Genomic DNA, 72,089 nt, shown 5'->3' with positions numbered 1-72,089 from the left:
GCTGCTAGTACTTGTTTTTCTGGATGAACGACTTGTTGTAATATTTGCTGTTGAAATTGTTGTTATTGTTGCTGCATCTGCTATTGCATCATCATCATTTGTTGTTGTTGCTGCATCTGCTATTGCATCATCATCATTTATTATTGCATAAGGTGGAACATCTGGTCCATGGGATTATTATTATTCTGACCCTCGGTATTTCCATTAGACGAGTCAGGTCTTTTTTTTCTTTTAGGGGTCATAGTTCTGATAATAAAACAACTAGTTTTTTTAATAACAGTTTATTAAACAGGTGATATGAATAAAGAAATAGTTTGTATGGTATTAAAACAAAATTTAAACAGTTGATATAGGAAAGAAAACAATTTACAAAATATCTAAAACAAGTAATTAAGAACAGTTTAATGTTTAAGTAAATCACTTGGAAATGATTTGAGAAATTTGGGAAAAATAAATAATACAACATGGTTGTAAATAAAGACAACATTTTAAAATTTGAAACGGTAAAACAATAAAATAACTGTAAATGCTTAAAAGACTGGAAAATAAAAGAAAACGTGAAAATGTTCATTTAATATATATATAGGTATAACACCAGCTACATGTGTCAGTGTTTGATACAAAAAGGTCTACAATATATCAGTCATAGTGCTACCACTCCCAGTCAAAAATAACGGCTACACGCATACAAACTAGTCATACTATACTATGTTGCATCTATCTACATATGATACATATGGTACAACATCATACTGTCAGCTGAAACCAAAATCTGGGTGGTACACGGCTCAACTCCTGCTGTAACGCCTCTAGTACGGCCTCCGTTAGTCGCATCGCTCTGTGGTATACGATATCTGTGCGCACATCCTGCTATCTCAAATCAGCCATCTAATGAGATCCTGCCCTAAGAATCTGACGAAGTCTGTCCCTCAGTATATAATATTGCTAGAGTGCTCTGACTGGTCCATACTGCTGAGTCTCAAATAATCTAAGGATCTCTCGGCACTAATCCTTCCATCTCAACATCTCCTCTCTCTCACTCTGGAACTGCTGATAAGGTACCATGTGGGGCTCGTGAAGGTCGGTGCGAGAACGTCGATTAGGCAATGGCTGGTCAACAACTACCTCATCTATAAACTACTGCGGTGGAAACTGGTATATCCCAGGCATAGGGGCATAAATAGCCAACGGTGCGAGAAATAAGACAGGCTGCTCTGGGGGTGCAAATATAGGTGGATCTGGCTGTAGCGGCGGCTGTGGAATCTAAGGCTACTCAACAGGAACCTGTGGATCCAAATCCTCCCATAGAGGCAACTCATCTATGTCAGGAATGTCAAACATCGGAAACTCTTACGACGGAAAATCAGGTATCTCTGGCTCAAAATGAGGATAATAATCAACCAAGTTAGGTACCTCGGGTGCAGGGGGTACCGGCAACTGCTCTGGTGCGGGTCCCTATGGCAATGGTGGAGGTGGTGGTACTGGTGGAAACATCTGAACTGATGCTAGAGGTACTGCTGGTCCTGAGGCTGTCCGCTCAGAAGACGATGATGAAGAAGCCATCTAACAGAATAATCATAACACAAGAAAATCAAATCACATGCCTAGAACTCACAAATTCCTAATCTAATAAACAAACAACCCTAACACCATTTCTCCTATCTCATGTGATCTTCCTATCTTATCTTAATACTAATATTCTTGTTTTCAAGGGCCAAAACCTAAGCTCTGATACCAACTGTAACATCCTCCAAATCCGGGATATAGATTTGGGGCATTATCAACACTAACTACTCACTAAACCTGTATAAACAAGATATAAATAAATAATTACCCCAAACTACTACTACTCGGGATCTTTTCAACGTTAAGGATTGAAAACAAGAGCGACAAATCAACTTTATTACAAACCATTCTAAAAAAACTGTCTCAAGAACTCTCTTTATTACAAAACATTATTCTATTCACATTTTTAAACTAAACATCTTTCATTCAAACTATCATTATTACTTATCCTGCTACACCTAATCTGGCAACTCAAAGCTCTCTTCTGGGATAGAGACAAACACTCTTGGAATTAGACGGTCCCGCAGCTTGACCCGCTTCTTGACTATTCGGGTTCTAATAGGTTTCATTCTCAGCCTTAATAGAAAAACAAGGTGAACAATAATAATAGGGGTGAGTCAAAATTGCTCAACAAGCCTGCAACAATGTATATATATAGTGTAAAGAGAGAAGAATAAACGAACTGGTAATCTGATGATTTGAACAACCATCTGTTTTTGTAACGAATAATAAATGCCATTGTTGGCGAGTGCCAATGAACGAAACTGAAAACAAGAACCAACATATGCACTATAACCTGCTGATCAGTCAGGATACACTGCAGATCTATACCTAACTGCATAGACCCAACCAACATAAGGGGTACCCAGGCAACTATGGCCTAATAATCAAAGGTTCGGGTTATACCCATCCCATTTTGTAACCATCCAGTCCATAGCTTAGCATCCGGAACAATCGGTATGCTTCCGATGTATTCCTAACATCGGAATATATCAGAGTATATGTGTATATGTATGTATAACAATTGAAACAGGAATAAGGGATTCAATGAATTAGGAGAAATCAAGAATCGAAATGAGATGGGGATAAAGAAACAATAAAAGTGTATCATTATTTGTAAACATGAATTATCAAGATATAGTTGTCATGAAAATTTTGAAGCGATTCACTATTCTGAACTTAGAATAGGGGAAAAAAACTTGTCTAGCGTGCACTTCACCTCGTATGACTTACTGCCTTCTGACTCTTGTTTGATTCACCTTGTTGGTACTGAATCTATCATAGAAAGATATTCGTTAAGATAACTTATTACATACGCGTATCTTGAATTGATACACGTAACCCTAATAGTCTACCCATTCGATTCTATCTGACTCGCATATATTTTATTATATAACACAGAAGGTTCACATACTCACGTAAAGCACATAGCACATAAGGCACATAATTGATTTTAGACTTATAATTATTTTTAGAATCGATACTAGACTTGTACTCGCACTAACAAACACTATCTGGTTCGATTTATAATATTTCGGGATTTATTTGACTCGACTCTACCCCTATTAAGGCCTATAAAAAATTAATTAACAAAAGATGACTTGCTTCCAAAAGAAATTATGATTTATTATTATTTTTAATGGAATCGGGTCATTTTTCTAAGTCTAAGGGTCTTCGTTTCACTCAAATCAGACTAACAGTTTAATTACTACGCAATAAACAAGATTTAATTAATTACAAATCAATTATAAATAATTAATCATAATTAAATAAACCTTAATTATATTTTTAAATAATTATTTAAGAATTATTGTATTTTAAAATAATTAAATCCTAATTTTTAGAATTAATTACAAATTATTACCAATTATACGACTAAATCGATTATTTACAAACAATTATTCTATACGAGACATCTCCACTCGTATAAATAAATGAACGCTCGAATACTTATTCCAACTTATCAAACTATTACTCATATAAATACGAGTTGCTTCTATTATTCGCTCGATTATCGATTTATTATTCATTTTATTCGATATATTTTTAACCTTATTTATTAATTAATTACTTAATTATTAAATAATAAATATTTAAATAAATAAATAATCAATTTTGAATTTCTAAATTAATAAAATAATTTAGAAATTAATTATAAAAAGTTTTAGAATTTAAAACTAATTTTTAATAGATTTTTGAAATTTATAAAACTGATTTTTGATTTAATAAAATATTATTAAATAATAATTTAATCAAAAACAGAAAACAAGAATTGATTTTGGGTTTTCGGGGATGAAACCCGGGTCATTTCCCGGCTCGAAACCGGGTTGACCTCGGGTTAATCAAGAACACGCCGGCCGGCTGCCCAGAACCCGGCACGGCGGGGAAATTTCTGGCGACGTAAATTGACGAAATCAGGTGACTTCGATCCCGTGCTTCCAGCGTTTTCAATCAAGAATCACAACGTAACAACTTCTTGAGCAATACCCAGTTGTTCTCCTTCGTCTTCGTCGTCCCTCGACGTCGAGAGTTCGCGAACGGCGGCGGCGCCGTCGTCGCCGTTTCCGGCGACGCTAATACGGAACCCAAAACACGCAAAACCGGTGCAAAACGATCGAGAATTCAACGATCTACACGCATATAACATCAAAAGTTAACCCGAAAATATGAAATCAAAATCGATTAATCAAACACTAAAAATGATTACCTAATCAGAAACTACGATTCACAAGCTTCAAAATGACTACTTACATGTTCGATTTGGTTAACTTAATCCCCTTCAAATCTGTGGTTTAATTTCTGCCCTGTTCTTCACCAACACCAATTGTTCTTGATTTTCTGATTTTTTTATAATAATTAACTAATTAATTAACAATAAATCAGTTATTATTTTTATGAAAATAATACCCCTTAATAAAATTAAGGGGCTAATTACACATCTAATAAAAATATTTGGCCCTAATTTTTATAATTTTTGGGTATTATTTATGAATTTTGAAATATCCAATAAATACAAAATAATTGCTAAAAAATCTCAAAAAACTGTGAAAAATGCAAAAATGCAAAGAAAAATGATGTTTGATAATTTCATAATCCTATAAAAATAAAAGTGCGATTTTTGTGGGATTTTTGACACCTCAAAGGGCCCGGAAAAGTCATTTTTCGCGAAAAAGGTAGATTGTATAATGTCTAGGGGTTTAGAATATCGATATGGCATAGGCCATACCTGGCCAAATAAGACCATTGATTTTAGTTGAAATATGGGATTTTTAAACCACTGTTAGGGTTGTACAAGTTTTAATATGAGACATATAACTTAAAAAAAACACTCGATAGATACTCGAAAACATTCCAATCAAAACAAATAACATGTGGCACATATCAGCTAGGGTTTTATGACCCAACACCCTTAATCACATAATAATACATATATATAATCACTTTTATTAGAATATAATACAACGTAATTTCTCAGTGATTACAATAAGTCACAGATTTAATGTTATAGAGAAGTCATTCGAGAACTCTAGAATGGCTTATCGAGAAGTCAGGAAAGCTACTAGAGAACTCAGAGATATCGAAAAGCCAAATTGAAGACATGAAGATTGGAGTTATCGACAAGTCATTTCTTCACTAGAAAACTCAGAGTTATCGACAAGTCTACATTCATTAGAGAACTCTGAGTTATCGATAAGTCTAAGTCTACTAGAGAACTCAGAGATATCGATAAGTCAAAATTCACTAGAGAACTCAGAGACATCGACAAGTTGAATTTTGACTAAAGAACTCTGAGAGTTCGACAAGTCAAGAAGCTACTGGAGAACTAAGAGTTATCGATAAGTCAATGTGAAGATGTGAAGACTAGAGATCTCGAAAAGCTCAAAATTCTCTTATAAAGAACTGAAGACCTCTACAAGTCATACCAAATATGGAGTACTAGAGATCTCGATAAGTCAATATACTTATCGAGATGTCAAGTGTTCTATAGACCTAAACTAGAGATCTCAAGGTACAATCTCAAAGTACAAAGTTGCAGATCAGTTCAATATTCAAGATAAACAATCAACAAACAATCCAACAGCTGGATTGACAAGTCTACAAAAAGCAGCTTGAAGAGTGTGCAAGATCAATGGTAAAGATTAACTGACAGAGGAAGATTAAAGTGAACACGGGATGCTAAAGATATGCAAAGCCAGAAATGAAAGATCTACTTTTCTATAAATAGAAATGACAAGTGACAGTTTAGTAAAGCTAATAGCATGTCTTATTACACCCTGTGTAAATCAGCAGTTAACTGAACTATAAAGTTACCACTGGTCCTTAGTCAGTTGTAATAATTTAGATCAAATTTCTTGTAACACTCTCAAGGAGTAGCTAAGCTCTTTATCAACAAAGAGCTAGAAATTTTGTAGCAAAACAGTCTTAATTTTAATATAAAATTGAGTTTTGAAGATCTGTGTTCTTTATTTTCTGCAAGCTTAAATTCTACATGAATATGTTTCACTACAAGAATTAATTTACTTTGTTCAACCATAAAATTTCACGAAAAGCCTAAAAATAGTAAAACACATTCACCCCCCCCCCCCACGTGTGTTATTCATTACCTAACAAGTGGTATCAGAGCAAAATCTGAAAGTAAACAGATTCAAGATCTTGGTAGAATGAATACACAGAAAATCAGTAGCATCAAAATTCCTACCTTTGACAAAGCTAACTACACTCTTTGGAAAAAGAAAATGATGTTATTTATCAAGATGGCTAATCCACTTTATATTCAGATCCTCAAGGATGGACCTTTCATTCCTACCGTTAGAATTGAGGAATCTACTGATGGAGACAGGATTATCCCAGCCCTTTATGCTCCAAAAGATCCTGCTGAGTATACTGATCCTGAAAAAGAGAAAGTTTCCCTGAAAAGCAGCTTGCAATTAATGTTGATTGAGTCACTTGACAATGTAATGTATAACAACATTGTCAATTGTGACACTGCCAAGCAAATATGGGAAAAGATTGAGATACTCTGTGAGGGAACTGAGGAAGTTAGATCAAATCAAAGAAGAATATTGATTTCACAGTATGAGGGTTTCATGGCTAAGACAAAGGAAAGCATTACTGACGTGTTTGAAAGATTCAATAAGCTGATAAATGACTTGCAACTTCATGACAAATACTATGAAGCTGAAGAAGTGAATCTAAAGTTCTTGCTTACTCTTCCTGATCATTTGGAACAGAAAATCTCAGCAATCAGGGAAGGAAGAGACTTGAGCAGAATAACACTGGAAGTTCTATATGGAATTCCTAAAACATGTTAACTAGAGATAATTCAAAGACAATCATTGAGATCTGGTCAAGGACACGTTGTAGATGGCTCAAGGCTTTAATTGTAAAGTGAAATTCAAATATTCAATGACGATCCAAGATCTCAAACTCCAGTTGTCTCAACAAGTGAGAAAAGAATAAATGATTCACAGGAACAAGTCATTCCGGAAATGGAAAAAGATGAGTTCTATACTCTTGAAGAACTGGATGAGCTAGATCAGTCAATGGCCTGTTTGGCTAGGAAATTCTCAAATATTAGAGTAAAGAAGCCAATATACTTCAAGAATAAAGGACAGTCCTTCAACAAAGACAACAGCTGGAAGGAAAAAGGGAAGTAATTCTGATAGCAAGAATGGCTACAAAACTGGATCTGTTGACAGATCTAAGATAAGGTGCTTCAATTGTGATGAACTAGGCCACTTTGCTAAAGAATGCAGGAAACCCAAGAAGGCAAAGAAAGATAAATCTTATATTGAACTTGAAGCAAAGTATGAAGCTCTTCTGAGGAAATAGCAAAGAAAAGCTTATATTGCAGAAGATAAAAGTTGGGATGACTCTGGAAATGATGAAGATGAAGAACTTGGAAACTATGCTCCCATGGCCTTGGAGCAAGGAGAATCATCCTCATCTAAATCAGAGGTACCAACTCTTACCTCCACTAATTTAAATGTGAATCAATATAAGGAAACTGTTGAGAAGATGAGCACTGAAATGTTTCATATCCACACAAGCATGGTTACTGCTAATGAAGAAGTTAGCAGATTAACAAAGTTGAATGAGAAGCTTGAGAATGAAAAACAAGGAACTAAATTGTTGACAGTGAAGCTTGAAGCCCTGAAACAAGAAAATGGTTATCTGAAAAATAAGCTCAAGTGTGCAAATGAGATTGAGGCTGTGCTAAGGGAAAAACTAGAGAAAATAAAGTAAAGTTGAAATCCTTCAAGAATGCATCTGAATTGGTTGGTCGGTACCATGAGAAAAACAAACCATGTGCAAACATTGCTATTGGTCTTGATTATGATGACTTGAACAGTAAAAAGAAAAATATAAAAGACAAAGGAAAAGCAACAGAGAATGAAAATGTTCCAGCAATGCTGAAAAAGGTTGGGTCACCTGTGTTCAAGGCTTGTGAAGTTGACATCAGTGAAGAAGAATTGATTATCAAGCAAGAAATTGCAGATGAGGATAATGAAAAGAAAAATGCAAACTCAACTCAATCTTCTAAGGCTGAATAAAATCTTATGGACAACCAAAGTACCAAGACTCCTGTCAAAGGTATAAAGATTGAAGATGCAAGAAGGAAGAAGAAAAACAGAAATGAGAAAATAGGGATAAATAAAAGCAATAATCTGGCCTATATTGCAGATACTCCTGGGAAGAAATGTGAAAGATGTGGCTCTGCTAATCATCTAACTCTCTTTTGTAAAAAGGTGGTTAGTAAAACAACTGAAGGATCTTGCAAATACAATGTAGCAGATTTAAATGATCCCTACTCATTCTGTGATAAGTTTGATTGAATCCCTTGCAACTTGAAAGTGATGAAGAGTTGCCAAAAACTGAGAATAGACCTTAAAAAACAAAAATTGGGTCTACATCAGAAAGGGAAAATGCACAACAATCATTGAATTCTATTTTATCTGAAATAACTCACTCTACTTCTGCCAAATCAGTTAACAAGAAGAAAGTACACAACATTGCTTGGGTCACTAAGCACAACTAAATCTCATTGTGTGCAGGGCAAAGTGAAGAAAGTCATATGGATCACTGACAGTGGATGTTCCAGACATATGACAGGTGATAAGGCCCTGCTATCACAGTTTGAGGAGAAAGCTGGCCCATTGGTGACCTTTGGAGACAACAACAAAGGATTCACAATGGGATATGGTAAGATTGTTTCTGAAAATGTTGTCATTGAGGATGTAGCACTAGTAGCTGGTCTTGAAGTAAATCTTCTCAGTGTTAGCCAATTTACAGACAAAGGATTTGAAGTTCTATTTAACAAAGAAGAATGCACTTTTACCAGTAAGAAAACTGGTGAAGTTGCTCTGAAAGGAGCAAGGAAAGGAAGCTTGTTTGTTGCAGACTTGGACTCAACAAATAAGGATGGTATCTGCTGCTTTTACATCAAGGCATCAGAAGAACAAAGCAAGCTATGGCATAAGAAGTTGTCTCACTTGAATTTCAAGGCAATTAACATCTTAGTCAAAAAGGAGTTAGTAAGAGACATGCCCAAACTGGAATTTGCTCAAGTTAAAGTTTGTGAAGCTTGTCAGAAAGGAAAAATGAAAAGATCTTGTCATAAGTCAAAAACTGTGAATTCTATATGTGCACCCTTGCAACTTATTCATATGGACTTATTTGGGCCAGTGAATGTCTTATCAATCTCAAGGAACAAATATGCACTTGTGTTGGTGGATGATTTCTCAAGATACACTTGGGTAGAGTTCATGTACTCTAAAGATGAAACTCCACACATCATAATTGATCACATCAAGAAGTTAGAAAAACAGGTTGAAGATTACAATTGTGTGAAAAGATTGAGAAGTTACAATGGAACAGAATTCAGAAATGCTACATTAAGTGAATTCTGCAAAGACAAAGGCATTGTTCAAGAATTCTCAGCTGCCAGGACACCTCAATAAAATGAAGCAGTTAAGAGAAAGAATAGAACATTGGTTGAAGCTGCCAGGACAATGTTGCAAGATGCCAAGTTGCCAACAAGTTTCTGGGAAGAGGCGGTTAACACTGCATGTTACACTCAGAACAGATATCTATTAACAAGGCACATGGCAAGTCACCCTACTCAATCATGTCTAATAGAAAGCCTACTGTAAAGCATCTTCATGTGTTTGGAAGCAAGTGTTACATTTTGAAAGACAACTCTAAATATGTGGGAAAATTTGACTCAAAGGTTTTTGAAGCAATTTTTCTGGGATATTCACTGAAAAGAACAGCCTACAAAGTTTATGTGATTGATCAAAAGAAGATTATGGAGAGCACAGATGTGACCTTTGATGATGACAAATGTCCAGGCTTGAAATGCCTTGTTGATAATGAAGTTGAAGCCCTGGCATTTGAAAACCTCAACATTGATAGTGACTATGATGGAGAAGATGAATTTGATGCACAACAGACATTACATGAAGAGATTACACAACAAGAAAATCATGAAAATGGAATTCATCTCAAACACCTGAATTTGAGAGCACAAGCTCAGTGGCAGAAAGAGAAGAAGGATCCAGCAGTCATACCAACAATGAAAAAAACAATGAAGGCACAAGTCAACAAACTCATACAAGGAAGTGTGATAGGAGTCACACTAGAGATACAATTATTGGTGATCCTACTGTTGGTGTGAGGACTAGGAGTGCAACTGCTAATGAGTGCCTACATGCATGTTTTCTGTCTCAAGTAGAACCTAAGAAAATTGATGAAGCTCTTATGGATCCTAACTGGATATCTGTCATGCAGGAAGAACTGAATCAGTTTGAAAGAAGCAAAGTCTGGAAATTAGTTTCTACACCAAAGAATAGAAGTATTATTGGAACAAAATGGGTGTTCAGGAACAAGATGGATGAAAATGGTATAGTTACCAGAAATAAAGCAAGGTTGGTTGCAAAAGGCTACTCACAAGAAGAAGAAATTGATTATGATGAAATTTTTGCTCCAGTTGCAAGAATTGAAGCTATAAGAATTTTCCTAGCATTTTTTGCACATTCAAACTTCAAAGTGTATCAAATGGATGTCAAAAGTGCCTTTCTGAATGGTGAGCTAGAAGAAGAAGTTTATGTGCAACAACCACCTGGCTTTGAAGATCCAAAATTTCCAAATTTTGTGTTCAAGTTACTCAAGGCTCTATATGGACTAAAAAAGGCACCAAGAGCTTGGTATGACACACTATCTGATTTCCTACTAAAGCATGATTTTACTAGAGGAACCATAGACAAGACTCTTTTCTACAAGAAACATGGTGAAGATATGATCCTAGTTCAGATTTCTGTGGATGATATCATCTTTGGTTCTACTAATGAGAAGCTTTGCCAAAGATTCTCCAAGCTCATGCAAAGTGAATATGAAATGAGTATGATGGGGGAACTGAGTTACTTCCTTGGACTTCAAGTCAATCAAAGTAGTCTTGGTATCTTCATCAGCCAAACCAAATATGTCAAGAATCTATTGAAAAAGTTTGGAATGATTGATTGTTCACCTGCATCCACACCTATTTCTACTGCAACAAAGTTGGATTAAGATAAAAAGGGCAAGAGTGTAGATATCTCAAGCTATAGAGGGATGATTGGATCATTGCTTTATTTAACAGCAAGTAGACCAGACATCATGTTTGCAATATGTCTATGTGCAAGATTTCAATCCAATCCTAAAGAATCACATGTGATGGCTATGAAGAGGATTTTTAGATACTTGAAGGGGACTCCTAACCTGGGATTATGGTATCCTAAGGGAACTGGTTTTAAAGTTGTTGGTTACACATATACAGATTTTGCTGGATGTAGGGTCGACAGAAAGAGTACCAGTGGAAGCTGTCAATTTCTTGGACAAATACTTGTATCCTGGTATAACAAGAAACAACAATCTGTATCAACTTCTATAGCTGAAGCTGAATACATCGCTGCAGGAAGTTGTTGTGCTCAAGTGCTTTGGATTAGAAATCAGCTAATGGATTATGGCCTAGTGTTACATAAAATTCCTATTATGTATGACAATACTAGTGCTATATCTATAGTAGCCAATCCAGTTAATCATTCTAGGATGTAATAACCCCAATTTTTGGGAAATTTTTGAAACCCTTATGAATAGTGTTTTTGCTGAATGAGAAAACTTTTCATGCCACACTATGTAGGGGTTCTGATATGGATATTCTGAGATTTTATTAGTACTTTATATGGGATATAAGTGTATGTAAAGATCGTCAGAATCCAAATCCGAACACTTTGATTTTTCCCGGAAATACACTAGATACGGAAAGATTTGAGAAAAAGGTAACAGGATAAAAAGGATTTAAATTAAAGGATTAGAGGAGAGGATCATAAAAGGAATATAATATATTGAGAAAGGTTAAGGGAACCTAAGTAATAAGATCCCGGGTATGATCCTTCAAACGATAAACGAAAACGAAAGTTAAGCGAACCGTATAACAGATCAGCGGTCATTAGGCAAACAATTAGGAAGTTAATCAAAGGGATTAGAGAGGATGATGTCACCCAACCAATGAGAAGAGGACAAGGAGGGGAGGATGACATCATGAGGATGACACAAGCATGACATGGGAAGGAAGGAGATGTGGTGGCTTTTTAACCACACAAAATCAAGGGCAACTAGGTAATTTACTAAAACAAACACAAAAATCAAACCAACCAAGCCAAGCAAATCATTTTTCATCAAAATCAAAAAGAAACCAAGGCATTGTTCTTCATGCTCTCGGCCAAAACAGAACCAGAACACTAAAACTGTTGTATCTCCTTCATTTCTCACTCAAATATTGTGTTCTATAGCTCATTGGAAAGGTATTGAGATGGCCTACAACTCTTGTTCACAAGTCTCGTCCAAATAATCATGGTAAGACTCTCATTTTTACAGTTCTTTAAATCAGACTTTTAGAAACTTCAAAGCCTAACTTTGTGTTCTTGATTTCTTTGGAAAGATCAAGCTTGTAGGAGGCTCCCTAAGGCTTCCTAGCAACTTAACACCTCCCAAGGAAGGTATAAAATTCAAACCCTAGCCTTTACTTTATTTGTTAGTAAGTTTAATGGTTGGTGTTGTGAAATGAGAAGCATGGATTGTGATTATTAGTAGTTTGGTTTGATTTGGAAGTATTTTTGGTAATTGAAGCTTGATTATAGTTCATAGGTCGTGATTGTGGTTGTTTGAGTTGAAAACCTTGAAGATTATGGACTGATGTGGTATGGTTTAGGTGAAGTTTTGTTGTATTGATGGTTATGAGTTGGTTGGTGGTTAATTGGAGTAGGTTAAACATTGGTAATCGCGTAAACATAGCCGTCGTAACGTCCGATTTTCTTTGGACTGTTTTTGTGCATAACATTAGGACCCGAGAACCCCCTGCTAGATTATGACCACTGCCATGTTTAGATAGCTCATATTACGAGCTTCGTTTTGATATGTAGTTCGTTCGATTCCGATGCACGGTTTAGGAGAAACGACCGTTTCAAGTAACGGCGTTTCGCGAACGAAACTTTTCCCCTCGCCTTACTTTGAAACATAGGTTAAAGACCAAAAAGGGTTAATTAATGCATGAAACATTTATGGTAAGTGTGTTAGGCAGTTGGTAAGACACTCGCGAATGAATCGCCTTAAAACTCGTAAAGGTTAAATTATTAAAAATGGTGGAGCCGAGGGTACTCGAGTGACTTAAGAGAATCAGTAAGCGCAAAACGAGCGTTAGAGTCTGAGTTGGTTAGAGTATAGATTTACAAGTGACTTTGGTTTAATTCCAACTTACTTGTTGTTTATAGGTTACCAGACTCGTCCCGAGCCATTCGTAACCCCCAGTCGCTCAGGCAAGTTTTCTACCCGATATACTGTTGTTGTGATGTAAATATATGTATATGCATTATCTTGTGATAGTGCATGATTGTTATTAGCAAATTTTGCGATATATTGGAGCATGCTGATATGGTATATATGCATGTCTGTTTCGTAATCTGGTTATCTATCTGTTGATTTCAATGCTTATAGTTGCATAATACCTATGCTAGAAATAAGCAAGTAGTTGCGTATACCCTTAGTATAGGGGATAAAAGGTGAACATATTTCTAAACCGGGAGTCGATGTTCCCGAGTATATTATATATATATATATTTATATATATATGGATATAGTTTTTAAAACTATGGATCGAATAAGGTTTATTCGATACCTTTATTTTACTTAATTGAATATTAATTTGAGTATTCATTCGAGGGCTTATGATTCAGTTTATTTTATTATTTGAATATTATTTGAATATTCATTCGAGGGCTTATGACTCAGTTTATATTATTATTGAATATTACTTGGATATTCATTTGAGGATGTATGACTCCTTTATTTTATGAATATTGTTTATAGTATTCATTCGAGGTATTATGACTCCGCTTATTACTTAATAATATTCTTTATTGTATTAAAGAATAAGGTGTCGATAATCAAACTTACTTTTGATTATTCAAATAAAGATATTACTTTCGTATAAGTATATCTTTGATTATTTGCTATTCATTTCAAGTATAAGTTTTAATACTTCTACTTCAATTATTTTATAAAGATTATTCTTTATGGGAATATTATTTAAATAATAATATTCAGACATTTTCTAAATATTCTGGGGACTGATTTACTTCATTAAATCAGCTTCACTCCAAACATTCTTAAAAATGTTTTGCGAGTCTTCAAAATGATTTTTTTAAAAGTTAGAGCGGATCCCAAAACTCATTTTTTTTAAGATCCTCCTTTCGAAGGGGATTTAAATACTCACTCAAAACCTGAGGGATCCGGCTCTGTGGTGTGTTTTATATTCGCAACAAGGTTGCTGTTTTGATAAATGAATTGATTACTTACCCAATACTCGGGAAGTAAAATTCTTGGAACAAGTTAATCCATTAACAGGCATCGCCTGGGAAATATCGGTGAGTTCTCCTTTCCAAATAGATACGACTTCTTGGTGGAGCCGTATCAACAAGTTTCTACTTGGGGAAAGTGGGGACAAGCTTTACGTTTCAGAGTCATGGATTTCATCTGAACTAGGAGTGGCGTAAGTGGCCGAGTAGCGCCGGCCCAGCCTTATTATATTGGCCCAAATGGCCTGGAAGTTCCGCTAAGGCGGTCCATTCCTTAGGAGTTCAGTGTTCGGTTGACAAGTAAATCCGACAGGTTCTCCTCTACATGTAGAAAATGGTGGGGTTGTACTACTACGACTGATCATCGTAAGTGGTCTTCCTGGCGCGGCAAACTCCCGTAATGAGTTCATCATCCAATTGGATAATTTCTGCAACACTACCCAGAGCACTTCGATAGAAAGGCTACGGTTGGGCGATTGTTGAGTGTTGGCAGGGTCAAGTTTTCAAAATGATGTTTACATCAAATGAAGTATCTCGTAACTTCATTTTATTTTGATAATATTTTAAAGATTTAATCTATTCAAATCTTGTCTTATAATCTCATCTATGTGATGAACTTTTGAAGCTAATTATAACTTGAACGGTGGTAGTTCAAGTAGTATTTGGGAAAGATATAAGTATATTGGGGTATCTTGTAACTTCATCTTTTAAACTTATATCTAATTAATAATTGTCTTATGAATGACAAAGATTTTCAGAAAAACGTTGAGACAAGGTTAGATATATGAGATCACCTTGTAACGATATTTTTTTTATATACAGTTATACACTGGGACTTTGTGTATATTATGCATGGAAAAGGACTTCCAATATTTTGAAAAGTATATATGTATATATATATATACTGAATATTTTGCGACTTCATCGCATTAAGATATCAACTTGGTTCATTTCTTTTGACCAAGACTTTCATGAGTACTATGAGAAGGCTCATATATTGTTAATCATTATACATATTATTTTGGTGGGCTTGCTGCTCACCCTTGCTTTCTTCTTTCATCACACAACATCAGATAGATAAGATGAACCGGACCAAGCTCCCGATTCGCAAGAGGTTAGGAGACGTTCCGCAGTTTTCTAGAAGCACTGATGCCGCCGTAGCTGAGGTAGGAACTACCAATAGGCTAGGCTTTCAACTTCTGATGTACCAGATTTATGTATATTTATGAATTGTAATAATGGCAAAGAAATGTAAATTTATTCAGAAAACCTTTTAAGGCGTATTGGCATATAATTGTGGAACAAAATGACTTGTGTTATTTTTTTTGAGTATTCATCTCTGAGACTATAACTTGGGGTGTGTGTGTGTATATTGTGGGGTCACAATAAAGAGTAGTTGATTGTTTATTAAGATTGGGTGTTGTTAAGGGAAATGGAACTCGTGACAACCCGGATCCCCGACCCCGGATTTGGGGGTGTTACAGAAATGGTATCAGAGCCAAGCGTTATAAACCTCAGAGATGATGGGACGTTAAGATAATAAGTTCACTAAGATAATAAGAACTCTTGCCAAGTTCATAGTCGGGCTACCTAACGTAGTACTGACAGTTAAAACCCTTATGGGAACCCTTATAAATATCGTGATAGGAGCGTAGTTCGTTATCGTATATGGTAGCGGAACTCCGAACCCTGAGGTTGAGGAGCAACAGCGTGATGATGTTTTATTACTAATTGGAGATCGGATTGTGGATCCGATAGAGTGTCCTAATGCAGGACCGGATGATGTTGATATTGAGGATGTAGCGGTTGAGGATGTTGTCCTAGAAGGGATAGTTGTTGATGAGGATTCCATGGAGGATCCTGACAAGATTTGGATAAAGGACCACTGATGAATTGATGACCATGGTTAGGTCGACTACCAGAGGTAGGATTGGCCGGTCACTACCAGAGGTTCGTTCAAGTTTGTAAAGATAGTAGCCCCTTTAACGCGGCTTACTCGTAAGACTGAGAAGTTCGAATGGACAGAGAAATGCGAGAACAACTTTTAAGAACCGAAGCAAAGGTTGGTGACGTTCCCTATGTTGGCGTTGCCGGATGGAAAATGAGATTTTGTGATTTGTAAGTGATGCTTCGCATAAGGAATTAGGGTGCTTCTTATATAGCACAACAAGATAATCGCGTCTGCGTCAAGACAATTAAGGGAATTTAAAATTCGATATCCCCACCCATGAGCTTGGGCTCGTGGCAATAGTTTTGCCCTAAAGATTGGAGGCACTACTTGTATGGAGAGAAGTGCGAGATTTACCTAAGCCATAAGTACTCTAGTACATTTTCCCGTAGAGAGAGCTCAACATACACCCGAGGAGGCGGTTAGAGCTAATCAAGAATTATGATTGGGAGATTCTGTATCATTCGGGGAAAGCCAATGTGGTGGCTGATGCCCTTAGTAAAAAGGAGAGACTCAAGATGATAATGTCTTTGGGAGAATTGATAAGGGATTTTGAGAGAATGGAAATAGTAGTGAAGGTAACCGGAGCCGGTACCGAAAAGCTGTTTGAGATAGCAATACAGCCCGAAGTATTGGAAAAGAACATATTGTGCCAGTAAAAGTGATGAATGAAGGCAGAGAGCCAACAAATAGGTATGAGATTAATACCGAGAGTGATGATAAGGGAATAATGAGGTATTCCTATAGAATTTGGGTTCCAAAGGTTTAAGAGCTTAAAGATGAAATCTTAGATGAAAGCTAGTTTGAGGAATAAGAGTTAGAGCAAACCCTGAACGTGATAGTCAGGGAGGTTGCCACCAAGACAAAAGGAACCCATAACATGATGAAGTGGAAAATGAGGATTTAAATTATGTAAGATGACCCCAATTATGGGGAGTAGGAAGAAATATTTAGACTGAGGAAACAAAAGTCGAGTAAGGACAGGAGACCCGAGATGGTACCCCTATACGGCAATTCATAGACCTGTCTAAAGAGAACTTAGACTATTATCCCCAACCACCACCCTGAGGAGACAGTGCGGTGGGAAATTCTTTCATGACCTTTAAGTCGCTAAGCTCTCAGAGTTCCAAGGAACAAGCTGACCCAGTCGAGGCAAGAGCCTGGCTAAAGGAAATAGATGAATCATTTGAGATTCTAAATGATTGACGAACCACAAAAGACTGTTTTATCACTTACCCTCCTAAGAGAGAGACCACCCGCTGGTGAAAGGCCAAGGAAGGCACGGAGCAAGAGATTATAATAAACTGATTAAAGTTCAGTCAATTGTTTTCGGGAAAGTAATTCCCAAAGATAAGGAGATAGTGTAAAAGCTTTAGAGCCAGAACAAAGGCAGACGAGTATGATGAATTATGAATCTAAAATGTAAAAGTTGTCAAGATTCGTTCTAAGGACACGAATCCAGAATGACGGGATGTTTGAAATGAATGCTTATGTTGTGTTGGTTCATGAAATAATGATAAGAGAAAGGGAAATAAAAAGAAACTGAAGTGGAAAGGAATATAAAGGCAATAGAGTTTGAGAAATGATAAGGGAGTTGGGTATGAGGAAACCCTAAAGACTCGTAGCAATAGAAATAGAAAAGTATGTAATCGTCAGGATGAGGGTGATTCACCATGAGTTAAAATTGATGGTGGAAGGCATAAGAGATACATATATTTTATCCCCTATAAGTTGGGAGGATTCGAGGAAACCTTGAGGTAGTTCGAAGGATAAATAATAAGACGCGGATAGACTGAGGAGACAAGGAAGTAAGAAATTAGGAAAATTGGATGAAGAAAGTGACCTTCAAGAATATGAAGTGTAAGACCGGTGGCTTGATACCCAGAAAGGGAGACGCCAGGTATGAAAGATATCCAACATTGAGGTGACTGTTGAGATAAACAACAAAAGTAAATAAGGAATTATTACGAAGAATTTCACGTTGAACACGACCAATATCTTCCAGATCATCCATGTGATCATTACCAAATCAGGAAAGAAAAGCGGATAACCATTTTTATCTTTTGGAGGCCATGTGGATTGACCTTAACTTGAATAAGGATGCTATTGTGAAATTCGGTATAGACTATCGAGGTGGAAATGATTGAATAAGACACCCTTATCAGGGATATATGACTTGATTTATCCATGGAAGGATGCAGGTACCTTTTAAAGGTGGAATTAAGGATAGAACATCGGTAACTTAAAATTAATCCTAGGGGAATGCATAAAGGTTGGCATTTCACCCTTAATAGGGACAGTATGAGTTTTGACAGTATGATTGGGAAAGGGTTAAGGTAACAACAACCTTTAAAGGATCAGTGGAGAAATTTTTTTCAAAAGTATATAGACAATGATTCTAGTATTAGTATATGGTATTTTGATATGCCCGGTATCTAGGGAATACAGGAGGAACGATTCAAGGATAACCTTAGAGGTTTTACAAGGAGAAAGGTAATATTCAAAATTCTCAAGAATAGAAATGTTGATAAAGGAAATATGACGTAATTATAATATTGCCAAGTGGGGCACGTGTTGAACCACGAGAAAGTATGAATCGAACCAGTAAAGGTCGAAATTGTTCAGGGCAATTAGGACTTAAGATAAAAGATGTTCTAAGTATGATTGAGAGTCAGTCGTGACAGTGATTAACCTCTAAAGACTGAGGCAATAACTTATGGAAAAATGGTGATATTTTTTTTACTCATCAGATTTTAAGGAATACATCTTCACAAAAGTAGTGATTGAAATAAGGTAGAAAATTTATTTGGAGGTGGTTAAAATGACATTGACTATAAGGAAATTTTTAATATCAGGAAAGGCCAAAGAGGTGGCCGACACTTTAAAGGTAAGAGGATAATTATAGGCGCTTGTGCCAGAGGAATACAGTGATGATGGTTAAAACTGTGAAGGTTGTATTATGGTTTGGAAGATTGACATTCCTTCTGATGACTGTGCAATACCCAACCGTAATAGTAGTTGGTAAAAGTTTAATTCGTGTAATCGCCATGGACGGGCTATCTATCTTAGGAGGTCCTATCTTTGGATAAGCCAGGACCATGTTTCCAAAAGGACTAGACGAACCTTTGAGTTAAGTCTTCTATTTAAGGCATATGATTAAGAATGGTATTAACCTGCTATCGTTGCTTTGATTGAAACTCTTCTACAATTTTATCTGCTTCATGTCATGAAAGTACGTCAGAGTTTGGAGTGTTCTTCATGAATTGTGATTGGTGGTTATGTTAACTCCTTAGGAGAATTAGATATGATATGAATGGACTCCGTATGGTTAGCTATTAAAACTTCATGGAAAGTGAATGACTACAGTAGGTCAACGGTGGGCCATAGTAATACAGCAATGATTCTGCGAGTAATGAGCTGATTACAACCGTGAGAGTTGTATTGGAATGGATGTTGAGATTGAGTACCACTAAACGGGTCGTGGTAGTGTATAAGTTATCATTGATAGACTAATTAAGTAGAGTATCTACCTATTGAATATTTATTCCCTCTTATGAAAAGAGAGTCGTATTACTATATGAGGAAGGTTGCGGTGCAAGCATAGAACTCTAGTAACGGTGATGTCTAAAATGAGATCCCAGGTTCGATTTTCGAAATCGAGGGAGTTTCAAAGGTGATTGTGTATAAGCTCGAGGAAGAGAATGGGTCCATAGAATGATGAACGGAATAGAAATATTTAGGCATGGGAAATACGATGCTATAATGCTTGATGCTGATATAAATATATTTATGTTTTGTTCTCCTATAACAAACCTCTATAATTCAGAGGTAGGTTCCAAGCCAGATATTTTGTGGCAGTATATATTTTTTTTATATATACAATTCTCTTCAGTTCGTTCTTTTCTCTTCTTTTCATTTCATGTAATCTGAGAAGAACAACCCTTCCAGAAGGGGAGGTATTGCCGAATGACTATCTATCTTTGTGATAGAAGCCTAGTAGGATACCACATGTTGTTTAATTGCTTGTCAAGTACTAAAGGCTGGCCACATTCTGTACTAACTATGCGATATAACAAGTGTTCATGATCATAGTGATCTCTCAACAAATTCCTTTACTTCTATTTGATTGATCAAATTTTGGAAAATAGAAACAACTGAAAAAGGAGTAATAAAGTGGTGGTAGTATGCGGAATGGGAACACATTCGTGATACTAAGGTTGACGTGGTTATTAAAAGGTTATAGAACGCTAACGAGCAAAAGTATAACCAGTATAATATTAGGAGCGGAAGGTAGTAGCGATTACGAACTGGAAAAGAATGGGTATTGAGAAGCAAAAGTTCTAATGATAAAAGCTATAATGAGAGTCTGTGCAATAAACTTGAAAGAATTTGGAATGATCACTTAACGCGGATTAAGTTATCTTACGACAATAGATCATATGTCAGTATTGAGGTATTGCCTTATGAGATCCTTGAGGGAAAACAATGTCGATCTCCCTTATGTTAGGATGAAGTTGTAAAGCGCAAGATGCTCGGACCCGCAGTAGTCCACAGGACCAAGGATATAATAGATCTAATCAGAGGACGACTGGTAGTAGCCAGGAAGGACATAAGAAGTATGTCGATTTGACCCGAAAGGACAAAGAATAGGAAGGAGGCAACCTTGTATTGTTAAAAGTATTCCCTTGAAAAGAATTAATGAGATTCGGAAAGAAAGGAAAGCTAAGTCCACGAATTGTTGGACCCTTGGATATATTAAGGAGTATTGGGAAGTTAGCATATGAGCTAGCCTTACCCCAGAACATGTAGCGAGTCATAACGCGTTTCACGTATCAATGTTAAGAAAGGGTAATTCGGATGCCAGATAAATAGGGGCATATGAGCGCATAGACATGCAACCAGACGTAACCTATATGGAGCAACCAGGAAGGGTATAGAGTAAAAAGGAACGAGTGCTTAGGAGAAGGGTTATCAAACTAGTAAGAGTTTGATGGTAGAACCACAATGTGGGAAAATTTACTCGAGAGTTAGAAAGTGCAATGCTAAGAGAGTATCCCTATTCATTTTCTATCTGATTCCGGGACGGAATCCTTTTAAGGAGGGGAGACTGTAATAACCCCAATTTTTGGGAAATTTTTGAAACCCTTATGAATAGTGTTTTTGCTGAATGAGAAAACTTTTCATGCCACACTATGTAGGGGTTCTGATATGGATATTCTGAGATTTTATTAGTACTTTATATGGGATATAAGTGTATGTAAAGATCGTCAGAATCCAAATCCGAACACTTTGATTTTTCCCGGAAATACACTAGATACGGAAAGATTTGAGAAAAAGGTAACAGGATAAAAAGGATTTAAATTAAAGGATTATAGGAGAGGATCATAAAAGGAATATAATATATTGAGAAAGGTTAAGGGAACCTAAGTAATAAGATCCCGGGTATGATCCTTCAAACGATAAACGAAAACGAAAGTTAAGCGAACCGTATAACAGATCAGCGGTCATTAGGCAAACAATTAGGAAGTTAATCAAAGGGATTAGAGAGGATGATGTCACCCAACCAATGAGAAGAGGACAAGGAGGGGAGGATGACATCATGAGGATGACACAAGCATGACATGGGAAGGAAGGAGATGTGGTGGCTTTTTAACCACACAAAATCAAGGGCAACTAGGTAATTTACTAAAACAAACACAAAAATCAAATCAACCAAGCCAAGCAAATCATTTTTCATCAAAATCAAAAAGAAACCAAGGCATTGTTCTTCATGCTCTCGGCCAAAACAGAACCAGAACACTAAAACTGCTGTATCTCCTTCATTTCTCACTCAAATATTGTGTTCTATAGCTCATTGGAAAGGTATTGAGATGGCCTACAACTCTTGTTCACAAGTCTCGTCCAAATAATCATGGTAAGACTCTCATTTTTACAGTTCTTTAAATCGGACTTTTAGAAACTTCAAAGCCTAACTTTGTGTTCTTGATTTCTTTGGAAAGATCAAGCTTGTAGGAGGCTCCCTAAGGCTTCCTAGCAACTTAACACCTCCCAAGGAAGGTATAAACTTCAAACCCTAGCCTTTACTTTATTTGTTAGTAAGTTTAATGGTTGGTGTTGTGAAATGAGAAGCATGGATTGTGATTATTAGTAGTTTGGTTTGATTTGGAAGTATTTTTGGTAATTGAAGCTTGATTATAGTTCATAGGTCGTGATTGTGGTTGTTTGAGTTGAAAACCTTGAAGATTATGGACTGATGTGGTATGGTTTAGGTGAAGTTTTGTTGTATTGATGGTTATGAGTTGGTTGGTGGTTAATTGGAGTAGGTTAAACATTGGTAATCGCGTAAACATAGCCGTCGTAACGTCCGATTTTCTTTGGACTGTTTTTGTGCATAACATTAGGACCCGAGAACCCCCTGCTAGATTATGACCACTGCCATGTTTAGATAGCTCATGTTACGAGCTTCGTTTTGATATGTAGTTCGTTCGATTCCGATGCACGGTTTAGGAGAAACGACCGTTTCAAGTAACGGCGTTTCGCGAACGAAACTTTTCCCCTCGCCTTACTTTGAAACATAGGTTAAAGACCAAAAAGGGTTAATTAATGCATGAAACATTTATGGTAAGTGTGTTAGGCAGTTGGTAAGACACTCGCGAAGGAATCGCCTTAAAACTCGTAAAGGTTAAATTATTAAAAATGGTGGAGCCGAGGGTACTCGAGTGACTTAAGAGAATCAGTAAGCGCAAAACGAGCGTTAGAGTCTGAGTTGGTTAGAGTATAGATTTACAAGTGACTTTGGTTTAATTCCAACTTACTTGTTTTTTATAGGTTACCAGACTCGTCCCGAGCCATTCGTAACCCCCAGTCGCTCAGGCAAGTTTTCTACCCGATATACTGTTGTTGTGATGTAAATATATGTATATGCATTATCTTGTGATAGTGCATGATTGTTATTAGCAAATTTTGCGATATATTGGAGCATGCTGATATGGTATATATGCATGTCTGTTTCGTAATCTGGTTATCTATCTGTTGATTTCAATGCTTATAGTTGCATAATACCTATGCTAGAAATAAGCAAGTAGTTGCGTATACCCTTAGTATAGGGGATAAAAGGTGAACATATTTCTAAACCGGGAGTCGATGTTCCCGAGTATATTATATATATATATATATATTTATATATATATGGATATAGTTTTTAAAACTATGGATCGAATAAGGTTTATTCGATACCTTTATTTTACTTAATTGAATATTAATTTGAGTATTCATTCGAGGGCTTATGATTCAGTTTATTTTATTATTTGAATATTATTTGAATATTCATTCGAGGGCTTATGACTCAGTTTATATTATTATTGAATATTACTTGGATATTCATTTGAGGATGTATGACTCCTTTATTTTATGAATATTATTTATAGTATTCATTCGAGGTATTATGACTCCGCTTATTACTTAATAATATTCTTTATTGTATTAAAGAATAAGGTGTCGATAATCAAACTTACTTTTGATTATTCAAATAAAGATATTACTTTCGTATAAGTATATCTTTGATTATTTGCTATTCATTTCAAGTATAAGTTTTAATACTTCTACTTCAATTATTTTATAAAGATTATTCTTTATGGGAATATTATTTAAATAATAATATTCAGACATTTTCTAAATATTCTGGGGACTGATTTACTTCATTAAATCAGCTTCACTCCAAACATTCTTAAAAATGTTTTGCGAGTCTTCAAAATGATTTTTTTAAAAGTTAGAGCGGATCCCAAAACTCATTTTTTTTAAGATCCTCCTTTCGAAGGGGATTTAAATACTCGCTCAAAACCTGAGGGATCCGGCTCTGTGGTGTGTTTTATATTCGCAACAAGGTTGCTGTTTTGATAAATGAATTGATTACTTACCCAATACTCGGGAAGTAAAATTCTTGGAACAAGTTAATCCATTAACAGGCATCGCCTGGGAAATATCGGTGAGTTCTCCTTTCCAAATAGATACGACTTCTTGGTGGAGCCGTATCAACAAGTTTCTACTTGGGGAAAGTGGGGACAAGCTTTACGTTTCAGAGTCATGGATTTCATCTGAACTAGGAGTGGCGTAAGTGGCCGAGTAGCGCCGGCCCAGCCTTATTATATTGGCCCAAATGGCCTGGAAGTTCCGCTAAGGCGGTCCATTCCTTAGGAGTTCAGTGTTCGGTTGACAAGTAAATCCGACAGGTTCTCCTCTACATGTAGAAAATGGTGGGGTTGTACTACTACGACTGATCATCGTAAGTGGTCTTCCTGGCGCGGCAAACTCCCGTAATGAGTTCATCATCCAATTGGATAATTTCTGCAACACTACCCAGAGCACTTCGATAGAAAGGCTACGGTTGGGCGATTGTTGAGTGTTGGCAGGGTCAAGTTTTCAAAATGATGTTTACATCAAATGAAGTATCTCGTAACTTCATTTTATTTTGATAATATTTTAAAGATTTAATCTATTCAAATCTTGTCTTATAATCTCATCTATGTGATGAACTTTTGAAGCTAATTATAACTTGAACGGTGGTAGTTCAAGTAGTATTTGGGAAAGATATAAGTATATTGGGGTATCTTGTAACTTCATCTTTTAAACTTATATCTAATTAATAATTGTCTTATGAATGACAAAGATTTTCAGAAAAACGTTGAGACAAGGTTAGATATATGAGATCACCTTGTAACGATATTTTTTTTATATACAGTTATACACTGGGACTTTGTGTATATTATGCATGGAAAAGGACTTCCAATATTTTGAAAAGTATATATGTATATATATATACTGAATATTTTGCGACTTCATCGCATTAAGATATCAACTTGGTTCATTTCTTTTGACCAAGACTTTCATGAGTACTATGAGAAGGCTCATATATTGTTAATCATTATACATATTATTTTGGTGGGCTTGCTGCTCACCCTTGCTTTCTTCTTTCATCACACAACATCAGATAGATAAGATGAACCGGACCAAGCTCCCGATTCGCAAGAGGTTAGGAGACGTTCCGCAGTTTTCTAGAAGCACTGATGCCGCCGTAGCTGAGGTAGGAACTACCAATAGGCTAGGCTTTCAACTTCTGATGTACCAGATTTATGTATATTTATGAATTGTAATAATGGCAAAGAAATGTAAATTTATTCAGAAAACCTTTTAAGGCGTATTGGCATATAATTGTGGAACAAAATGACTTGTGTTATTTTTTTTGAGTATTCATCTCTGAGACTATAACTTGGGGTGTGTGTGTGTATATTGTGGGGTCACAATAAAGAGTAGTTGATTGTTTATTAAGATTGGGTGTTGTTAAGGGAAATGGAACTCGTGACAACCCGGATCCCCACCCCGGATTTGGGGGTGTTACATAGGATAAAGCACATTGATGTTAGGTACCATTTTATCAGAGATCATGCTGCAAATGGTAACATTGAGCTCATTTTTGTACAAACAGAAAAACAACTGGCTGACATTTTTACTAAACCTTTGGATGAAGCAACTTTTACTAGACTTGTAAGTGAAATTGGAATGCTTAATTCTTCATTCTAAGGCAAGAACTTAGCCAATGTTTTGCTGTAGATCAATTTCCAGTAAATCAATATTAATTTGATTTAATTGGAAATTAACTGAAATATGAATTATAAATATTTCAGAAATCTCCGTATATTTGTTTTTCAAATTCAAATTTAACTTGGAATTTTTCAAATTCTAAGTAAACTGCTCAGTTGTTAATGTATATTCTCAATATGTAAAATTAACACAAGGCATAATTATAAAAACCAAAAGTATATAAAGAACCGAGTTTTCGATAAGTCAAATTGACTTCTCGACAAGTCATTTTAGGACTTCTCGAATGAGTCCTCCATAAGTTAATTACTGACTTCTCGAGTGACTTCTCGATAGGCTTAATATGACTTATCGATAAGTCTTTGTAGAGTTCTCTAGAGTGTTAATGCACAGAGTTCTCTACAAGTGCAATTTTTGATTTATCAATAACTCAGAACTGAAATAACTTAATAAATTATTTTGGTAAAATACTTTTGGGAAGATTCTTTCTAATTTTATTTTGAATCTATTCAAAATAAGGGTTGGATTTAAATTCAGTCCACTTTTTTGGACAAACTGGATATTTATTTGACATCTCGATAAGTCAATTTTGAAGTTCTCTAAAAGAGCAATTTAAAATGACTTCCCGGTATGTATTTTATTTCTTAAAATGACTTCTCGATGGACAAACTTCAAACGTCTATTTTTGAGTTCTCGACAAGTCATTTACTTGTACTATAAATGCCCAGACTTCTCGATACATTTTTTGGGATTTCTCAAAATTCTAAGCAAATTGAATATTTATTAATTCATATCTTAAGTATATGAAGTTAATAAATAACAGATCTAAAGAAGTAAAAAGTATGAATAACTGAGATAATTTAACTCATAAATTATGTCCAGCAAAATACTTTTGACATACTGTGTCTATAATTACTCAGACTTATTGACACATTTATGTTCTTATGTGCATTTTTAATGTGGAATATGTTTGTCTTATGTAGTTAGACTAGTACATTATGTGTGATATCTTGAGAATGCTGATAATAGTTAAATTTATTTAACTATTGGTAATTATAAGTTTTAAATTTATTCAAAATAATTCCTTATCAGTATTTGTTTTGTTGAGTTAGCTAGTGAAATATGTTGCTGATAGGAGGGTTACTTTTTGTGTAGGAGAGTTGTTTATTTGCATGGGGAATAGTTAACCTAGAAAGTGAACTAAGATTCTCGAGTACTTGCATGGGAAATAGTAACTAGAAAGTTAAGTCTCTTCTAACTGTCTAGATACTCGTAAAGCATGCTTGTGTGATTATTACACTTAACCGGACAACTCAAGCGTTTCTTGTTTTCTTTCTTCTCTCCTACTATAAATTCAAAACCTTCATTCTTCATTATTTATCACTACTATCTTTCTCAACAAATACCCTAACCTCAAAACTCACTCATTTGTCATCTCCCTCTCAAATGGCTGCCACTGTTTTCCACACTCTTCGCAACGGTGTTTATCTTCCAGCCAATCACTTGGCTGATAATAGGGTTTATTATGACCCTTTTGGGCTTCAAGTCCGTATCAAAGGGGTTGTATGCAGCCCTTTTGATGTTCCACGCAATGTTTTTGACGAACTCCCGTGGGACGATCAGTTAGACCTCCTTTTCTTTGAGGGAGAAGTCATTCAGGAGCAGGAGAGGCGTGCTATGGTGGCTGAGCAGCAACACCTTGTTGCTCTGAAGTTACAGGAGAGAATCATCTCTCTTGCAAACTTCATGTCCAGAGCTTACCAGCGCCGGGCAAGGAGGATAGAGGTTGAGAAGAAGGCGCAGGACCTAGAGTAGTTAGGATTAGGATTTTCTTGTTGAAATCTATATCTTTATGTACTATGTTTCCTTTATCAATGAAAATTCTACTTCTTCTCTATCAATGTTTGTTTGTGTAATAATTGTCATGTGTTTATATCTGAGTTGATTATTATATTTTCTGCTAAAATGCTTGCAACTAAATATCTTACAACGCATATGTCAAATGTACTTCAAAAAGATTACATGTGTTTAAATGCATTCCAGGTCATCTCTTCAGACAACAACAGGAAATTCAAAATATCAATCAACAGGTAAAACTGCAGTTCACCCAGACACAGGAACACAAACACAAACTCAAACACAAATTCACTTAGGTGTCTCTCAAAAGAAACCTATTTTATAAAAGGACAGAAACTTTAAAGTGTTCTTCAGTTATTTTGTTGTTTGAGAAAAGAAACCACCACAAACATAGGATTTTCATCAGTTTTCACTACAGATCCCATGAATATCATAACTGCACCTTCATGTGCAAAATAGTCTTCATAGACTGAAAGGTTTGAGGGTAGTACTCCTGAGGGGGAGCTATCTAAATCCTCTCTAATTCAATTGGAGGTTCCTCATGTATGGACAACTCCCCTCATAACTCTAGCAGAAGCTTCCTTAGCAGTTGAAGTTAGAAGTACAATTGTCTATGATACTGTCATGAGAGAGGCAAGAATAGCACATTCAAGGGCCAGTGTATTGCAAGACACACAAGGGTTTGAGGCTGGTGTACATGACAGTAACCCATTCAAATCCCCTCCAATTTAATTGAAGGTTCTCACAATAAGTGGAGAACAACACACTGTCACAACCACAGAGCAATCTGTGAGTTTAACTGTGACCCTAGTCACAGGTGTGTCTGTTAAATCATCCACCTCACAACATCTAACTGGTATTCTCTCTTCTGATGAAATGAGTATGATTAGACCTATGTGGATTACCCCTAATCATATGATCACAGACAACTCTTTTCATCCATCTCTTATTTATGTAAGTCAAGCAAAAATTTAGCCCTTCATGTGAGGATGAGAGAAAAGATTGAGAGAAAAACAGAAAATAAGAGAGGCAGGATCCTTCCTGGCAAAAGGAGAGATAGATGAGTGTCTGCATTTAGAAATTCTTATGAGGAAACTCTGACTCTTTAAAGTCATGAGACTAGTGCAATGAGAGGTAGTGAGACTACTGATTCAAAAGAACAGAGAGCTTAGGACTTTTGTTACTGACAATAACTACAGGTCTCACTGAAGCTTGAAGCTGCTGATAGTGTTCTAAATGGATAGTGTCAAAAGCTTGAACAATGTGCATCAAGCTGGATCTTTCTAAGCTAATGGATGTTGCCAGATGATAATATTCTTTTCTTTTCTGGATAAGGGGAGAGCAGAGCAAGCCTTCTTGATAGGGTGAGAGGAGAGTAAATCTAAATGCAACTCTCAAAAGAAGACAAGATGGGGAGATTGACTTCTGTATTTAGTTAGAGTTTTGACATCATCAATCAGAACTTGTGATGCCCTCAATCTCGGGGTTAGGAAATGAGGACCCACACACCTTTAATCTAATAATTAAATAAGCATAAACCCCGATTAACTACTAACGGGATCAACAGGATAAAGTATGAGATAAGATTACAACTACCAATCATAAAATATAACTTACAACCCCAAAATATTATTAAATAAACAATATCGATTCTGGCTGGGAACCGACAGATAACCCATTGTATCTTTACAGATTTCCTTCTAAGCGCTTGCTCATTCAAAATACCACTACCTGCTCTGGCAACCGGAAGCCCTCAACACGATAGGGACCACCAGGTACGCTCTTACGAGCAGTGCGTCTAAGCCTGGCCATCTTCTTGCTTAACTGTCATGGTTAGATTAAAACAAAACATATGAGTATAAAACTCAGCAAGTAACTATATAGCAGTTCTACAATGTTAAATCCACAATATACTTTACCAAACTCAGGGCATTCTACTTTATTTGTTCTAGGTGGCAGATTTCCAGCTTTTGGGTTAAGGAAAAATTATGAAGGAAAATGTGGGGCTTTCAAGGAACAGGGCTCAACGCAGGATGAAAGCCGACAGTCATGACAAATTATTAAAGGATCAGAATAGATCTTTCAAAAAGAGGAAAGCAACAGTATTTCACTATATGGGATCAAATTTATGATCAACAGATTAAAATCAGGGTTCTCGAGCTTTAAGCTCCACATTAACACAATCAACTCTTTTCAAAACAATATAAACCATTTTTCATTTTCAAGAATCAATTTATGAACAGAAAATTTCAGTTTCATTTTAAGTAATCAATATAGAACCCTTGATTGGACCACTTTATCTTTTCATTTCATTTTAATACGGGTGATCAGCCCGTACCGACCTCCATCTGGTCTTTAAGGTACCATACGGCATAATTTCAGCCTTAAACTGGACTAGCCCCGCTAGCCTCTTACAATGACTAGACTAGTCCCACTAGCCTCTTACGTCCAATCCAATCCATCAGGAATTCGTTTGGAAAACCTTGAGTTGGAAAAAGTAGGTTTTCTAAATTCATTTTTATCATTACCAGGAATATGAAATCATTCAGACTCTTTCAAGTCGAAACTCATTCTTAGATTCAATTTCAAGAATTCAAAGTTAAGGAAATGAATCAAGGATATACAAGATGATATTCTAGGGGTTTTGATTCAATGATAACAAGGTATTTAAGTTAAAAGAATCAGACTGTTCCAAGGATCAATAGGGTGATCAAGTAATGAAGTATCATTAAATAGGTTTTTGCAAAGGTAATTATAGGGTTCAATACAATTCATGGCTTAACAAATAACTTGAACTGAAAAGGCAGGTTACCAAAGGGTTGAATCAGTAAGCTTATAAATAGCAGTTTATTAAGATCGAAACGGGATATCTCAAATCATTAACAGTTCCATACTCTACATGGTATGAACAATAACCTCTCTATAACTATTTTTACAAGTAATGAGAGGTACTTGCCTGAATTTGCTTTCCTAAAGGTTGAACTACTGCCACCTAGTATACCCTTTCCTTTCCTAGCCTGAATGCCCTCACGCTCCGAATCTACAATAAAACCAAAATCTTAATCAGTTCTCAACTCTCGTTCCCGGAACGATTACTCAATACGATTGCTCGATTATACTCTTGACTCAATATACGAGTATAGCTTATACACATAAGCACATAGCACATCACACATCATATACTTTAACCTTAACATTTACACCTTATATATATACTCAACAATCAACGTAAATCATACTGGTATAGCTTTTATGAGTACATGAATTATTCATGACTAAATCTTTTGCGACCATAACTGTCACTTAGAGCTCTTTGACAACAAACCACTTTATTTCCTTTTCTTTTATCCTTTAATTCGAACCACAACAACCACAAATAAGTCACCTATCTCCTAGAATTTCACATGCAATTACTTAGCAAGGTATTGGAACCAATTCATCCACTTCTCTACTTGTATTCCATTCGGCCAAACACATAAAACACAATCACATATACTTAAATTCATTTTCATATAATCAAACACAATAAACTCCCTTGGTAGAAATATTACAAGCTTCATTCTTTTAGTCCAAAATTCGAATCATATTCATTTAAAAATCAACTTCGAACACAAGCATATTCCAATCAATGTCATGCAACCAAGTTCTTATTAGTAATTAGCATATATTCTCACAAAAGTCCACTTAATTCTCTTTTGATCATATGACCCATTCGGGTTTTTCAATAAATCACACATGCAAGGATCAATTTTTGACATGCAAAGTTGTATGTCACATTTCCCACTTGTTTTAAACCTTAACTTAGTCATTCAATTCATTTTCATCAAGATTTCTAAAGCACAAAACCAAACATCACCCAGTGATTCAAACCTTAATCAAATTATTCAATCAACATGCATGCATTCACTTAATCATCAAATCAATCTCTTCTAAACCCATTTTTCATTTGGCTAAATCATGTTCTACAATCTCAAGGATCAAACAATGACATGCATTACTTGTTCTTCTTTAAAAATAACATGCAACCACTTTCTATACTAAATAGGCTTAGTTTACACTAAGATCAAGCCATCAAATCTAATTCCCCTTTTTAATTAGCACAAAGCCGAATTATAAACCCAACATGCAACCTTAAATTTTATTTTTCTAAACATCAAATGACTTACACACACATCAATAATCAAAACAATCCATTTTCAATCACATACTAAATTTTCAAAGAAAATACCAAAAACCCTTTTTGATCTTTGAAGAACCAAACATGCAAGGCTTAAAAATCAAATTAACACATCATTAAAACTCCACCGGCTCTCCTTGGATTATAGCCGGTGTTGGTCGAACTTAAGAGAGCCCGCAACGGGTCTCCTCTCGAGTTTTAAACCACAAAATCTCCTTGAATTCACTCTTATGATCTTGTATCAAGAAATAAATTTCCTTGTACACTACCATAGAGATGATCACCAAAACACTTACATAAATACTCACATGCAAATGGAATTTGAGAAGTATACTGAAAATAGAAACTATAGAGAGCAATATCTTTGAGTTTGAGTGAAGATTGGGTGTTGCATGCAAGAGAGAGAGAAGAGAGATGGAGGGAGCCGAGAGAGAGAGAGAGAGAGTAGCTGAGAGAGAGAGTTAAAAAAAGAAAGAGAGAAGGGGAAATGGGGTGCACGGGAAAAAAAGAAAAGGGGGGAAGAATGAGTTTATAAATGATCAAGGACAATGGCATTTTAGTAATCTACTAAATCCCTTTTAGGCTTATTTAATCCTTTCTTTTTACTCAAATATAATAAAAATCAAATATAAAATATATCTCTCTCGGAAAGTTGAAAATTATTGTAAATGACAATTTTAATGCGTAGATCTCGAAATTAGCTTTCCAACCATTACTCATAATAAACTTTTGAGCGTACGGTTGATTTTATATGATTTCCGCAAGCTCGCCTTACTAATAACATTTTTCCACATAAAAATCAATTTAAAATGCAATGACCACCAAATAAATCTATTCATTATTTTTAAAAAGTCTCTAGAACTATTATGAAGATAACAAAACAAATCCCATATTTTTATCTTACTCGGATAATTTTATAAAAATGCGCGAAGGTTAAATAAACCTTCATTTAAAACAAATAATTCCTTTAAATTCATAAAAATGTCACAGAGCACATAGTCATGCACACAGATAAGCAATCATACTTATACGATCACATAACAACTCATGTCTGATCAGAGAATTCGTCCTTCTTTAATCTTTACCCTTTTCTACGCATACCGGGTCACGTTCAGTCTGACGGCCCGACGCTCAGCGTTTCGATTACGCTTCTCATTATCACTATCGACCGACACATCACTTAAGACGAAATACTTTATTTAAACATTCATTTCACTCAATCACACATATTTCACATTTTATATTCTTTAAATCCTTATTTGGACGGGTTCCATTCTACCTGACGGTCCGACACCACAGATTAACTCCTAAGCTGACTCTTTAAATTGGAACGTTTTTACTTACGCTCCTATATTCTAATATACAGCAAAGACAATTAATCAACACTTAATCACATAATTATAATCACATCACATAAAACATAATTTATTGACTTAATTACGTCAAAAAATTCTCAGTCGTCACAGAACTTGTCCATAATTCCATAATGAACAAGTTGGGGGAGATTGTAAAATATAAGTGATGATGTCAAAGATTACTAGAGTTAACAATATCATTGGTATTCCTGATCAAAATATGAAGCAAGCCAAATGGACATCTGATCTAAGAAGGAGATTAATGAACTGTTATTTTTGGTAATCAGCTAAGCTTGGGCCAACCCTAAGTAAGTTGTGTTGTTATCTTAATTTGTATTTTGTACTTGTAACATTTAAAGTCTGTAAAAATGTCAAAGGAGCAGACTGGAGCCTTTTTCTATAAACAGTGTCAAGCCTAAGAATTCTATCTGGAAGAAGATCAAGAAGATCATGCCTCAGAAGAATTATGAAAAAACTTGGAGTTGAATAAATCTGTTTTAGGAAAAATACTTTAAGTCAAGATCTCTATAAGTCACAGATTTAATGTTAGAGGGAAGTCATTCGAGAACTCCAGAATGGCATATCGAGAAGTCAGGAAAGCTACTAGAGAACTCAGAGATATCGACAAGTCAAATTGAAGACATGAAGATTGGAGATATCGACAAGTCATTTCTTCACTAGAAAACTCAGAGTTATCGACAAGTATACATTCATTAGAGAAATCTGAGTTATCGATAAGTCTAAGTCTACTAGAGAACTCAGAAACATCGATAAGTCAAAATTCACTAGAGAACTCATAGACATCGACAAGTTCAATTTTGACTAAAGAACTCTGAGAGTTCGACAAGTCAAGAAGCTACTAGAGAACTATGAGTTATCGATAAGTTAAGGTGAAGATGTGAAGACTAGAGATCTCGAAAAGCTCAAAATTCTCTTATACAGAACTGAAGACTTCTACAAGCCATACCAAATATGGAGTACTAGAGATCTCGATAAGTCAATATAATTATCGAGATGTCAAGTGTTCTATAGACCTAAACTAGAGATCTCGAGGTACAATCTCAAAGTACAAAGTTGCAGATCAGTTCAATATCCAATTCAATATCCAAGATAAACAATCAACAAACAATCCAACAGCTGGATTGACAAGTCTACAAAAAGCAGCTTAAAGAGTGTGCAAGATCAATGGTAAAGATTAACTGACAGAAGAAGATTAAAGTGAACATGGGATGCTAAAGATATGCTAAGCCAAAAATGGAAGATCTACTTTTCTAGAAATAGAAATAACAAGGGACAGTTTAGTAAAGCTAATAGCATGTCTTATTACACCCTGTGTCCGTGTAAACCAACAGTTAACTGAACTATAAAGTTAACACTGGCCCTTAGTCAGTTGTAACAATTTAGATCAAATTTCTTATAACACTCTTAAGGAGTAGCTAAGCTCTTTATTAACAAAGAGTCTAGAAATTTTGTAGCAAAACAGTCTTAATTTTAATATAAAATTAAGTGAGTTTTGAAGATCTGTGTTCTTTATTTTCTGCAAGCTTAAATTCTACATGAATACATTTCACTACAAAAATTAATTTACTGTTCAACCATAAACTTTCACGAAAAGCGTATAAACAGTAAACCACATTCACCCCCTCCCTGTGTTATTCATTACCCAACATCTACTTTAACATCTACTTTTTAACATTGTGAACACATCAAAAGTATTGTGTCTAGGTACTACACCTCACTAAATACACATGATGTATCTATCTCGGTAGACTAACTTAAAATATTAAAAAATGAATATAATTAAATATCACATAAATATTATAATTATAAAAAATTAGATATATTTGAATATAAAATATAGTAAAGATTTATAAAAAAACCTGAAATTCATATTCAAATTAATAAATATTTATTTATTAATAAATAAATAAATTACTCATTTATTGATAAATAGATAATCTTTCTAAATGAATATATATTTTTGATTCAAAAAGTATTCAACTATCAATTATCGAAATTCTACTTTAATTGAAATATTAAATAAATGACAAACAAAACAGTATCACGTGTTTTATGAACAGTATTAAAACCAATATAACATTTACGCGGATAATTATCAAAGGTTTGTGTTCCTTTGGAAAAAATAATATATTAAAAAATAATTACAAAGAAGTATATTTTAAAATGATCTTATCTTCAAATTTTTAATTATATGAAAAGACATAGAGTATACCTTACTAATACAACTTTTTAAAAAGTACTTCAATTTTTTTAATTATATATTTTGATTATATGTTTAACTGATAACTTTTTTTACGAATAAAACAAATTTTGTTAATAACTAAATAAAATCAAATTAAGTAAACAAAAATAAAATTAAAAAAAGCCTTAACAAAGCGGGCTCAATTACTAGTTAATAATACATTTCCACACCAAGTATACAAAATTACAGTGTAAGCCAAAAATACAACATAAACAACATGAATGAGAATTTGGGATGAATTCCAGGAAAAAGTACTATCTACCGGTGTCTTATTCACAAATTACAAACATGGGTTAATCCCAGATTCTATAAAAAGAGCCAAAAATATAATAACTACAGGGTCCTTCCACTTGCTGATAGGAGGAAGAACCAGAAACTCTACTGTCCCAAATTTGGAAAAATACCCGAGAAATTTGGTATCTTGTCAACATGCTTTAAAGCATGCTCAGCAATCTGTCGTGTTCTGTAGTCACCATGTTGGAAGGCATCAACAAGAGCTGTGCTGACATTTGGATCACCAGAAACTTCGTATGCTATATCGTCAGTCCGCAAGAGTCTCTCAACGACCCAAACTGCCCTCCTCATCAAGGTCTCTGTCCGTTTTTCAATTAGAACATCAAGTATTGGCCTGATTGCTTCAGCCTCACAAAGTACAGAAACCCCGTTCTCGATATCAAGTTCATCTTCCAATAAAGTTGACATTGCTGCCAGTGATGCCTCAACAACTTTCTCATTTGTGTGGTCTAAATTTGCAACCAGCTTCTCCAAAGCCTGTCCTTCCAAGAGACAAAATGTTTCTTTTAGTGAACACGTCCCTCTGTGAACTCGGCATAATCCAGCTGTGAGAGGTTTATTACTAAAGCATTGAAATATTGACCCACAAAAACCAGGTGATGGCGACTCGGGTAATCTGGTCAAGTTTTTGCATTCGTGGGATAGATTCTCCAAAGCAATGGCTGAAACCATTTGTACATTGTCAAGTCCAGCTGCCTGAAGCAGTTCAGTGAATACAGAAGCAAGATTATGCTCCTGGCAGAATGCAACTGCATCAGGTTCATCGGCTAATACAAAGGTAATCCTTGCGAGAACCCGAACAAGCCCTTCAAGATACGGGGTCATAAAGCGATTGCCTCTAGTCTCTCCCTGCCGTATCCTAGCCACTCTAGAGATAACTAATTGAAATGCACCTTCATCAAGCATCTGCCGAGTGAGGCCCATATCTCTTTCTGGTAAATCAGCTAAAAGACCAGCAGCTGCTGCTTGCTCTTCAGTAATAGCAATATTATCTGTTATAATTTTAACAAGGCCACCTAGCTGTCCAGACGGACCACGTATACACTCAGCTAGTTCCTGGCCCATGTGTGGAGACAGGTTTTGAAGAAGTTTCACAGATGCTGCACGAAGGTCCTTCTGTGGAACTTCAATGAACTGCACCAAACTAATAGTGGCACCAGAGCTTTTGACGGCAGAAACGACACTATGTACAGTGTTGAGTGAACTGGTGAGTCCGACAAGGACTTGAATTAGTTGGCATTCTATTTGCGGCCCAGTGTTGCTAATGAGATGGAGTAGGTTGTGAACGATGTCCTCTGATACCAGAGTTTGGTGATCAGGACCAAATGGGATGGATTCAAAGTCAGAACCTGAATTCACTATATTTGCAAGAATTGTAGCAGAAACCTCCTTTAGTCTGATGGGAAGCTGCTGAGTACCTACAGTAAAAAGATCCTTCACAAGAGGGGACAGTATACCTGCCTCAATCAAGACCTTAGCACTTGCCTCGAATGATGATATCTGATTCAAAGCCTTCAAAGCAGCTTCTCGAGATGGCATGTTACCAACTCTCATGAGATTGATTAGTGAAGAACCAACAGTTTTAGCAACAAAGAGTTTCATATCATTATTAAGAACTAGCTCGCCCAGGTATACAGCCATAGACAGTTTGGTCTCTGGAGGTCCTGCAACAGTCATACAGCAACAAAGAATTATACAGGCGACTTATATGTTATAAAAGTCATAAACAATATTTGAATTAACCAACTCGAGCCCTATGAGTCACAACATCTACACTGAACCATAAATCTCTCATATTTCCCTTTGTACTTTAAGGATAGACAAATAGATTAATGGAGGGGGGGGGGAGAATAATTCCTGAATCTAGTTTTTAATCATGAACAACTAAATATAACTGAAATTGAAGGCCTCACTTAATAGAAAACCACTATTTACATCTGCTTTCATACTTCTTCCCTTCTTTTTTGAAGGGAAAAATACTAGCATCTCTTTTTTTTAGATGCACCCAGTCAAATAAGTATCAACTGCTAAGGAACAATTTAACTGAGATATCGAGTCTTGTATCCAGCCTAGGAAAACCAGGTATAATAAGATAATGGAGTGAGTAAGCCCTTTTATCTATATAGACATCAGGACCATAAGAATTACAAAATCTTTAGGATGTTGTCTAAGCTCAAATTTATTTTTATTGGTATAATTATATTTTTTCCAAACAATAAACTATCCAGGAAAACTGCAGCGTTCATTTCATCTAATTTCCATGTGTGTAATGTGGCTGCATTTGTGGTACAAGATCTTGCACACAAGATAACAAGACAATAAAATAAAGTTTATGAAATTCCCGGGGAATAAAATCAAAATGGGGGGAAGTACCTTCAAGGATTAATGTTAGGAGAGGCTGCAATTTACCATAGTCAGCCATCTGCTTTACATTATTCTCACATTTCTCCAAATTTTTTAAAGTTTTATCAGCTTTCTCAACAGTCAAAACATTTTCTGATTTGCTGCTAGCCATTCCCACTAATATAAGGATTGCTCCGTTGACAGAGCCAATCTTTTCAGATAAAGTTTCAGATTTCGAAAGCTCGTGAAGCAGGTATGTGGCTTCCTCCCTCTCTTTAGATTGTTCATGTGACAAAAACTTGACTATCGTTCTTACTGTGTCACCTTCCACCAAAATCTCCTGCAAAAAGAAAAACCATAAAAACTTGGTATTAAATGAATCAGGCCCATAGCATATTTACAGAACTGAATACTGAACAGAAACTTTTGACAACCTTATTATCATCGTCTTCCTCTACTACAACGCGAAGAACTTCTAAAGCTTTACACCTAACTCGACGACTACTGCTCTTTAACACATCAACAATCATAGGAATGAGTTCTGCGTTACGAATGACATGCCTAGTTGACGGATTGTTTTGGCAAAGGTGCTGGATGAACTTCAAAGCTTGCAAAATTTCCATTTCGGAATTGCCAACATATAATGATCTGCGAGCCATATCAAGTTGAGCAGCTTCATTCCTAGCAGTCCATTCTTCAATTGTGTTGCGCAAAGCAATGCTTGGGTTCAAATCTGTGGTTCTTAACTCAGTTAGTGTTATTGGGCAAATTAACTTCCTTCCACTCTCCTTGCATTCCTTGAACCATTTCTCAATTGCTTCCCGGTCAAAGGTTTGCCCATTTTCCAAGCTGACAGGATCACGCATCACTTGTTTTGTCAGAGGGCAGATAAATGCATCATAGATAGGCTCTATGTGAAATCTGTCAAACTGATGGCTATCATCTGACTGGCTACCATGGTCAAAACTTCCATCCCAGCTATCAGCCATCAAATCTAAACGGGTGGTCAAAGAAACAATAGATTAGTTACAAATAGCTAACCATCTCAATAGGAACAACAATATAAAAGTGATAACTTCTTGTGATGCAATAAATGAGGATACTATATGCAAAAGGGAAATGAAATCAAAGATTACAGAGAGAAGTGCAAAACAAGGGCCTACCTCTTTTTCGCAATTGAAGGACATATTCCTTACAAAACAAACAGACTTAAAACAAATATAACTTCAAATACAATTCAGGCTGTCAAAGGTTGTCAGAGGTGGACTGTTGACCACGTGGTTTATGTGAGGAGGTCCCCCACTATGTCTTTTCTATGTTGTATTACTAGTAAATATGGTATACTTAACCCATTTAGTTCTGTTTACTTTTCAAAAGGATTACATACGAGCTACTTCATTGCTTCCCAGATAAGAAGTGCAGTACCAATTTGAAATTCTTTTATTTTTTATTAAAGGATTAGCTTAGCAAACAATGCTCCCGCCTAGCAGGGGTGAGCCCATGAAGTAAAAGAAACAATACACATTAAGAGTACAAAAGTGATGTTATATGATATTCAATCCACAGAATTAAAATTTAAAGCATCATTAGGGGATCCATTCCATTTTATCTTAAATTGTACATATGCATCATTAAAGCTCCGATCCTCTACAAATAGTACATTACTGGTGTTAGTGAGCCAAAATTGAGCAAGGCTCGATGACTCAAGGGCACAACCACTTTGTGAATTAAATGCATAAAAATAAATTCAGAATGCATATATATGAGTAATGTAAACCTTGGGAGGTCCTTATACAATGCAACATAATATATATATTTTTTTAAAGTAAAGAACAGATTATTTGGGTCTGAGTAATTTCCCAGATAATTTTGTTACTCTTTATAAGAATTCTGGTGTCCACAATTGAAATTGTTAGAATACTGGAGCATCATACTCGAGTGCAATTCAAAAAGTAAACACAGTGAGGATCCACCTTCACGCTCATCAAGATAAATTGGTTATTTTTTACAAATTATATAAGCATAATGGCGTAGACCATAAGATCCTAAACTTGTGATAATATGTTCCAAACTTGTAACTACATTCAAAGGAATGAAGCTATCATCAGATAATCCTTACATTAAACTTGAATTAGCTAATCAAGAGTCAACTCAACTGATCAAAATTCATTATTGACTCTTCATTTTCTTAATCAGAATACCATTCAATTGATCATTTAAATATCCACTCAAGTGAGAACCGGTAAGATCTGCTCAGCTAATTCACAACATTATAAAGTTCACAACTTTCAATCAATAAGGAAAAGATCAATAATCCGAACTACTTCAAATTTAAACCACAAGCTCATAAAGCCTGATCCCAAAATTCTCATTTCCTAATCCAACTTCGCAATTCCAAGAATCTGAGAAATGCCAATTTTCTCTCAGTATCCTATGCAACTTTCTTTATGAATCTAAACATAAAAAAGACCTTTTGAGCACATTTGAACCACAAATTCACAAACTCGTATAATAAATAAACTTAAAAAAAAGACATAAAAAAGAAAAAAAAACTTACCAAGTAACAAGAATGGATGGGAAGCTTAAAGAACTTATAAACCCTAATCTAAAGTCTGAGGATTTACTGTCATCATTCAGTAGAAGCTACCTGAAAATCTTGACCAACATAAACACAATATATATATATGTATATACCAATAAACAATTAGTTGTTTTAATGCAAATTTCAAGTAAATATTGATAGATTGTTTTGATGGGGGAAGGGGGTGAATCTTTTTAGAGGATGTGAGGATAGGAAGAATGAGAATAGTAGGCTTTGGGGCTTGTTAGCTGAAGAAGAAAACAACAATAACAAAAAACCAAGAAATAAATTTTATTACAACAACAAGAGACTAGTCAAAGGTTGAGGCAAGCAGAGGCAAAGGGCAATAATTAAAATACAACAAGTATGTGATAGCTGTTTGTAAGATATGAACAGCAAGATAGCTCTTAATTTAAGGGTAACTAACCCAACAAGACACTCTGTAACTGTCTGTTGTCCGTACTTTCTATTGCAGTTGAGGTAAAATAAATAAATATATATACCCACAACAATGAAATATTGCGGGAGGAAGCAATGTTTCAATGCGGACTTGACTTCCGCAATTAAACATTACGGGATGTCGCCATGCACTGGGAACATTACGCACTCCGCAATGTTTCATTGTTGGGTAGACTCCCGGTTTTTAATGTCTCAACTGCCCCTCTCTTTAGCTTATTCTAATATTTAACTTATTTATATAAGTATAAAAATAATATTAATGTTCAACTGTAATTAATTTTTTAAAATATGTTAACATTAAATATAAGTAGTAGCAATATTTTAAAATATTATCAATTTTAATAATAAATTTATCAATTTTATTTCTGTATTTTTTCTTTAAATTATCCTATGAATTATTTTAGTTTAAAAAATAATATTATTAATTTTATACTTTTTAGTGAATTGAGTTATTTTAGTTTAAAAAATTTATCAACAGTCAAACTTATTTTTTGTACAAAACTTATTTTATGTGCCAATATTAATAAGAATTGACTTATTTTATGTGTCAAAACACCGCAATGAAGCATTGCGGAGTGTCCTAACACCCACATTGTTTCATTGCGGCACAGTCAAAACTAATTTTTTGTGCAAAACTTATTTTATGTGCCCAATATTAATAAGAATTGACTGGTCAACAGAGCAGAAGCTTGACCGACACACCGTAATGAAACAATGCGGCTGTTAGGACACCCCGCAATGCTTCATTGCGGCAATTTCAACAGTCAAATGAAATTTTTTCAGCAAAATTTTTTCTGTGCTAAATTTAATTTTGTGAATTTAAAATTCAGATTTTCACCTATAAATAGTCCTGCCTCATCTCATTTTTTCAACATTCTCTTCTCTATTTTCATTCTACATTTTTTCTTCAACATTATCTTCTCTATTTTCCGAAAAATGGTTTTCTACTATGATTTTGACAATAATAAGGTAATTATCGATGGTGTGGCGTACGACGGGCCCGAAGGAGAAGAAGACATGGCAATAGCTCTCCGCCGTATTCAAATGGCGCTTGAGCGCAAGAAAAAAAAAAGAAAATGAAGCTAAAGCGAAGGCGAAAAAGTCGAAGAAAAAGAAAGACGATGATAAGGGTGATAAAGGCGGTTCTTCCAACACCGTTAAAGTTTGATCATTCTCGTCGACATAAAATGTTATTATGTATTTTTTTTGAAAAAATATTTGAATGTACTCCATTTATATTTAAATGAAATAAATTATTTAATGTTTTATTTTTATTGTACTTGTCCAATTTATTTTATCAATTTTAAATTTTAATAAACAAATATAATGCTAAAATTTGAAAATGTGAAAACTAAAAAAATGAAAATTTATCGAATATTCGTTATTTATAAAAAATATAAAATAACTTAGCCCCCAAAATGTTAAACATTTCTTGATAACAAACTATATAAAAATAACTCGGCCACCTGCCGCATTTTATTTAAGAAATAATTTTTCTTAATTATTATAATCATTATATTTTAACATCCATATAGTTGGATCGTCAAAATTTGTATTTTATAACTTACATGTCAAGAAATATCATTTGACATAACTATTATGCAAAATTTTCACAAAACTATGTAAACTAGTTGCATATTATAATTAAGTTACTCTTATAAACATTTATATTTTCAAAATAACATTTAACATATTAAATGAAATATAATAAGTCTAGAAACTATTTTTTATACTTTTTTTATTAATTTTCTAATTTTAAAGAAAATAACAAAAATAAACAACCCAACCGCAATGTTTTATTGCGGGGACACTTCCACTCGCAATGAAACATTGCTGGGGTAAGTTGTAAAGTTTTTTTTAAACTGCAGATATTTACAGTTGTTGGCTTGTGGGTTTGTACAGTGCCGCAATGTTTCATTGCGGCCATCGCAATGAAACATTGCTGACGTGCATTTAATGCACACACCTACATTAATTTGTCTGTATTTTTTATCTTATACTGCTGTTTTTACTGCTGCTTAACATTTTGCTCAAATTTATTCTTCTGAAAAAAAAGGTTAGTATTCAATATTCATGGCTTCTTATTTATTCGATTATTCAAATTCATCTAGTGATCATAACGATTTTAATTATGTTACCCCCCACACAAAAAAGAGGGTTTATCGTAAAATCTTTAATGATGATGAAGTAATAGATGTTGATAGTATTGAAGATAAAGTTAATGATCCGGGAAAGCGAAAAACGCATAGTGATGATGATGTTGGTTTCGGTTGGAAGAATCACGATGTTCACAGTGATTCCGATGATAGTAATGATTCTTTTAATGGCGATGATGATGATAAAATTAATGATGAAAATTTTATTGGAAATATGAATGATGTAGTTTCTTGTGTTGGTATGATATTTGATTCGTTGGATGAAGCGGAAAGTTTTTATCGAGGTTATGGTCGAAGTATAGGGTTCGAGATAATTATTCGAAGTAGTCATAAGCATTCAAGAAATGGTGGTATATCGTCATGTTTGTATATATGTCGAAAGGGTGGAAGATTGGGCCCAAAACCCTTGGAATTTGAAGGTAGGGCTAAAGGGAAACGACCTCGAGATGTTATTCCTCGAACTTGTTGTCGTGCTCGTATGTGTGTTGTTCACAAAGTAAGCTCAAACAAATGGGAAGTAACCAAGGTCAACCTAGAGCACAATCATGCTATGGTTACATCAGATAAGGTAAATTTCATGCAAAGATCACGCAACATATATCCGTTTACCCGATCTTTGATTGAGTTATTCAACAAATCGGGTATCGAGACCCCGAAAGTGATGAATTTACTTAATGAGACGTGTGGTAGTATTGAAAAAATTGGTTTTTCCGCTCAAGACGTACGAAATGTAATACGTGACATTCGAAGATGGGTTTTTGATTCCGGTGATGCGGAGTGTGGATTGGTATTGTTACGAGACTTGCAAAAATAAAGTGATGGCAATTTTTTCTACCGAGTGGATGTGGATGAGGAGAATCGGGTTAGGGGTTTGGTGTGGGTTGATCCTCGTTCGCTTAACGCGTACAAGAATTTTGGAGATGTGCTAACTTTCGACTCGACATATCGGACTAATAGGTATGACATGCCTTTTATTCCAATTACGGGAGTGAATCACCACTACCAAAATATTTTGTTTGGATTTGCACTTATAAGGGACGAGAAAGAGACTACTTATAGATGGGTTTTGAAGACTTGGTTGGAAGCGGTCGATAACAAGCCACCTATTACCATTATTACGGATCAAGACATCACTTTAAGTAATGCCATTTCCGAGGTTATGCCTAACACCAACCATACATATTGTACGTGGTATATTAGTAGCAAGTTTCCTGAGAAATTATCTACTTTGTATACTCAATACTCGGAGTTCAAGATGGATTTTAATGCATGTATCTACAAGTCATTGTCACCAACGGAATTTGAAGGTAGGTGGGAGGACTTGAAAGAGAAATATGATCTTGAAAATCACAATTGGCTAAATGATATGTATGCAATTAGACGTCAATGGGTTTTTGCTTTCACGAAACAACATTTTGCCGCCGGTATGACTACCACCTCAAGGAGCGAGTCTATGAATTTATTTTTTGTTGAGTATGTGAAAGCGTCGACCGGTTTGAAAGAATTCATTGAGAATTCACAAAAAGCTTTGGAGTCACAATATTTACGGGAGGTTCAAGCCGATTTTGACACCGAGTACAAGGAAAGGAGACTATTCTCTAACTCGTCAATGGATATACATGCCTCCAAGATATACACAAAAGAGATGTTTAAGTGATTTCAAAAAGAGCTTCAAAAAAGTCAATCTTTTGTTGTGAAAAGCATGAAAGGTTGTGGAGATTATCTTTCAAAGATGTATTTGGTAGAAAAGTCCACCTTGTCGGAGATTAATAGAAGGAATTTTTTCTTGAAGGTTTCCATCGACGGGAGTTATTCTTGTACATGTAAAAAATTTGAACATTCCGGGATGATTTGTAGACACATGATCCGTTACCTTAACAAGAAACAAAAGACGATGATACCGCCAGATCTTGTAACAATGAGGTGGACAATAAACGGAAACAAAGTTTCGGGACCTCTACCGTGTACCCCTCGGATGCTTGGTAATGTTGTAGAATCTCAAACGGCAAGATATAGTGGATTGTGTAAAGCTTTCCCAGGTTTATCCGTTGTTGGTAGTTGCTCCGTTCCGCGGTACAATTACTTGATGAGCGTGATCAAGAGAGAAAAGGAGTATGTGATTAAGTCTTTTCCGGGAGAAGAGAGAGAGAAAAAAATAAATGAGGACTATGAAAGTGATGATGAAGAAGATGATCCGTTATTAGATCCCCCAATGTCACAAACAAAAGGACGTCCAAAAGCGGGTAGATTCAAAAGTCGTATCGAGACGTCAAGTTCAATTAAACAATTTCGAAAGTGCAGTTTTTGTGGGGCGAGGGAAGAAGGCCATGATAGAAGAAATTGTCCCTCGAGATTATTAGGAAAAAAGGAAAAAAATGATTGTAATTTCTTATCATGTACTTTGAAATATTAATGAATTTTAATTAAATATTTTCAATGTTGTTAATGTTAGTACTTGTTGTCATTATTAATAATCCCAAAAAAAGAAGTGACTCCAAAAAAAAATTGAAAAAAAGTTAGTTTTTGAAGATTTTTTTTTTTCAAAATTAGGCAGAAAGTTTTCTGTAAAACAGAAAAAGTATTATATAAAAAAAATCATTTGCAAGTGCAATGACCAATCTGCAAAATTATGCAAAACCCAGTTTACCCCCGCAATGAAACATTGCGGCCACCGCAATGAAACATTAGCTAATCCTCGTATACTAAGCTAATCGATTAGCTAATCCTCGTATACTAAGCTAGTTGAAGTCAGTGTGTCTTCTCAGAAACAAAGGTAATCCTTGGCCTACCTCGTACAAGCATTTCTGATTTGACAACCATTCACTTAGCTTAATTTTGGTCTCTCGACTTGCTAATGTAAGATCAGCCTAGCACAATGTAGAAATGGTAATTAAGGTCAATACCTTTGCCATTATCAGAATTCGCCAATTTCTGGTTCTTTGTTGTGATAGAGAGGGACAAAATTAACAAATATTTCACAGAGGACTTTCATCAAACAGTTTGCATACATCATTTTAAACTTAAAAAAATCAAACAAAAACAAAATCTAAATTGTGGGTATTATAATTTGACCTTAAACACTATAAATTCGACAAAATAATGAATCACTGTAGATGTATAAGAAACAAAGGAGCATTTTTTTCTTACCCTCAAAGAGAAAGAGAGAGAAACAGCAGCAGTAACAAGATGAGTGTAATTTACTACTAGGGCAGACTTTGATTTACTATGAATAATTTGTTACTGTGATATCTGTGTAATTGCAGCAAGATGAGTGTAATTAGTTCCAAAAATCGCCTCTGTTATGTGTAATTTTGAGTTGAAGGTTAGTTTCTGCAAGTATCTGTGTGTAAGGAAAAACGACTACCGCAATACTTCATTGCGGCTACCGCAATGAAGAATTGCGGGGTATATTAATTTTATTTTATATTCAATATAATATTTGACATTATTAATATTTTCAAATATTCAAATATTTTCATTTATTATTAAAAATATTGAATAATTAAAATATTTAAATATCAAAAAAATTTCCTTTATTATTTTAATATTTATTATTAAATATTTGAATATATTAATTTCATTTAATGTTTCAATACTTTTAAAATATTGAATATTAAATATAATATTTAATTTATTATAAAAATATTTTTATAGTATTTTTTAATATACAATCTTTAATCAGAAATATTAAGAATAATATTTTATTAAATTAATATTTATGTAGATAAAAAAGTATTAATAAATGAATTAATATAGACAAGGGGCAAAAAGGGAAATGGAGTCTGTGGGTCATGCCGCAATGAAACATTGCGGAAGCCGCAATGAAACATAGCGGAAGCCGCAATGAAACATAGCGGCAGTAGCGGATCCCAGCCATCCATTTTTTGCTTTAACGGTCCTGATTTGTTGGCTGTAAATGGTCCCTATCTAACTATGGTTGTGGATAGGGACCCATATATATATATCCATTTTGGTTGTACAATGCATATCGGTATGTGAACCTGACTCCAGTATTTATATGAAATTAATAGTATCTTCGAAACTTTCTGAGGAATATTAAAACGGTCGAATTACCTAAATGTCTATATTTGAGAATATCCGGCTCTACATACCTTCTACGAGAACAGGGGGCTCTGTTTACCATTACTGTTTAGTGTTTACCCACTAATTTTGCATAACTAACATACGTGTAATCTTTCGTACTAGCTTATATTTCATACTAACTTATAACCCGTGAGATGCACAGTGTTTTTAAACTTTATTTATTTTGTTTTTAAAATTTTTAAAATTTATGTTAGAATTTTTTAATATAGGTATATTGTTACTCTTGATGTTTGTATTTATATTGTTATTATTTTTTATAGTTTGTTGCAATATTATTTCAACAAATATGCAGATATTGAAAAATATACAAATATTAAATTTAATTACTTTTTTATCATGTATATTATATAGCTATTACAGTTATATCATATCATTACATCATATTTTAATATTTGGGGATTAGTAAAATAATCTTTTTTATTTATTATTGATTGAACCTCTAATCATATTTTATCTAGAATCGTATTCGGAAATTATATCATATTCTCGTGTTTGAATAGTATTAGAATAATGTGATTATTTTATATTTATGTTTGTATTAAGAATTTTTTTAATTGATTTTAGAGATTTTATTTTTTTTCTAATAAGATATTTTATTATTATTCTATTCAGTTCAAGATTTCTACTTCTTTTTGGTTTAAATCTTATGTTCGATTTAATTTAAAATAATGTAAGATCTAATAAGATATTTTTATTATTATTTATTTAATTTAGGATGCCTATTCCATTATGGTTTAAATCTTATATTGTATTCAATTTAGAATACGGTTGCTATATAGAAAGGATTAGGAGTTATAATATATTTACAATTTTATTTTCATATCTAATTTTATAATCTAACAGTTACAATGTTATCTTTTATGATCTAACGGTTGAAATTATTTTGACGGTACAAGAATATAACTACCAAATATTTGATAAGATCCATGTTATACATATTATATAATAAGGATATAATATGTATCACAATGTTTGCCAGCTTTGCTTGAGTTATATTTTTGAATTTTTCTCTTTTTTTGTAATTTCTTTTGTTTGATGAATAATAGTAAAATTCTTATAATTTACTTATATTATTTATTTTATGTTCAACTAGTTTACATTTTGTATATACAATTATAGAAAATAAGTGAAACCAAATAATTGTTGTCGTGGAATAATGTCAAATATTTTAATAAAATTTTTGTGCTTAATATGAAATTCCATTTTTATAGTTATTTTATTTTTCATTAGCTTGAATATGTAAATTGCTATGATTCCCTTTAAAATTTTGTAAAGCTAATGACATGCATTTAGCAAGTTCAATATTCAACTTATTGCCTTATAAGTATAATAAATTATAATTATTTATAATAAAATATAATATTTTAAGATACCACTATAAATATTGCAAGAACACTTAAATTTATAAAAATTATTATTTATTATGTGCTCAAGTTGAAAAGACCCATTAGAAATATCACTAGGGATTTTACTACCGCTACTCCAAAATTTATAATTTTTTTTAAGTTTATTAACTGTTAAATTTTAAAAAAATGATACTTTATTTTTATTATCTAAATTTCAATTTATATTTGTATGTCTGTCATAAAAATATATTTATATATATATAAGAATAAATTAAATATTATATATAAGTTGTTGTCTATTTGACTTAATTTCTTGATATTTAATTTGATAAATATCGCCAAAGTTGACAATATCATGCGTATGTGTTTTAAGTATGCTTATTTCACTTAAATTATAAATTAAGATGTAAAAATTTCATATTAAAGTTTCTCGGCATTGCCTTACGGCAACACTTCGTATTTTAAGTATAAAAAATGCAAGTACAGAATATAAGTTGTTTCAATCTTTGTAAAATTAAAAAATTCATCGAAAAATATTTGGGGTCGTTTTACGATGACAACTCAAACCGTAAGCATTGTTAAATTAAAAAAATGCAGCTACATTAGATAATTGAAGGATCTAATTAACGTATCAAAATTTATGAAAAAACTTTACATATAAATTATTTTGTTAATTTTTCTATAATTTTTCATATCAAATACATATTTATAAATCTATGATTTTAATTTTAGAATTTATAAAAGAAAATAAAGCTATAACTAATGAAAGTAAAGAATTATGAAAAATACGAAATTTAGTTATCATCTATAAAATTTTAAAATCTTAAAAATCAAATAAAAATTAAAAATATATTTCTTATTAAATTTTTTAGATGAATGATAAAATTTTAGTATTTCAATTTGTTATATTTAAATGGTGTAGAAGCTTGCATTATCAAATTACATGTAAATGTATAAATGTTGTAATCTTAACAACCTTAAGTATGAGTTGTATGATAATGCAATTATATTCTGTAATTGTATTTCCTGCGTCTGTAAAATACTAAATAGCTTAGATTTGAGAATTTTTCTATGAACAACCATCAAACTAAGAAATAAATTCGGTAAGAAGATCAATCCTGATCATGACTCAGAGAGAAGTGTAGAAGTTTGGATTTGAATAATATTGTTCTAGAAAAAATATTCTAAGTCAAATCTCACCAAGTCACATATTAAGAAATGTAAGAAGTATGTCGAGAAGTCTAAAATGACTTGTAGAGAAGTCCAAAGAGATATCGACAAGTCCATCTGCGCATGTAGAGAACTGAAGATATCGACAGGTTAAAAAGTCCATGCAGAGAACTGGTGATATCGGCAAGTCAAATCCTCATGTAGAGAACTGGAGATATCGATAAGTCAAATCATCATTTAGAAAACTGAAGATATCGACAAGTCAAATCCTTATATAGAGAACTAGAGATATCGGCAAGTCAAAAGCTTATATAGAGAACTGCAGATATAGATAAGTCATTCTACTTGTAAAGAACTAGAGATCCCGATAAGTCAAAAGCATGTATAGAGAACTGGAGATATCGATAAGTCATTATATTTATCGATATGTGACATCTCTACACAACAAAAAAGATCTCGATAAACAACTTCAGAATTCAGTACATACAACTAGAAGATCCAAGATTATCAGTCAACTAACAATTCTATCATTGAATTGGAAAGCTTATAAATACAGCTCAAAGAATGCTAGATCAAGGGTCAAGATGAACTGGACAAAGGAGGGTCACATACCTAGTTAATTCTGCACAGATATGATGCACTAGAAATGAAAATAGACAAAGGAGGTTTAGAAAGTATGTTAGTCCATTTTATTGCAAGTTATGTAAACCATACATGTTGATCTATAAAACATATCACGAGTACTTTATTTTAGATGTAAAAAACAAATCTAGGAAATCTTGTAATTTTCTCAAGAGAAGTAACCGAGTTCTTATTTTCAAAAACACAGATTTGTAGTAAGACAAATTTGGTTTAATACAAATCAAGTGAATTTTTGATAAAATTGTTTATGTGTTTATATTAGTCTTTTATTACTACAATTTCATCTAGCTGTTCACTTCCACAAGCCACAAACACTCACAGTAAAATCAATAAACCAAAAAAAATACATTCACCCCCTTCTGTCTTGTACTTCGTACCTAACAAGTGATATCAAAGCAAAATATGAAAGTAAACATATTAGATCTTGGAAGTATGAGTGCGCAGAAATTTAGTAATATCAAGATCTCTTTCTTTGACAAAGTGAACTACACCTTATGAAAGAAGAAGATGATGTTGTTCACCAAGATGGCCAATCCACTATATATTAAAGTTCTTAAGTATGGACTCTTCATTCCTATGGTAAGGGTGCCTGTACCAACAGATGGTGATGTGGTCATTCCTAGACACTTTGCTCCTAAAGATCTACCTACATACACTGAACTAGAGAAGGAGAAAGTTTCACTTGACAACAGCTTGCAACTCATTCTCATTGAATCTCTTGATAATGTAATGTATACCAATATTATCAATTGTGAGTCAGCTAAGAAAATTTGGGAAAATATAGAGATCTTGTGTGAAGGTACTGAAGAGGTGAGATCAAACCAGAGAAAGATTCTAGTCTCACAATATGAGGGTTTCATGGCTAAACCTAAAGAAGACATTAATGAGGTCTTTGAAAGACTCAACAAGTTGATAAATGACTTATAGCTTCATCACAAGTAATATGAAGCTGAGGAAGTTAACCTTAACTTCTTACTCACTCTTCTTGACCATTAAGAACAAAAGATCTATGTAATAAGTGAAGGAAGAGATCTAGGGAGAATAACCTTGAAGGTTTTGTATGGTATTCTAAAACCTATGAGCTGGAAATGGTGCAAAGAAAGTCATTGAAAGTGAGTCAATGACATGTTGTGGATGTATCAAGCGCCTTGATAGTAAATGACAAGAAAATGACTGAAGATGAAATTGAACCCCGGACTCAAGTTATTCAAGCTGTTGAGCAGAAAAATAAGGAATCTCAAAAACAAGTTATTTAGGAGTTGGAAGAGGATGAGTACTATACTCTTGATGAGTTGAATGAAATGGACCATCTATGGCTTTTCTAGCAAGAAAATTTTCAAACATCGGAGTCAAGAATCCTATGTATTTCAAGAGTAAAGGCCAAACATCCTACGACAACAACTGGAAAGGAAACACTCAGATAAATGCAACTGGCAAAGGTGGCTACAATTCAGGATCTGTGGACAGATCAAAGATTAGATGCTACAAATTTGATGAACTTGGTCACTTTATCAAAGAATGCAGGAAGCCAAAGAAGGTAAAGAAGGATAAGACTTATTTGAACTTAAAGTGAAGTATGAATCATTTCTGAGAAAACAACAGGGATAAGCTTATATTGCTGAAGGTAAGAGTTGGATGACACAGATGATGAAGTTGATGTTGAAGAATATGGAAACTATGCTCTCATGGCCTTAGAGCAAGGAGAATCATCTGCATCTAAATATGAAGTACCTATTCTAACCACCATTGATTTGAATGTTACACAATATAAGGAAACTGTTGAAAAGATGAGTGTAGAAATGTTTTACATTCACACAAGCATGGCGGCAGTTACCGAGGAAGTGAGTAGGTTGTCAAAAGTGAATGAGAAAGTTGAGATTGAAAACAATAACTAGAGCTACAACTTGTTAGTTTAGAAGCAGTTAGACAAGAAAATGAATACCTCAAGAATAAGCTGAAGTGTGCAGAGGAGGTAGAAATTGTGCTAAGAGAAAAAGTTGAGAATAATGATTTAAAGCTCAAATCATTTAAAAATATGTCTCAATTTATTGGTCAATACCATGAGAAGAATAATCCATCTTCAAACATAGCTATTGGCTTGGACTATGAGCCTGTTGCATCTCACAAGAAAAGTGATGTTGATAAGGGAAATAAAAGTGTGAACACAGATGTTTCTGTGGTGCTCAAAAAGGTGAATGCACCCTTGTTCAAAGCTTGTAAGGTGAACTTCAGTGAAATGGAGCTTGTCATCAAGAAGGATATTGCAGATGAAGATGAAGAAAAGTAGAATACAAAATCCACTCTCAATACTGAATGTAAGAAGAAGCATGAAGTTGGTCCAATTACTTAGACACCAATAAATAAGATCAAGAATAAAAGCACTGAAAAGAAAAAGAAAAACATAAATGGAAAGATAGGTGTCAACAAAAGCAACAATTATTTCCATGTTTCAGATGCTCCTAGAAAGCAATGTAAAAAATGTGGCTCAACAAATCATCTACCTCACCTTTGTAAAAAGGTTGTTAGAATATAATGAGGCACAAACAAATGACCCCTAATCTTTCTGTGACAAGTTTGATTGCATTTTATGTAACATGAAAGTAATGACCAGTTGTCATAAGTTAAGAAAAGATATAAAAGAAGTCAACTTTGGATCTGTGATCAAAGAAGAAAATGCTAATCAAACTAAGAATGATGTTTCTTTTGAATGTTGAAGTTCTACTTCTGCTAACTCTGTCAAGAAGAAGAAAGTTCCCAAACTGCTTGGGTAGCTAAACATACTTAAACCTCATTGTGTGTAGGGCAATAAAAATAAAGTCATGTGGATCATTGATAATGGATGCTCCAGACACATGACATGTGATAAAACCCTACTATCACAGTTTGAGGAGATGTTTGGCCCTTTGGTGACCTTTGGAGACAACAACAAGGGATTCATAATGTGATATGGTAGTTTGATTTATGGAAATATTGTCATTGAAGATGTAGCACTGGTTGCAGGTCATGAAGTGAATCTTCTCTGTTAGATATATTTGTGATGTCATGTCTAATATGTTGTTTTTAGTTTTAGAACTTAATATCAGGACTTATCAGGACTTACTAGAAATCAGAACTTGCTGAAGTCAGAACTTATATCAGAACTTAAGGCGTCAGAAGATATATCAGGACTTAAGTGCGGGAAGACTTCCGATAAGGAATGCAACTGATTTACAGGAGAGGATCTGGATTAAACAAATAAAGATATGCATGGAGAGTTGGACAACTATAGGACTACAGAAGATAATATCTGATTGATATATTTTAGGAAGAGATATATTTCATATCAATTAGAAGATATCTTGTAACTGTGTACTATATAAACACAGCTTATGTGTTATCATTCACGAGAACATTATTCATTGTAACCTAGCAGCTCTTAGTGATATTGTTCATCACTGAGAGAGTAGTTTAACCTACTTTGTAACAGAGCTTATTATATTGAATAAACTTTATTACTGTTACATACTTGTGTTCTAAATTGATTTGATTGTATAAACACTATATTCAACCCCCTTCTATAGTGTTGTGTGACCTAACAAGTGGTATCAGAGCCTCTTTGTTGATATACAAACAGTGAGATCCAGTTTACAATCATGTCTGACGAAACACAAACTCTATCTAAGCCCACCAAAACTCAAGATACTCAAAACAATCAAACCCACCACCGATATGAGAGTATTAGGGTTCCCATACTGAGAGCATCTGAGTATCCTATATGGAAGGTAAAGATGGCTATGTTTCTGGAAGCCACAGATCCAGAATACCTTGATAGAATTAATGATGGACCATATAAGCCTACCAAGCTTTCTGTTGCAGTTACTGATCAACCAACAAAGATGATACAAAGGAAAAAGGTGATTACACACCTGAAGACATCTCATCTATTGCCAAGGATGCAAGGGTAAGGCATCTGCTTCATAGTGCAATTGACAATGTCATTTCAAACAGGGTAATTTGATGCAAGACTGCAAAGAAAACATGGGATGCTTTGAAGACAAGATGCCAGGGAACTGAAGCCATCAAAAAGAACAGGAAGACAATACTCACACAGGAGTATGAGCACTTTGACTCAAAATCTGATGAGTCACTAACTGATTTATATGACAGATTTGCCAAACTCTTGAATGATCCGTCACTGGTGGACAAGGAATATGATCTTGAAGATTCAAATCTAAAATTCCTTTTAGCTCTTCCTGAAAATTGGGATTTGAAGTCTACTACCATAAGAGACAACTATGACCTTGTTGAAACTACTCTTGATGAAATTTATGGTATGCTCAAGACTCATGAACTTGAGATCGATCAAAGGAGAGAAATGCATGGAAGAAAGTCAGAGACAGTTGCACTTAAAGATGAGGAGGAATGTAACATCCGGGATATATTGTGTAATTATTTTTGCTATTAAATAATTATTATGTGTGTTCAGTATCTATTCTGTGAGATAATTGTTAAGTGCTATCTGTACTTTGATATTCAAAAATAATATTAATTGAGTATTTTAATTTTTATATGTCCAAAATAAAATATAGATAATTGTCATATCTTCCTAATGATTTTGATGTTGATTTATGGATTTATAAGAATCATACGAAATTTCTAAAATCTTTTTCCGAGTATTTAAAATCTATTTTATAAAAACGGGAACCAACTGACGTCAACCGTTGTTACGTTTTTGGAACCCGAAACTCTTCCGAGAACTCCTTCCTAACCTAATTGTAATATTCCGAGCATATTCCATGTTTCGACTTTTTCGATCCGGCGTATGGTTTATTCTGCGCGGGTCCCGACATAATATTTTCGATACAATATTCGTTTCGGTAAATTAATAAAACCCGTATTTTCGATAAATGAGAGCTTTTTATTAAACTATCCCAATTATCACTTTGTAGTACATGTAACCAGGCGCTGAGACCAAGACTGCAGTACAAATTGTACTGATTTGGATAATTATCCCGAAAATCGATATCGTTTGGATCAGTTTTTATAAATAAACGTACCGTTTTATATCCGGAATGATCCAACGGGATACTAATTTTCCGTAATTATAAATAGCCTTTTCCGTATTTTATTTCGTATCAAAATCATTTGCAGATAGTTAATTCTATAATTTTCAGAGAAAAACCCTAATTACATAAACTGTTCTAAGAATCAAACAGCAAAACGAAGGCGTTACCAATCTCTGTTTTCAAAGCTTGAGTAACAAAAATGAAGGATTTGAAGTGTTCTATCAGATTCTGAGCTTTGTTTCACTACAGAATCAAAGGTTTATTTTCTGAAAATTTATTTATTTTTGAATTAAATTTATTAAAAATATGAATTTTTGTTCAGATGATTGTTTGTATGATTTGATGATTACATGTTGTAGAGCTTGTTTTCCTGATGATTTTCATATGTCATACGTCTGATTTGGAGTTCAATAACATGTTCAAAATTGAGTTTGATTTTCGAATTTTAAAATTAGGGTTTATAACCCGTATGAATGTTCTTAATTGAAATTTGGGGGTTTCTTATTCTGAAATAGATTGATGTTGTGGTATAGTGTATTGTATTCTCTGTGAAATTTGCAATCTAGTCGTACAAGTTTCATGAATCAACGAGGTCTCTAGAGAAGGGAGTTGTGTTTTGAAGTTTACGTCGAACCCGCCGGAAACCGGCGAGTTTCTTTATCAAATTCCGGCCAAGTCTGGGGTTATTGATGAATTTTGATTGCAGATATAGGTTCCTGGTGTTGTGTAGTTTAATTCTGGAGGTGATGGTGGTGGGAGGATGCCGGAGGTGAGTTCTCCGGCCATCCCCGACTTTTCCGGCGACTGGAACTGCAAAATTGCAGTTTGGTCCCTATACTTTTGAAAATGATGAAGTTTGGTCCCCCAGGTTTCCAGACTTTGCAAAAATTGGATTCCTGTTTTAAAAATGTTTAAAAATCATATTTTCTATTTATTTTTATTATAAAAAATCATTTTTAATTTCGGAAATTTCTAAAAAATTAGTATTTTAATTCCGAAGATTATTTTTAATTCCGAAATAAATCCGAATTAATTAATTAATTAATTTCAGTTAATTTTTAATTAATTAATTGGTCAATTAAATTGGAAATTAATTGATTAATTGATTTAATTAATTGTTAACTGATTTTAATTAATTATTTAATTAGATTTAATTACTTAAAAATGATTTAAAAATTCCGAAAAATAGTTTCGAGCTTTAAAATATTATTCTAAATTATTTCCAAGGCTCGATAATTAGTATAAAATTGTTTCGGAGCCAGAATTGGCCAACCGAACCCTGTTTATTAACCCGAAATTGATCCAACGACCCGTTTTAATTCTGAAAAATGTTTTAAAAATCATTTTAAATACCCGAAAGCCTAATTATGACCCGAGACTTCTTTATAAATGATATGTCATTGATTTCGTGATGTATTATGTGTTATACGTGACTTGTTGATTGACTATCAGTCTATATATTCGGTGTTTACTTGATTATTGCATAACTTTCAATCCGTTAATCGGATTTGGGTAAAACGAAGGGTAGATAGAATTATGTGTTGAATAGAACTCTATGAGTCGATTATTGATAGATGCTTATGATATGTGAGCAGAAGAGGCAAAGCGTAGGAAAGGGAAACAGGTAGTTGAGGAGTAAAACGGTTGTGATTGGAAGCGAGTACATTGTAGTAAGCTAATACCAGGCAAGTGTTTTGAACTTTCTCGAGATATTGTAGTACTTGATAATCCTGTGATATTGCAAGTGCTTTGAAGCACAGAAACCTAAACCCTGATTCCAGTTATTGATCTTGAGCCATGAACCTTATTCTTTCTAGACCATTGATTATTGTATACCCAAACACGAACCTCAAGTATACGATACTACTCCATAAATACATGCAAACAAAATTCCAAACACTAAACTGAATTAATTATATACTCAAACATTGTATCCCATGCTTTGAAAGCCCAAATCTTTGAAACCCTGAAATATTGATTCCTTTGTTATACAATTCTTTCAATACCAGTATCCAAGCTTTTAAATTATCTTATTGATCCTTACAAGGATTGAAACTCTTTCATTGTTAAACACTCATTGTTGTTAATGATTCTGATTATTGGTTATTATTGCTTATTCTATTATTATATTAGAATTGGATTGTTTTTATAAAATTGTGGACTAGATTCGTGGTCAGACCATATAATGGTCAAGTTAGGCCAATGTGTGCCTTGGATCCAGAAGTTAGAGCAATGATGTGTGCCGTGCTCGGGGGTTAGTGCGTGACTGATCATCAGCCTAACCTTGGTTTTTAAATTAAAAGTATAATATCCAATTCTAAATCATAAGCCATTATTCAATTGATATCATAATCATGTTCACCTGATGATCATTATTCTCAGTTTTGTCATTATGACTTGCTGAGCTAGTTAGCTCATTTGTGCGATGTTGTTTATGTTCTTTTCAGCTAAAAAAGAACCAGTTGGTAACGAGGATCCCCAGTCCAGCGCGAGAGCTAGGGGTTCAGGTTGAGAGAGATGAGCTAGTAGGCTTCTTTTGGAATAATTTAAGTCTGTAAAAGTTTGTAATAAAGTTTAATACTCAGTTTGAGTTTGAATGGTTGGGATTTGAATGATATGTAATATAAGTAGATGTGTGGCTTGTGTGCATACTTTAACCTGTTGCGATCCGTGGTAGTTGGTAAATAGGGTCACTGCATATTATTGTTATCTTTATTATTGTTATAAGCAGGTTATAAATAAGGTGTGTGTGTATGGACCCCAAAATTCTGACCCGGGTTTGGAGGGCGCCACAAGGAATCTCCTAAAGTGGTTGTCTTAAAGAGGGGAAAAGGAAAGGCTCTCATCATACAGTCTGATTCAGAGTCATCATATTCTGATGATGATGATTCAGAATCTGAAAATTTATCTGAAGTGGATGTTGATGCAGAGATGATGCAACTGTGTGCTCTTATGGTGAAGGGTATCACAAAGATAGCCTACAAGAAATTCAGAAAGGGTAAGAAGTTTTCCAGGAAAGGTGGAAGTTCTGAAAAAAGGGTTTAGAAAGACTGAAGGCAAAGGAGGAAAGTCTGACAGAGGAGACAACTCAAATGTCAAACGCTACAATTGTGGTGAAAGAGGCCACATCTCTCCTGACTGCAAGAAAGGAAAAGGTGATAAAGGCCAGACACTTATCACAAAAAAGAAAAAGTGGGCAGACACTTCAGATTCTGAAGAAGAGGTGAACTATGCTTTGATGGTAAATGCTGATAGCAGTTCTGGAACTGCTGAATTGAAGGTACCTCATTCAACTCTTGCTTTTCATACTGATGATATTTCTGAGCTAAGATTATATCTTAAAACCATGTTCATTAGTTTTAGAGATCAGACTTTAGAAAATGAAAGATTAAAATATGAAAGTCTTGCTCTTAGAAACAGAAATGACTACTTAGAAAAAGAGTTAGTTATATTTCATCAAACTCAGAAAGAAAGAGATGAGGCTTTGTATGTTAAAGATGAACTGCTAAAACTGAATAAATCTCTTAAATCTGAACTAGAAAAGGAAAATGAGATAATCAAAACTTGGACTAACTCTGGAAGAACAACTCAGAAAATCTTAGAAAATAGAAATTTGAAAGAAGGTCTAGGTTACCTAGATGATAAAGAAGAAAAGGAAACTGTGTCATCTAAACCAAACTTTACCAAGAAAGCTGAAAAGCCTAAAGTTAATCCTGTTAAGTTTGTGTCAAATTCTGATAAGTCAAAATCTGAAAAGATAAAAGACTCTAAAACAGAAGTCAAAGAAAAGTCAACTTCTGAAAAATTAAAACAAGATAAACCAACTGTGGTAAATGTTGGCTTAATGATAAAAAAGCAGCTTAAGTATAAGCTGAAAGAGATTTAAAATGTGAACAAGGTAAAGGAAGCTAGGAAAAATAGGAATAAAAAGGAAGGTGTGAATAAAAGAAATAATTATATGCCTATTCCTAATGCTCCTAGAAAGAAATGCTATAATTGTGGAAACTATAACCATCTTGATTTTTTTTGCAGGAAAAATAAAGATATAAACTCTCTACCTCTAGATCAGGAATTAAGGGTCAGTCTATTAGGTTTAAACTACAAAATCCTTGTTTTCATTGTGGTAGTTTATGGCATTCTATTTATACTTGTAAGGAATATCATAGTTTGTACAATGATTATTATCAAATCAAACCTTCTTTAAAGAAAGTTAATGTAATTCCTTCTAGTGTAAATTCTGATGCAAAGTCTGATATAAAGTCTGATAAAAAGCATATTAGCATAAACTCTGAAACTAAATCCGCTGCAAATGCTAACAAACTTAAAAAGGCCAAAGGATCCAAGCAAGTCTGGGTCCTTAAAACTAACCAACAGTGGTCTTTGTGATTGCAGGGCATCATGAAAAACATCATAGTTCTGGACAGTGGATGTTCAGGACATATGACTGGAAATAAAGCCCTGCTATCAGACTTTGTGGAGAAAGCTGGCCCAGGAGTTTCTTATGGAGATGGCAACATGGGAAAAACTCTGGGATATGGTAATATCAATCTTGGGAATGTCATAATTGAATCAGTAGCTCTTGTCTCAAGATTTAAACACAATCTGCTAAGTGTGAGTCAAATATGTGACAGAGGTTATCATGTGGATTTCTTTGAAAAACACTGTGAAGTTGTAAGTAATTCTACAGGCAAAGTGGTTCTGAAAGGTTACATACATGGTAACATATATGAAGCCAGACTTTTAACAAATTTTGATGGTTCTGCAATCTATCTCTTAAGTAGAGCATCAATTGAAGAAAGTTGGAATTGGCATAAGAGACTCTCTCATTTAAATTTCAACAACATAAATGAGCTAGTAAAGAAAGATCTTGTGAGAGGACTGCCAAAATCAGTATTTGCGCCTGATGGTCTTTGTGATTCCTGTCAAAAGGCAAAACAAAGAAAATCTTCATTCAAGAGCAAAACTGAATCCTCAATTCTCGAGCCTTATCACTTACTGCATGTTGATCTATTTGGTCCAGTCAATGTCATCTCCATTGCATATAAGAAATATGCTATGGTTATAGTGGATGAGTTCACAAGATACACTTGGGTGTATTTCTTGCACAAGAAGAATGAAACTGCATCTATTCTAACTGATCATGTCAGACAGCTGGATAAGTTAGTCAAAAATTCTATTAAAATAATAAGAAGTGATAATGGCACCGAGTTCAAGAATTCAATCATGAAAGAGTTCTGCAAAGAGCATGGAATAAAGCAGGAATTTTCTGCACCAGGAACTCCACAGCAGAGTGGAGTTGTAGAAAGAAAGAAAATGACTCTTATTGAAGCTGCACGAACTATGTTTGATGAAGCAAAGCTACCAACCTATTTTTGGGCTGAAGCTGTGCAGACTGCTTGTTTTACACAGAATGCTACACTCATAAACAAGCATGGAAAAACACCATATGAGATGGTGAAGAAAAAGAAGCCAAATCTGAAATATTTTCATGTATTTGGATGCAAGTGTTTTGTTCTTAAGACTTATCCTGAACAGCTGTCAAAATTTGATCTAAAAGCTGATGAAGGAATTTTTGTTGGATATCCACTTTCCACAAAAGCCTTCAGAGTCTACAATTTAAGAACAAGGGTTGTCATGGAATCTATCAATGTATCTTTTGATGATAAAAAGATTACTGGACTTGAAGATTTCAATGATCATGATCAGCTGAGATTTGAAAATGAAGATGTAAATTCTGATTCTGTAAATTCTGATGACCTAAATCCTGATCCTGTAAGTTCTGACGGGTTAAATTATGATGTCATTGAAACTGTGGTAATTGCTCCAAAGGAAAATGCACCTGTTTAGGGGGAGCAAGCTGATGATAATACCACATCTCAAGACTCTCAAGAAGCATCAGAACCAGTCACTGGCCCTTCAAGTTCTGATTCATCAAGTGCTGATGAGCCAAATTCTGACAATTCTGGAAACTCTGATTCTTTAATTCCTGAAGGATCCAACTCAAATTCTGGAATCTCAGAGAGCATAACTTCATGGGGAGCATCAGAAAATGCGGATGGAGACAACATGGATCATGGGGGAGGATCCAGTTCTAGAGATCAACTTCCATCTGCAAGGAAGTGGACTAAATCACACACACCTGAGTTATTTGACTGCAAGTGGACCTGATATCATGTATGCTACCTGTCTTTGTGCAAGATTTCAGGCTGATCCAAGAGAACCTCATCTAATAGCTGTGAAAAGAATTTTCAAGTACCTCAAGGGTATAGTTGATCTAGGATTGTGGTATCCTAGGGAATCAGACTTTAAGCTAATAGTTTACTCAGATGCAGATTTTGCAGGATGTAAAATAGACAGGAAAAACACTAGTGGAAGCTGCCAATTTCTTGGAGGCAGATTGGTTTCTTGGTTTAGCAAGAAACATAAATCAATTTCCACATCAACTGCAGAAGCAGAAAATATTGCTGCAGGAAACTGTTGTGCACAGATTCTTTGGATGAAGAATCAGCTACTGGACTATGGGATAGAATTTTCTAAAATACCTATTTACTGTGATAATCAAAGTGTTATTGCTATGACATGAAATCCAGTTCAACACTCAATGACAAAGCACATGAGCATTATGTACAATTTCATAAGAGAACATGTGATGGAAGGTACAGTGGAATTGCATTTTGTTCCAACAGATCAACAACTAGTAGATATCTTCACAAAACCACTATGTGAAGCTACTCTTACAAGACTGGTAAATGAACTTGGAATGGTTTTAGGTTCTTTCTCAAAATCTGTTTAGTTTTTGTTCTCATACATCAGACTTTATGATTAGTGTTTATAGATTTTCTTATCTCAATATAATATGTGCTTAAATTGTTACATATTAAACACTACTTGTTATCTGATGTGATTTTATAAACTCTAAAAGTGTTTTGAATGTTATGTGACTATTCAATCCAATGAGGATTATCTTGTTAGATGCTGACTTAGTAGTCTTCAACAAACTATGTATCTAATGTTTGAATTAGTTGTTTATGTGGAAATCAATAACATAAGCAAATTTTGATTTTGATCTTAGTCAAATTTACTTTGTGTATCTTATTACTAAGTCACAACCTAGATTATTGCTTCTTATCTGTCAAATTATGATGTCAGTAAATCTTAAGGATGAACTACATGCTTGATAAGCCTCACTTATCTGAAGAAAACAAAAGAAAAAAAAATTGAAATCAGGTACTCCTTTGAGATCTAGAGTAATTTATGTGGAAGGGAAGACCCAAGTGCATTGTTGGTATTAAGTTATATGCATTAGAAAAACAATTTGATTTCTCTTGGTGACTTTTCACATTCTCTGATTACTGGAGAAATATTCTGATAAACAACATAAATTCTGATGGCAGTTGTAACTCATTTACACTGAGAAGCCACTGTCTAAAGAATTTCAAAAGATGCATAAAATAAGCACAAACAGTGAGGTGGATTCTTGCATAACTTTATTCTATAGTAGACTTCACAATTCAAGACAGATTTTAAGCACTTTTCTTAGTTATGCCTTATTTCTAAGATATACTGAAGTTTATCAGACTTTAATCTTTATCTGATCATTTGCACATACACACACTATCACTCCATATGAATGATGAAAATTACTGTGGTGATTAAGTTGTTTCTGGCAAACAATTAAGTATTATTTGCATAAATTCTGAGGACAAGTTTTGATGAAAGTTCTGATGATTAAACTCTAAAGAAACCAGTCAGTATTTGTGTGAAGAAACACAGAAACAGTCATTCATTTTTTTAAGTACAGAAGCCATGTTTTGATGACCGTTAAATTCTGATAATAGTCAAGTTCTGATGCAAATCCTTATGGAAACTCTGATGCTTACGTGTCACATTTTAATTGCTTGACTTATTTGTGATATTTACTGTAATGGTCATATTTCTCAGAAAAAGGATTAAGTGAGATTAAAACAGTGATAATCATTTGGTTAATGGGTTGCGTGTTTGTTTTGGTAACCGCATGTGAGCAATAATTATTGCATGTTTATCGTGCCCACTAATAATGTTTTGATCGTTTACATGCTGCCAGGTGTAAGATGTCCGTTCTGCTTCACAAATATAGCCGTTGTCACGTGGAGAGTATAAATAGCAGAGTTAAAAGATTTTACAATCTTTTACCTACTTTTATTCCTTTCTACCCTCTCTTATTCTCTCTCACTCTCTATTATTCTCTGAAGCTATTTTCTCACAGGCATTTTATCAAACACTTTATACACACACAACTTTTCACTTAATTTTTCACAGAAATGGCACCTAAGGACCGTATCTATGATGGAGCCAAGTTTGTTCCCAACAACTACATGGCTATTCTCAACAAGGACGAGGCTCCTTCAAGACTTCACTTCATTTAAGACTTTCTATCTCGAAGTGAAATTGGGTATGCTCTGACCCAACCACAAATTCTCTCAGGCAAGCAATTCTGGAGTTTTGGAGGTCTAGGGTATATGATGATGGTGGTGAAAATGGGCCCCCAAGCATTATTTTTACAACTGAGGAAGATGAGCACTTGGTCACCCTGTCTACTATTCGACAAGCTTTGTATCTGCCAGAAAACTGTACTTACAGTTCACAAGTTGGGGAGTCAGCTCTTCAAAATATGATGGCAAATCTTCGGTATGAGAAATATTTGTCCAAGCTGGGACAACTGAAGAGGCCTTACATCAGGAGGGAGTGGAGCTTCTTTTTCGACTGCATTACCAAAGCCTTTGCCAACAAATGCTCCAACTTTGATGCTATCCCAATAATGAGTCAGCAAATTGGGTATGCCCTTCTTAATCAAACTCATTTTGATTATGCTACTGCAATTTTGGGTTTTATAGGTAATAGGATGAAAGAAGATAGCAACACAGTTTATTTTCCTAGATTCTGTCAGCTTATATATAATTTCTATTGTCCTGATACACCTCAAAACTTTAGTGAGACAATTAAACCCTTTAAACTTCACTAAAGGGCTTTCACAGACTTATTATCTACTGATAATAAGAAGAATATACTAAGACCCCTCCAAATTCCTCAATCTGTCAAACAATTCTTAGTAAATTCTTATCCTCACAGATACACAACTATATATCCTGATATTGCACCTACACAACCTACTACTTCACAATCTCCACCAACACATGCTTCCAATACTCAACCACAACCTACTATCAAAACCTACTATCAACCAGCACAATCCTCTCAACCAACCTCTGGTACTTCTCAAAAGGTGCCAGTTGTAAAATCTGACACATCCTCAAGGCCCAAAACCAAAAGGACCAATTCTATTCCTCAATCTTCACCAAGGAGAAAGAGAAGACTGATTCTGAGAGATGAATCAGATGAGGATGAACAAGTCCAGGTTCCTGCATCAGAACCTGTGACAGTAGAAGCTAAAAAGGTAATTTTTCAGAAGGAGGTAGAAACTACTGAGGGTTCTGGCATTTTGAAAAGGAAAAGATCTGTAAATTCTGATACAGATCATATCTCTCCACCATCCAGAAGATCATAGAAGACAAGAGTAGGTGTGCATATGGCACAAATTCAATTTGAAGATGCTGAAGAAGCTGAGGAAGGGGATCAAGAATCTCTGATCTCACAAGAACCTATAGTAATTGAAGCCCTTCCAGCACCTGGAGAAATTCTGATTCAGGATTCTGAAATTCCTGAAGTTCACAGATCAGAACCTGTGATTTCTCCACCTCACTCTCCAATCCAAGCTACAGATGATGTTGAACAACAAGAGACAAATTCTGAAATATATATTCATAACTTGAATATTCCTACTGTTCTATATCTGGAAGCTCCACTAGCAAAACAGGCAACACCCCCTGTTTCACCAGTTCTGAAGGCTGAGAGACCATCAACTCTAATTCTTGATCTTGGCACTAAAGATCGGAATTTAAATGAAGCTGCTCCAGAATCTCCTTCAGTTACACACACTCTGGTGTTAACAGAAGATGATGAGAATTTATCAAGTTCTGGAGATAGTGCTCCAGCAAGTGTTCCAGTTAATGCTCCAATTCTTGGGAAGGAGGCACTGCTTAAGTTTGTTGAAGAAGATGCTCCTGTTCCATGGGAAGAAACTTTTAGAGGAGTTGAATGGACAAGGAAGTGGAATGAACCTGGCTTTATTCCCAGCTCACATGTTCTGTCAGGACATATTTCCAAAGCTGATGAGTTGCTGACAAATTCTGATTTCAAGCACCAACTTAAAGTCACTGCTCTCAGTACTAAAGCACTTCAAGGTCTACACTCCAAGACTCATGAAAAGGTTGATAAACTTCAGGAAAATGCTGACAAGCTGGACCTGATGCTCAAGCTAGAAAAGAATAGGTTTATCAGACCAATTCATGAGAAAGTGGAAGCTATTGAAAAAGTTCAAGAAAAGCAGCAGGCCCAACTGGATGAGGTCTTGAAAAATCAAGCTGCTCAACAAATTCAATTAACTGAGATCCAATCTTCAGTGGAACTCTTCTTTCTCTACTCCTATCAGATGATGCCAAAAAGGGGGAGAAGGTAGTTAAGTCCAAATGCTCAACTAGCCAAACTCTGAAGAAAAAGGATGATTATGAAGATGACCAGGGAAACCCTAGCAAGGGCAAAGGTCAAGGTCAAGGTCAAGTCAAGCAAAGCAGCAAAGTTTCTTCACAGAAGCTAATTTCTGATTCTAGCAATTCTTCTACACAGAAGAATACAAGTTCTGAAGTTGTGAATGCTCAAGTTGTGAGAGCAAGTTCTGATAATCAAAGTCTGATATCAAGTTCTGATATTCTGATTCAAGCTGAAAGTCAAGACTCTCAGAAGTTTTTACAAACTCTGAAACTTAAGGGAAGGGAGACTATTGTCTACTATAAGGATCCCAAGATTCAGACTTTTGATGAAGAAATTGCTAAAAGATTGTTTTTCAAGCATAATCCTGGAATGGATTTAGAGACTCTAAAGGAGAAAGAAGCTAGATTTGCAGCTGAGAAGACAAATCCTAAGTCTAAAGCTTCTAATGCAAAGAAATCTCTGAGACCTAAGGAAAAAGACATTGTGATCAAGGAAAGGTCAACTTCTAAGGCTTTAAAGCCCAAGACAAGATCACAAGTTGAAATTGATCCCAAAGCAAAAGGGAAAGCAAAGATTGATGAACCAATAAAGAAGCATAAAATGAAGATTCCTCAAATTTTGATGAATCCTATGTGCAAAATGGTTCAAGTCTTTGATGATACTGCTGCAAAAGATGAAACTGTTGAAACTCTGAAAAGAAGAAAGATGATAAAAGAATCTAAGATAACCTCTGACATAGCTCAAGTTGTTTAGAGTGAAGAATAGCAAGCTACAGAAGGATCTGCAAATCCTGATCAAGTCATCAAGTTATCAACCTCTGACAGAGCTCAAGTTGATTTGGGCAAGATGACAATTGCTGATAAGAAGAAGTTGCTATGGAACAAAGCTACTCCAATGGAACCTAAGACCAATCTAATGATTAATCAACTTGCAACATTTGGGTTGAGAGCCAAGCAACCTAGAGATAGAGCTGGATTAGGTTCTGATGAAGAAAAGATACAAACAGGAGTAGAAGTGACTCTCAGAGATCCTTTCATTTTGACAGACAAAACATATGAATAAATCAAACAAAAGTACCTTGACAAAGTGCTGTCTGCTCAAATTGTCATGGATACTCATGATAAATCAGATGTGAAAGAGAAGTTAATTTGATTTCTCAATGATGGAAGAACTTACAGACTAGCTGATACTGATGTGCTAAAGAAGTCTGTCAAAGAGCTTCAACATATTCACTATCTTCTGGAAGTAAAATCTGATGTTACAAGAAGATGGTCAGATTACATATTGAAGGCTATAAGAGATCTTCTCAGAATCTCTGGTACAAAAGCTTCTCAATACATTCCAAAACTAACTGAAGATGATGGAAGAGAAATTCCTATGAGGAAGAATTCTCCTAAGGTAGAAGTAATTCTGAAAGGAAAATGCTTATGTTACAATGAAGACTCTTCACATCCTAGAGTTATCAAGCTTGGAGATGGTCTTTAAAGAACATCAATTCATGCACTCAGAACAGCCATTTATCAGATTGGTGACAATGAAGATGAACAACTGATGCAAGTCAAACATAGTTAGTTGAAGTTCTGAGAAAAGCTGAAGACAAGCTGGTAAAAGACTTTACAAGGAATCACTTTGGATTCAGATTGATCCAGTGATATTGGTAAAGCTACATGTATTGTAAGTTGTAGTTAGTTGTCTAAATAAAATCTCATTGCATTTGTACTTAAATATTTTTGACATCATCAAATCTATTAACTTGTATATTTTTCATAATTTACAAGTTGGGGGAGATTGTTAGATATACTTGTGATGTCATGTCTAATCTGTTGTGTTTAGTTTCAGAACTTAATATCAGGACTTATCAGGACTTACTGGAAATCAGAACTTACTAAAGTCAGAACTTATATCAGAATTTAAGGCGTCAGAAGATATATCAGGACTTAAGTGCGGGAAGACTTTAGATAAGGAATGCTGCTGATTTACAGAAGAGGATCTGGATTAAGCAAATAAAGATATGCATGGAGAGTTGGACAACTATAGGACTACAGAAGATAATATCTGATTGATTATTTTAGGAAGAGATATATTTCATATCAATTAGAAGATATCTTGTAACTGTGTACTATATAAACACAGCTTAGGGTTTACACTATATGTGTTATCATTCACGAGAACATTATTCATTGTAACCTAGCAGCTCTTAGTGATATTGTTCATCACTGAGAGAGTAGTTTAACCTACTTTGTAACAGAGCTTATTATATTGAATAAACTTGATCCATGTTATATACTTGTGTTCTAAATCAATTTGATTGTATAAACACTATATTCAACCCCCTTCTATAGTGTTGTGTGACCTAACATTCTAAGTGTCAGTCAATTCACAGACAAAGGTTTTAAGGTTATTTTCGACAAAGGAGATTGCCCAATCACACGCAAAAAGACTGGTGAAGTTGCTCTGAAAGGAGTAAGGAAGGGAAGCCTGTTTGTTACAGACATGGACTCAGTAAACACGGACATGATATGTTGCTTCTACACCAAGGCATTCAGTGAAGAAAGCAAACTCTGGCACAAGAAGCTCTCTCACTTAAACTACAAAGCAATTAATACTCTAGTGAAAAGAGAATTGGTGAGAGATATGCCAGCTTTTAAGTTTCCTCAAATTGAAGTTTGTGAAGCTTGTCAAAAAGGAAAAATGAAGTGGTCTACTCACAAAAGCAAAAATATGAATTTCATTAGTTCTCCACTACAGCTTATCCATATGGATTTGTTTGGCCCTATAAATGTGATGTCAATAACCAGGAAGAAGTATGCACCGGTGATGGTGGATGAATATTCAAGGTACAGTTGGGGGGAATTTATGCATTCAAAAGATGGAACTCCACACATTATCATTAAACACGTAAAAAAAATTGAGAAGCAGGCAGAAGATCAAAATTATGTCAAAAGATTGAGGACTGACAATGGTACATAATTTAAAAATGCAATATTAAGTGAATTCTATAAAGATAAAGGCATTATTCAAGAGTTCTCTACTGCAAGAACACCTCAATAAAATGGTGTGGTTGAAAAAAAAATAGAACTCTAGTTAAAGCTGCAAGGACAAGGATGCCAAGTTGCCAACCAGTTTCTAGGAAGCAGCCGTTAACATTACATGTTACACACAAAATAGATATATACTGAACAAAAATATTGGTAAGTCACCCTACCCAATCATGTCAAAAAAAATCCTATTGTTAAGCATCTTCATGTTGTTAGGAATATGTGTATCAGTTTGATGATAAGTTAAACAAAACACTTAAGTAGAAATCTAGTGATTGTAGCCTCAACGGATAAGACCATCTTGGCTATCCGTTCAAGGAGTAGCTTTACTTAGCAATAAGTTTAGTATTGTAGCACATTTCATTCTCTGGTTTCAAGTTGTAATTCTTAGATGTTATAGGAAATTATCAGTCATGTTGACTACTAATAGATATACAAATAGGAGGGCTAATTGTAAATATTTCATGCCTTGTAATTTTGTATAAGTGAAGAAGTATCAACGGATATTGAAGACCTTCAACGGATAAGAAACAAAGCTTCAACGGATGTCTCTAATGCTTCAACGGATAATATCCATCAACGGATAAGTGCTTCAATGGATAAAGACTTCAACTGATAATGCATCAACGGATAAAGCTTCAACAGATAAAGCCTCAATGGATAAGGCATCAACGGATGAAAGCTTCAACGGATGCTTGGTTCATTAGCAGTTGATAGTGACAATTCACAAGCTGACAGAGGCACATGGGTTGAAAGAGACAAACTGGAATGTGGAAGCCTCTAGAAGGAATCAAGAAAATGCAGCATTCCCATTCTGATGTAAACAAGGAAGTATTCAAAGATTCACAGATTATCCTAGATTGCATTGGATAGAGAAATAAAGAAGAAACATGTGAAGAATCCTTTCAATTGTATTTTACAGTTTTGTCTTCACTTGTAAACTTGGTGTTATATAAACCAAGTAGCAGCTAGTAATTAGATGTGAATTTTCCTAAGCTGTTTAGAAATATCAAGAGAGAAAATCATCTAGTTTGTACTAGGAAGCAGCTGTGATTTAATTCTTTGAATCACAGATTTTCTGAAATAACACATCTCTGGTGGAACAACAAATCCACCAGAAAAGTTTTCAAGTTCTTTGTGTTCTTTACATTTGTGTTTGAATATATATCTGTCTGTATCAGCTTCAAGCAATTTTACACACATTTGTTCACTTAAACACTTAGCCTTAGAAACTGCTCAAAACTTGAAAAAGTTTTGAGATTTACATTCAACCCCCCTTCTGTAAATCTCATTGTTAGTCCACTGGGAATAACAATTGGTATCAGAGCAAGCTCTTAACCTACAAAGAGTTTAAAGATCTATTTTGCTAACATCATGAGTGCACAGAAGAATCCTCCTGCTACCATCATGAGTAGGAAGGATATTGGTATAAAGATCCCAGTCCTGGAAAATGATAATTATCATCACTGGAAATTGAAGATGCATTTACATCTTCTTTCTCAAGATGAAAGCTACATCAACTGTATTGAAAATGGTCCTCACATCCCTCACAAAGTAGCCACAGCTGCTACTGCAACAGTTGCTGTTGGACAGTCCATTCCCAAGCCAAAAGCAGAATGGACTATTGAAGACATGGAAGAAATCCGCAAGGACAAGAGAGCCATTGTAATAACCCCAATTTTTGGAAAATTTTTGAAACCCTTATGAATAGTGTTTTTGCTGAATGAGAAAACTTTTCATGCCACACTAGGTAGGGGTTCTTTTATGGATATTCTGAGATTTTATTGGCACTCTATATGACATATAAGTGTATGTAAAGATCGTTAGAATCCAATTCCGAACACTTTGATTTTTCCCGGAAATCCACTAGATACGGAAAGAATTGAGTATAAGGTAACAGGATAAAAAGGATTTAAATTAAAGGATTATACGAGAGGATCATAAAAGGAATATAATATATTGAGAAAGGTTAAGGAAACCCAAGTAATAAGATCCCGGGTATGATCCCTCAAACGATAAACGAAAACGAAAGTTAAGCGAACCGTATAACAGATCAGCGGTCATTAGCCAAGTAATTAAGAGCTAATCAAAGAGGTTAGTGATGATGATGTCACCACACCAACAAGAAGATGACAAGTGTGGGAAGATGACATAGGAGGATGACATAAGCATGACCAAAGGGAAGGTATTGTTGGTTGATTTCAAGCCACACAAATTTTACCATGGTTAAAAGGTAATTAACAAAACAAAAGGATATCAACCAAGCCTTTTATGCACAAAGATCAATAAAACAAAGCAAGCTTCTCTCTCCCCCCTTTTCATCTTCTTCATTTCGAATTTTTCACCAAAATGGTGAATTAGAAATTCAAAACACAAGGTATACTCCATGGAAAATTATAAGGTTTGTTTCTTTGGATCCTATATTTCATAACTAAGAAGAGCAAGTAGTTTGAGTGCTTGAATCAAAGGTTTCTATCTCAAACAAATCATTTTAGTTTAGGGTGAATAGTAACTTTCAAGAACAAATTTTTGATTCTTGATTTTATTTGCAAGGTCAAGGTAGCTTAAGCATAGATTAAGGTTTCCATGGACATTCCAAGGATCTTTCAATGATTAAAAGCTTCAAGGAAGGTATAACTCTTCATGATCTTAGTATTAAGATTGTTTGATATAA

General features: G+C 34.5%; 3 protein-coding genes across 3 annotated transcripts; 2 read left to right on the top strand and 1 right to left on the bottom strand.

The window, feature by feature from the left end:
• Nucleotides 1-35,793: 35,793 nt before the first annotated feature.
• Nucleotides 35,794-41,230, bottom strand: LOC141696822 (U-box domain-containing protein 44-like). Its single transcript, XM_074500948.1, has 4 exons — nucleotides 40,845-41,230; nucleotides 38,722-39,281; nucleotides 38,318-38,627; nucleotides 35,794-37,608 (listed from the first exon to the last, which is right to left on the bottom strand). The coding sequence occupies exons 2-4, from the start codon at nucleotides 39,274-39,276 to the stop codon at nucleotides 36,029-36,031; spliced, it is 2,445 nt and encodes an 814-aa protein (XP_074357049.1). The 5' UTR covers nucleotides 39,277-39,281; nucleotides 40,845-41,230; the 3' UTR covers nucleotides 35,794-36,028.
• A 3,217-nt stretch (nucleotides 41,231-44,447) lies between these two features.
• On the top strand, nucleotides 44,448-45,140 carry LOC141695461 (protein FAR1-RELATED SEQUENCE 5-like). The gene has a single exon (XM_074499705.1). The coding sequence runs from the start codon at nucleotides 44,448-44,450 to the stop codon at nucleotides 45,138-45,140; it is 693 nt and encodes a 230-aa protein (XP_074355806.1).
• Nucleotides 45,141-51,270: 6,130 nt separating this feature from the next.
• Nucleotides 51,271-51,672, top strand: LOC141695460 (uncharacterized). Its single transcript, XM_074499704.1, has one exon. It carries the CDS (start codon nucleotides 51,271-51,273, stop codon nucleotides 51,670-51,672), a length of 402 nt encoding a protein of 133 aa, XP_074355805.1.
• Nucleotides 51,673-72,089: the final 20,417 nt, after the last annotated feature.

Source organism: Apium graveolens, chromosome 11 (genome assembly GCF_009905375.1).
Source record: "Apium graveolens cultivar Ventura chromosome 11, ASM990537v1, whole genome shotgun sequence".
Taxonomy (NCBI): Eukaryota; Viridiplantae; Streptophyta; class Magnoliopsida; order Apiales; family Apiaceae; genus Apium; species Apium graveolens.
Note: the sequence above shows the minus strand (reverse complement) of the source record. Positions and strands in the feature narration are given on the sequence as shown.

What these genes read in the sequence shown, in the direction of transcription:
- LOC141696822 (XM_074500948.1), bottom strand. Translation starts at nt 39,276, where the DNA reads ATGGCTGATAGCTGGGATGGAAGTTTTGACCATGGTAGCCAGTCAGAT. An exon ending in AGGAAGACGATGATAATAAG is followed by an intron (nt 38,628 to 38,721) that starts GTTGTCAAAAGT and finishes TTCTTTTTGCAG; the next exon opens with GAGATTTTGGTGGAAGGTGA. An exon ending in CCTAACATTAATCCTTGAAG is followed by an intron (nt 37,609 to 38,317) that starts GTACTTCCCCCC and finishes TGACTGTTGCAG; the next exon opens with GACCTCCAGAGACCAAACTG.
- LOC141695461 (XM_074499705.1), top strand. Translation starts at nt 44,448, where the DNA reads ATGCCTTTTATTCCAATTACGGGAGTGAATCACCACTACCAAAATATT.
- LOC141695460 (XM_074499704.1), top strand. Translation starts at nt 51,271, where the DNA reads ATGGCCAATCCACTATATATTAAAGTTCTTAAGTATGGACTCTTCATT.